General features: G+C 52.7%; 1 protein-coding gene and 1 long non-coding RNA gene across 4 annotated transcripts; both read left to right on the forward strand.

The window, feature by feature from the left end:
* Positions 1–26071: 26071 nt before the first annotated feature.
* Positions 26072–28931, forward strand: LOC131413161 (uncharacterized). Of its 3 annotated transcripts, none has more exons than XR_009221898.1 (5): positions 26072–26249; positions 26677–26832; positions 27286–27368; positions 28586–28654; positions 28744–28931. It is a non-coding gene; the product is annotated as an uncharacterized LOC131413161 (long non-coding RNA). The 3 variants fall into 3 exon arrangements; XR_009221899.1 differs by having other exon boundaries at positions 27286–27364; XR_009221897.1 differs by lacking the exons at positions 26072–26249; positions 26677–26832; positions 27286–27368 and adding an exon at positions 27914–28159.
* Positions 28932–41979: 13048 nt separating this feature from the next.
* ZC3H12A (zinc finger CCCH-type containing 12A) lies at positions 41980–52141 on the forward strand. Its single transcript, XM_058553715.1, has 6 exons — positions 41980–42065; positions 42909–43383; positions 47744–47883; positions 49123–49357; positions 50227–50333; positions 50522–52141. Exons 2-6 carry the CDS (start codon positions 42989–42991, stop codon positions 51394–51396), a joined length of 1752 nt encoding a protein of 583 aa, XP_058409698.1. The 5' UTR covers positions 41980–42065; positions 42909–42988; the 3' UTR covers positions 51397–52141.
* The last annotated feature ends 6950 nt before the right edge of the window (positions 52142–59091 follow it).

A 59091-nucleotide genomic window follows, 5' to 3' on the forward strand; every position in this document is an offset into this window, starting at 1 on the left:
CCACACATGGTCCTTAATCCACACTCCAATATACGGCAAGAATTAGTCCAGTTCACAGGAGCAGGAGCCGAGGTCCACTGCATCCCAGGTACCACTTGTACATCATCTCACTTTAATCTTCAGAGCATCTCTCTTCACGGACGCTCAGAGCACACATTATAAGCGAGCAGCCACACAGGACTATCGCCCTTCCCCACACCCCTGCACTTTCACCTCTCTGCGCCTCTGCCTAAACGTCACCCCCTCCCAACCTCATTGTCTGGCAAATCTTATTCATCCTTCAAGACTCAACTCAAGTGTCACCACTTCTAGGAAGCCACCCATGACTCTTGCAGGCAACACTAGTTGCGTAATACAAAAGTGGATGAAAAGCTCATTTTCTCCCCCTCCCTGCCTTCAATCTCATTTCCCCCAGGTCACAACAGATGGTACATATCCTTTCATATAATTTTCTAGGCCCAAACACACACAAAAAAAATGTGGCCTTTTTTTTCTTTTTCTTTCTTTCTACTTACTTATTTAATTAAAAAAATAGGATTCACATTACTCCAAACTTCTTTGTTCACATCATGTATCACGAAAAACCCCCTAGGTCAGTGCCTGTGGATGACACTCCCTCCCTCCTGCCTGTGTCACCATCCGCAGCAGAGCTGAGCCAGGAGTTACTTCACCATTTCCCTCTCGATGGATGTTCAATTGTTTCATTTTCATCACTGCACACAGCGCTGTAATGAATGTCTTTGTACATTTATCCTTAGGTTCTGATGCTTTTATTCCCACAGGATGGATTCCCAAAAGAGGGATTTGTGAATCAGAGGGTGTTCATATTTTAAATTTTAATTGCTCCTGCTGATTTTGTTCCCCAACATTGAGAGCAATTCTCACTCCCACGGATGTATGCAAGAGCCCTCCTCCCACACCAGGGCCAGAACTGGACATTATCTTTTTTATTCTTGCCAATAGATGGATGACAGTGCCTGCCTCATAGAATGATGAGAGGTTTAAATGTGAAATACAGTATCCAGCACATAATAAGTCCTTAATAAATATGATCCCTTTATATAACTGTGGTGTCATGTTATTATCATATATGTAAGGAAAGCCTAGAACACACGAAGACCTCTAGGTTCAGGAGATGGTATTTTTTTTTTCAAGTAGATTCCAATCTGGATTCCAATCCAGCCTTCCCCAACCAGCTGTGTGGCTCTCAGCTAGTCATTTAACCTCTCGGAGCCTCAGGTGGTTCATGTGTAAATGGGGAGGATGAGCCCCGCGTGTCCTCCATCACAAGGAAATGCCAGAGCTCAAATGAACTCACCTTCACGCAGGTGGGGAGGGTTAGCTCTCAGTTCCACTCATGGCAGGGCATGATCTCTAGATGATTACCACTTCTTAGGAGAGCAGGCACCTTCACAGTCAGAGAAGAGGGAGGGGGTCCCCTGCCCCTCAGTCCTCAACCCTTCAACCAGGCATTCATGCTCCAGGCATCCTTGAGGACAAGACAGGTACATGAATACGAGCACGGGGTCATCTAAAGGGCCCCAAAAGAGTCTCCTCCTATCCACAAATGTCCCCTGGCCCAGAGGATATTGCTAGCTGCCTGAAACTTCACATTAGAGACCCAGGCCTCCCTGCAATGCTCCCTGGGGGACCAGATCCACTCCCAAGACTCCAAGCGTTATTTACCAAACATTTCCTGAGCACAGGCTCTGTTCCCGGCACTGTGCCCAATATATGTGGTACCTCACCATCAAGTCTAGCTTGACACTATCAAAGCCCATCTCTCCATCTCTGACTCCTCTCCACGCTTCAGACCCACATTCCCATCTGTCTACTACGAATCTCACCCTCAATGGCCTGCAGTCACCTGAAACTCAGCACACCCCAAAATGAACTTATCAGCCTCCTCCATAAACCTGCCCCTCCCTCCTCCTGCTTCCCCATTTCCAGGCCCGGCCTCTCCATCCTCTAGGCCATGACACCAGAAGCCTCAGCATTCACCTGTGCAAGGAGGTCCTGCTCCCTCACCACCTGAAACCCACCAGTTACCAAGCTGTATTCAGCTGCCTTCTCCATCTCCCCACCCAGGGCCGGGACTAGGGTGAGGTGAGTGAGGCAAAACTTAAGGCGGCACCCTCAGGTCCCTGCCAGTGCTGACCCTGAGAGTGAGTGCCTCCTTAAATCTGGCACCCAGGAGCCTCACCCACTCACCCTAGTCCACATCAGCCCCGCCCTCTAGACTAAGCCAGCTCCGCTCATCCTCTCTCACTGGGCTAAGGCAGCAGCCAATTACCTGGCTTCCCTGCCTCCCCTCTCCGCCTCCAATCATCCTCTTCCCTGTAGCCAGATTAATCTTCCCAAGTCCCAGCTTTGATCAAATCACATCCTCAAAAACCTTCGGAGACTCACCATCACCTACTGAATTAAGTACCAAGCCTTGCATCCACACAGGACAGGTCGGCCACTGTGCAATCAACTTCTGTTCGAATGCCCCCCTGCCAAAGGCCTCCAGCTCAGAGCTGACATCTGATTGGACAACAAATGAGCACCTGACACAAGAGCAGCCCATTCATAGGCTACCTAAAGCCTATCACATGGCCCGACACAAAAAGCTCTACAAAGAGACACGATTTCTTCTCTCAGGAGTTTGAAGTGGAAGGAAAAAGAGAAGAATTGGATAACTGATAGCAGGACAGAAAAAGAAGAAAAAACAAGGAATTGAATCTGAGTCATGTTAATAGAGTTAATGAACTTCCTCCAGCTGCGGAGGTCCTGGCACCATCTTAAATCCAGTCTGCCTCAGTTTCTCAGCCGCGTGACAGCTCCTCTTGCTGGATTTCCATAAGAGGGGCCTTATTCTGTCACTAGAGTCTTGTGTGAGCTAGCTCTAGTGAATCTCTGGTCCATGAAACCAACACATTCAAGGCTCTTCGCAATACAGCCCCGCTGAGAATCTTGGCTGAACAGACAGCCCATCAAGCTGACATGGTTGGGGCTTTTATTACAAAGATCCAGGGAATTTCATGGAAGAGGACCGGAGCTGGAATGCAGAGGGCCACCAGGAATCAGTCATTCATTTCTCTCTCTCTCCCTCTGTAGTCACTGGGTAGACTGGGTAGAGCCCACCCACTCCCAGCTTCCCAGTTAGAGATCCTAACCCTGCCTTCTCCCTGTCCCAGTTCTAAATTTCCAGAAAAGAGAATCTGCTTGACCCCATGTGGGTCAAGTATCCAATCAGCCACGAACCAGGAACCCAGCTCACGGGAGAGACGCACGGCCCTGGAGCCTTTGACTTCTTCCCCTAGGTTAATCATTGCCCTCTCCCGGTTCACCCCCACCCATGGCTGTGTCCTCAGTGAGGTTCTGAGATGGGAACCAGAAGGGGTGGCCCTGCCTTCCTGACCATGCTGTTTGGCCCACCAGGTCTGGCACTGGGTGAGGAAGGCTGGGTCCAACCAAGACCCTGGGCAAGAGACAGCTGTCTAGAGACGGTGTAAACCCCAGCTCCTGCCACACAGCCCTGAGCTTGGCTATGACACGCACACACCCACGGGAAAAGGGGCATCTGATGCTTCTGTGCGGTTCCAAAAAGCTGGAGACATCTCACACCCACAAATAATAATCATGATTTTCTATAATTGTTATTTGTGTATTTTGCATAATTGTCATAATTATTATCATCAGCTCATCAGCCTCCCAACCCAGTGTGCTCCCCTCCCGTGCCCCGGCCCTGAAATCTGATCACATGGGCACCCTCTCCTGCCTCTGACTTCCTCCTGAGAGCTGGTTCTTAGGGATCCTGCAGGAGATGGGATGGGATGCTCCTGACAGTTCTGCCTTGTTTATTCTTCCAGAATATTTCTGGGCCTCGGAGCTAATTCTGTGCAGAGGCTGTGCTCGGTGCTGGGAGAGGAGACAGAGGGAAAGGAGAGTGGATCTCGCTCGCTCACTCACTCTAGTAAGAGAAATAAGACCTCCCAGCTCCCCTCCAGCCAGTGGTGTGCTGGAGCCAGCTGGACCCACTCAGGAGTTCAGACTATTGGCATCTCATCCCGGCTCTGGATTCCAATATGTGACATCACATTGGTCGCCTGAAATCAGTCATGGTGTGAATATTTACACCATGGAAATTGGCAGAAGCACTTTTTTTCCAGAAAGCTAGCTGTTAAACGTTTACCAGCACACCTCAAACCCACCCTCCACCCCACAGACCGGATGTTCTTTGAAGGCTAAGATATAAGGGTGTCACTCTCCTTCAATGGCTCTGTGTTACCCATAGGTAATGTCCAAACTCTTCAATGAAAGGCCTCCAAAGGCCTGCCTGAGCCAGCCCTGGCCCACCACTCGGGATTCCATCTTTACCATCCCCCACATCCTTCTAGATGTCTCTGTGCCCCAGAGAAGTCATCTCTGGGCCCCACACTCTCTGGCCTCCAGTCTCTACCACACACCACCCATGCCTGAAACACCTTCTCCCCTTCCTCCCTCGGCCTTGGCTTTGCCATCTTTCTGGGAAGACTTCACTGACCCCAGCCCGGGTTAGAAACCTTTGCTTGATGCTGCCCATACCCCACTCTTGTGGCAGCACACATTTTCATCAGGTGTCTTCCTCTGTGGCCCCACTAAACTACCAGTAGGAGGCAAGTCTAATTCACTCATTCTTTTACCTTCCACGTCTGGCACAGAGTCCAGCAGTGTTGAATTGAGTAGACTCAAACTAAATTGAATCAAATAGAATCAACACTACGACCCAAGGCAAGCTGTGCTCAGTGCTCTCACAAAGCCCAGTAAAGTGCTCTGGTTGGTCAGGGAGAGCAGGATGCTTCTGATGGGTAAGTCAGGACAGGTGTCCTGGACACGTCCCCAAGGAGGAACGCCAGGCCACACGTTAGCAGAGCAGCACAGCCCCTTCTTCTCAGCGGCACTCCTTGCACCAGCTCTCTGCTTCCTGTCTCCTCTGCCCTCTCAATGGGGCGCCTCATTAATGTCTCCCTTGGTCCCTCCCCCACCCCACCCCACTCCCGCTCCCACTGCGCCTACAGCTTCACACTACTTTGGGTATAGGAACCCCCACCTCCACCCCTCTCTCTCTCTCTCTCTCTCTCTCTCTCTCTGTCACACACACACACACAGACACACACACACACCCCTCCAACTTACCCCTAACGTAGCTGAGGCTGAATGTCCCAGATCCCTAAAGGGAAAAATGGGAGCTTGATCTTAGTGAAATTGATTAGAAGGGGGCAAATGTGATATTTCTTGCACACTTCAGTATGCAAACTGAGAATCCTATATCATAGCCAACATTTATTGAGAAACATCAAGGAGCAGAACAAAAACCGGCAGAGCTAAATTAAATAATAAAAAAGAGGGGCCGGCCCGCTGGCGGCGCAAGCGGTTAAGTGCACGCGCTCCACTGCGGCGGCCCGGGGTTCGCGGGTTCAGATCCCACATAAAGCCATGCTGTGGCGGCGTCCCACATAAAGTGGAGGAAGATGGGCACGGATGTTAGCCCAGGGCCAGTCTTCCTCAGCAAAAACAGAGGAGCATTGGTAGATGTTAGCACAGGGCTGATCTCCTCATAAATACATAAATAAATAAAAAGAAACAAAACCAAACCTGAGTGTTTTAACATGCCAGGCAAGGGTCCGTACCTCAGTGAAGATACTCCCCGAGCAGTTTACTGAAGGGGAAAATTCAGGGTTCTCTATACTAGAAAAGGGGGAGGCAGCTGGTGGTGGTTCTGTTACTTAAGGATGAAAACTAGCACTCCACCGAGGACTTGCTCACAGGTCCAGAAAATCTCCAGTTTGGTCCAGTAAGGGTCACAGCAGCCTTCAGTTTTGACACCTCCTAGGCAAGTGCTGCTGAAAGTGGACATTTTCCGTGTGTGACGCTAACACTCACTGCTCACTGCACCTAGGGACGTGGCAGCCCTCTGCAGGAGGGGCAGTGGGTACGAGTGCAGGCTCTGTATCCAATCCCCAGTCTAAGACCCTGAGCAAGTCAATACCCGTTTCCTCTTCCATAAAATGGGAATTCTGATAGTATCTAACTCACAGGGTTGTTATGAGGATTAAATGTGTTATTACGTGTAGAGCCCTCGGAACAGTACTTGATAGACAGAATCTTTTCAGAGTTGACTATTATCATTATTATTATTATTATTATTATTATCTCACTTAATCTTGTCCTCAAGAGGGAGATGCTACTCTCATCTCCATTTTACAGAGGCTGGATAATGACTTGCTCGGGATCCTGCCATCACCGCGGCACCCCAGGGTCTGGGAATTGGTGGTGTAGCGCTGAGGCTCTGGGAGGCCTCTCTCATGGTGGCCATTATTCAACAAGCATTGCTGCAGAGACACCCTGTCCTGGCCTCCACGACTCCTTCAGCTCCCCCACCAGCACACATGGCAAGGCTGGGACCACACAGCCCCCTGGAGATCCTACCTTCTCCAAGGCCCTTCCAGGGAACAGACACTGCCTTGGCAACCCCAGACTTCCTTCACCTCCTGTCTCTTGTCCGTAAAGATTCTCCCTTTAGTCGGGAGGAATTCCTCCTTCTCTTTTCAATTTTCTTTCCCCTCTCCCACCAGGACACTCAGCTTAATCCCCTGGGGTCTCTCTTTAGGGACACAAAACCCCACAGAGAAGTGTCTTTCAGATGTCTCTTCCTTCCCAGTCACAAACCACAAACCGCCCCAGAGGCAAGGAAGCTCAAGCCAGCAGCCAGCCTAAATGGAGGAAAGAGAGAGAAAACGTCGCTGTCTCCAATCGTGATCCCCCCCAGAGTATGGGTGGGCACTGGGCCCCTGCTCAGGATGGACCCCCCAGAAGTTGGAGTCCGGCCCTGAGGTACCAGGCTGGCCCAGGAGCATCCCTGAAACAGCCCTAAAGGAGGCCACAGTTTGGTGGGGACACACACCCCAGCTGACCATTACTATGCAGAGCAGGGAGCTCGCATGGAAATGTGAAGCTATTGCTGAGTGAGGAGCCATCAATTCTGCATGAAAAGGGCAGAGAAGGCTTCCAGGGAGGGCAGCTGTGAGCTTGGCTGGGCTGGGTGAGGAGGGGGCACCAGCCGGAGGGGTAAGAGGCCCAGCAGAGAGAATAGCTGGAGGCTTGATCTTGCACTGGTGTCCAAGGAGATGGTGCCATCGTGAGCGTGGGGGCAGGGCAGGGTGGGGGATAGAGAGGCAGAGAGGCAGCTAAGTCGTCAGGGGCCTGGGGTGCTGGGCTAAGGAGCTTGGCCTTCATCCTACAGGCAGTGAGGAGTCACTGAAGGGTTTGGAGTGAGGAGGGATGTGCCCAGACGTGAGTCTTGGAAAAACATTCTGGCTGCAGCACAGCGAATGATTGCGGTTGGGGCAGGGAGGCCAGATAAGAAGCTCTTGCAGCAGCTCAGGTAGTTCAGATGATGGTGGCTCGAACTGGGGCCTGGGGGTGGGGGCTGGGGAACAGGACTCCCAGTGGGCGGACTTGGACCAGGGCAAAGTTCCTATGCAAACTGCCCCCGACTGTCTCTCCTGCCTAAAGGACTATTTCCTTCAAGCCCATAGACAGGACCCTGTTGGCCCCCGAAGGGCAGTACGGTTGGGGCAGCAGCAGGATGGAACCCCTCCTCCCCCCGCCCAACCTTCAGCTGCATCCTGAGGCTGGGGAGGGGCCCTGGGGAGGCCCCTCCAAGGCTGGGCCGGCTCCAACGCTAGGCTGGAGGCTGAGACCTTGAACCTGCCCCCAGAACCCCATTGACAGACATGCATCCCACACACTACACACCCCCACGCATACAGGCACACCCAGTTGGCCCAATCCCATGGCAGGTGCACACCACAAACACACGCAGAGCCCCTGCCTCACCCCCTCTATCCATCCCCTCCAGCACAACACTCACTACATAACAGCCACCTCCATCCTCCAGCAAGGACAACCACCTCCACCAAACCCATCCTCCCCCACACCCGGACATCATACCTGCAGTCCACCCAGACTCACACCTCACACACCAACCACACACAACACAACATACACTCCATGCACACAGACACCAGATATACCACCAACACACACAAATCCAGTACATACCACCCAACCTCACACATAAGCCCGGCCTGCCCCACTGCACACACACATGCAGGTACCCCCCACATCACCCCACCCAGGGCTGAGTGAGGCCAAGGGGGTGAGTGGGGCTGAAGTCCCACCCACCCTCTGCTCCCAAAGCTGTGCGTCCACGGAGCTGGGGCAGCCTGAACAAGGCTCCTTTCTTTAACTCACAAAGGCAGTGTTTATTTAGGGTACACATGGCCCTGCAGAGCCGGCTGAAATTCTCAAACAAGACAATGCCTGACGGAGTCCTGTCTATGGGAACGAACTCCGGAACCATATCTAGGTAAGTCATCTCCATCCTTAGAGTGAGTGACGATGCACCTCCAATTATAAATGACAGAAAAACTCTGATATCAAAGGCAACTCTAAATGAATTAAAATGCATGTTGTGCTCGGTGCATGCAATAAATCTCATATTTTACCATAAGCTGATCACCGTTTTTACTAACAGAATCACTTTTACCCCCTCCACTAAATAAATGTTGAAGAAATTCATAAGGAATATTGATAGAAAGTGGTGTCGAAGAATTAGCCTGCCTTGGAGGTCCTCGTGTGCCCATCTGGCCCTGCTTAGCTCATTGCCTCCTGCGGCCTTTCCCAGATGGTGGGCGGGGAGGGGCGGTGGGCCTGGCATACTCAGGGGGCACACAGTGCCTGCTGCTGGCCACATCAGCTCAGAGGAGGTTCTCGCCAGCAAGACGGCTGCCCACCTTGAGCCTGACTGGAGACAGTGTGCCTGGAGGGGCTGTGGTGGATTTTTCTAAGCCCACACTTGACTCTGTCCACACAGAACTTGCCTGCGTGTGGTCTTTGGGGAGGCTGCACGGGAGCAGCATATCGATCGGACCGGAAGGAGAGAGAGAAAGAGGAAAAACACCTTCAAATAGCAGAGCTTCAAATCCACCGTTGGTTTCTAAAGACCCAAGAACATGAGCACACACAGGCCAGCCCTGAGACAGCCTCACACGTGAGACATGGGGATGCAGAGACACATGCAGAGATAGTGACAGCTCACAGCGGCAGGCGCAGAGTGACACTCATGTATATGACACATATGTGTAGCACAGACACAAAAGTACACGTGTCCGTGCAGACAGAACAAGCCCAGAAGTACCTGCATGTGCCCGGAGGGACTCATTTCCATGCACATAGCCACCCAGCCCCTTCACGCAAGGATGTGCTGTGCACACACAGAGATGCTTGTACACATTCATGGACACACACGCTACAGCCCGCTCTGAACACCTCATCCGGGGGCAGTGGGAGCAGCCATCTTGGAGTGTGCCCTGCTCCCCACCTTCTCTCAGCCTCGAGATGTCAGGAGGCCAGCGCCCTCGGACCCACCCCCGTGACTGTCGTGGTTGAGAGATGTGAATGATGCAGACCTAACCCCAGGAGGGCAAAGAGGACCCTGACGTTCGTCAGTTCACTCTCAAATCCCTGCACCATGTCATTCAGTGCACGCTAGAACCACCGGGGCGGATTTTTGAATGACTGATGCCCACCCCCTGGGACTCTGATTCAGTTGCTCTGGGGAGGGCCCCAGGCATGGGTATGTCTCCCGCACTCCCCAGGGGACCCAGTGTGCTTCCGGGGTTGGAAACTCCCAGAGCAATCCATCTGGCCTCTGGGGTCCTGCGGGCATCCTCGTTTTCCAGCAGGACTGCCCCATAAACGAGATCCTAAGGGTGTGCAGGTGTCCCTCACCTGCCTTTCAGCTCACCCAAGAGGCCCTTGACACCCTGGGTCTGACCCCCGCCCCCTCAAAGACCCTTGTCTCAGTGTCGGTGGTGCGGAGCAGAGCCGCGGTGGCGGGGCGCACCCATCCACGCACTGCGGCTGCCCCCTGCTGGACGGAGCCTGCGGAGCCCAGCTGCCTCCTGACCCGCTGCTCCCCGGCACCAGGGCTGACTCCAGGCTGCAATGTGAGGGATCCAGGAGCGCATGGTCCTGAAGAGAAGTCCCCAGACCTGCAGCTCTGCGCCCTCCTGGTAAGGCCCAGCCCCCTCTCTGGTCCCGGCCATCTCGGCCCTGGGTGATCACAGAGGCCCTTTCCTTTGCACACCCACTCAATGGTAGCCAGTGATGCCCAGGACCTGGGCTGGCCGTGGCAGCTGGGGCTACAGAGATGAATGAGGAAGGGGACCAACTGAGGAGGCGCCTCCAGTCCTCCCCATACGCATCCATCCTCCAACAGCTGCCTGAGCTCCCTCCCTCAAGCCCACGTGTCCTTGTCTGCTCCACACCTCCCGGGTCTCCCCCCACCCTTCAGATAAAGCCCAGGCTCCGGAACGCGGCTGACCAGGCCCCTCAAGCCCGGCTCCTGCTGCCCAGTCTCCCTGGAAGGCCTTCCACGCTGAGCTGCCTGGCAAACTCTCCCTCACTCTTCCACATTCTGTTCAGACCACCTTCTCTGGGAAGCCTTCCCTGACCTCCTTGCTCCACCACACCCCACACCCGTTAGTTGCTTCCCCCTCTTTTTCCTGAACATACCCACCTCTTATAATAATTCTATTTACATGTCTGCCTCCCACCACCAGACTGGGGGTCCCCAGGGCAGGGGCCAGGGGCCTGGGGTCAATAAAGGTTTGTAGAATGAATGAAGCCTTCTCCAACCTGCCCAGTCCATAGCGAACTCTCCCCGCTCTGGCTGCACCTCCTGCACTCCCCCACCCCCCGCCCCAGCAATGGGCTGAGCCCCTCACTCGGAGGAGCAATCCCTAGGAGAAGGAAGAGACAAATACTAACACTAACAGAACGCTTACTTACTAATGCCAGGTGTATATTAGGTTCCAAGTGCTTTCCATCTATTAATTCATTTAACCCTCACAACAACAGTATTATCCCCATCTTATAGACGGGAAAACTAAGGCACAGAGAGGTTAAGTAACTTGCCCAAACACACAGCTGGGCAGTCCAGAGCTGGGATTCAGCCCAGGAGTCAGCGCCAGAGGCCACACTGTTCACCACACTTCCCTCTTAAGGGAAGAGCCTGTTGGTGGAGAAGCCGCGTGCGCTCTGACCCCGGCCTGCCCCAGGAGCCTCCTATGGGACACTGGGAGGGTCTTCCGGGGAGGCCAGGCCCAGACTCTCCCCAGCAGCAGTTCTAGGTTCGAGGCTCCTTTCACTTCCTTCCCCATTTTTCTGACAGGAACAGATGCCGCCGCAGCTGACAAGCAGCCTGCGGTGTGGACGGAAGGGCGGACCCAGCCTCGTCTGTCTGGTGAGGAAATGGAATCGGACAGGGAGGCAGCTGAGCTATGGGAGACCTGGAGGCTCTGGGGGTGGTGGCAGGAGCGGGAGGGCTCCCAGCAGGCAGGGAATGGGTGCAGGGACAGGAGGGGAGTTCTGAATCGCCCACAGGCCCTGGGGACTAGCCCCGGCCTCCCATCCTCCCTCCCTCCCTTCCTTCCATCCAGGCTTGATGAACGACTGCCACGTGCTGGGCCTCTGCTGGCTACTGGGAACATGAGAACCAAGTAGTCACCATCGTCCTTAAGGAGGACAGCCTGGGGAAGCAGCATCAGGGACAGACCATCAGATCCCGGCGTGGGGGCGCTTTAACGGGGCAGGACTCAGGCCCAGCTGTCTGGGTTCTTATCAGCCTCTGCCACCCCCAAGCTGTGTGAACTGCGCAAGGTCCCTAAGTTGCACGTCTGTGAAATGGGATGCTAACAGCACCCGCTTCGTTGGGTGTCGAAGGATCAAACAAGTTCGCACGTGGAACTCATCTGGGAACAGCGCCTGGCACACAGCAGGCTCCTTCTCCCACATCCACATCCCAGAACAGTAGCTCCTCACCAAACCCCAGGAGCTCCTCTGCTCCTCTGCTGGTCCTCACACCCCCTCACAATCTGGAAGTGTCCGTGAGGTGTAACCATCATCCCTCCTGCTGCAAGGCTCTTCTTATCATCACAGCCGACATGCGCACGCACCACACGTACTGTGCTCCACACCAAGCTCACATCTCTGCCTCAGCCCGCAGCGGGAGGGTCCTGTGACTCGGAGACCCTGGTCTTGGAAGAGGAAGAGTTCTGCTTGGGGTGAAACAGCTCCTTGCCCCAAACCAGGTGTGTCCGCCTCAGCAATCCCTCAGGCCTGGGGTGGTACGTGGCACCCCGACTGCAGAAAGCTGGCTTCCCAGCTGGACAGTTCTTCCTGGCAGCTGGCCTCAGGCTCTCCAGCTGCAGTGCCAATGGTCACGTTCTGGCAGAGCAGAGAGGCTGCTGGGGTGACCTGGGGAGGCCATTCTCCCTGACTCGGCCTCAGCCCTGCAGCTCACAGTCCCAGGGAGCAAAGTAACCAGGCGAGGGGTGGGGCACACCTCTGGCCTGAGCAAGCCCCTCAGAGATGAGCCCGTCTGTGGACCTGGTATGCTAAGTACGGCTGGAGGTGCACTTTGTCAGCGTCTCTATCCGGGTGTGCATGACTGTGTGTGTCTGTACATGCGTGGGGTAGGGGGCAGGGTAACTGGGCCTTTGTGTCTCTGTGCTTTGTGTGATGGTAGCTCAAGCATCTGTGTATGACATGTCTCTAGGTACCTACATAAGTGTGTCTGTGTCCCCGGGACACTGTCCCTGGCTGGGCACTCTGTTATCATCCCCACTACCAGCACGGCTATCAGCCATCAAGTCCTCACTTTGTGCCACGTGCTCTACCTACATGGTTTCATTTAGTCTCCATAAAAAAAGCTTCCTGACTCCAACCCTTCCCCAAGCCCCACACATACAGGGTCTCAGAGGCTAAGTCAAGCCCAGAGTCCAAGGTGTGGCCTTCGAGGCTGCTCACAATCTAGCCCAAAGCGATTTCTCCGGCTGTATCTCCCACCTTCCTTTTCCTCAGCCAGGACCCTTCCCTCCCCTAGCATCCAGGAAACTACTACTCACCTTGCAAGACCCAGAAAACATTGCTTCCTCTAGGAAGTCCTCCATGATGGTCCTGCCACCTCCTCCAGGAAGCCTTCGCTGACTTTCCAAGAGTTGGCACCTTTGGCCTGAACGCCGTGCCTCTGATGCCCCCCTAGATGGTCATTACTTCTTACACATCCAGCTCCCCGTCTGACCGGGAGCAACTGGAGAACAAGGCAGAGCCTGATTCCCCAGAGTCTCCAGCCTGGCGCACAGTGAGTGCTCAGAAAATGTTGGCTGACCATGTGATGCTTGGCTGGCTAGGAGCTGGCCCAATTTCTGTTCCCTAGGCTTCCCCCAGCTCCGTTGTAGGAGGCAGCTTTGCTCTGTCTCCTGGCTCATCTGTAAGGAAGGTGTAGGCGCTTGGTCCAGAGCAGACTGTGTGAGGCTGCCGAGACCTCCAGGAGCTCCATAGGAGCCCCCGCCACCCCAAGCAGGCACAGACCTCTGCTTGTAGCTGAACTCTCCCTGCTCGTGTTTTCCCAGGACAGCTGCATCCCCCAGACCTGAGACTAACCCCTGAGACCAGCCACACCACTGCCCCCCATCCCTGCAGTCACTGCCCTCACCATCAGACCATCACCATCAGAGGGGCTGGTGCAGAGGGAGGAGGAAAGAAGCTAAGTGAGGGAGGTGGAGGTAAAAGGCCAAGGAGCTAGAGGGCAGGGCGGGGGAGGGGAGGGGAGGAGAGAAAGGGGCTGGTCATTTGTTTCTCCGTCTTGGCAGGCAGATGCTTCCCCCAGTTAACAATTGCCGTCCACGCACGCACGCATGGCCCCCAGCCCCTCCTAATTACCATGATTAGCACTAAGCAAGCTGCGCATTTTATGACTCTCCAAATCAAAAAAATAATTAAAGCAATTACCGTCATTAACTCTCTGCCCTCTCCTCTTCACCACCTTCTCCGAGAGTGAGCAGCGAACAGGCCACGGGGAGTCTTGATTGGACCCTGATGCCTTCCTCTCCTCATTTTGCACCCCTCCGCCCCCATCACCATCTGCCACCCCCAGGAGCACCAGCCGGGACAGCTCAAGGCGCTAGCAAGGCTGGGAGGCCACAAGGAATGGCCTCGGTGGGACCCCAGGCAGACCCCCTGCTCACCTGGGAAAGCTGGAGCCAGGCCTCTGGGAAACTGCACAGAGAGGGTGCCACCCCCGGGCAGGAGCCCACCAGGCCCAGTCACCCTGAGGTTTGGCCTTGTTCCTCTGGGACTCCTCAGTGCCCGGCCCCCCAACCCCGCAAGCCCAACCCAACGCTCTGCCACTCCCCAGCTGAGTGACCTGGTCACCTACACCTCAGAGTTTCAGTTTCCTTGTCTGTAAAATGGGCTATCTTAGCTCCGCTGCTATAACAAAATACCACAGACCAGGTGGCTTCAACACCAGACATTAATTTCTCACAGTTCTGGGGCCAGCCCGGTGGTGCAAGCTGTTAAGTGCGCGTGCTCCGCTTCAGCGGCCCGGGGTTGGCGGGTTCGGATCCCAGGCGCGCACCGATGCAGCACTTGTCAGGCCATGCTGTGGCGGCATCCCATATAAAGTGGAGGAAGATGGGCACGGATGTTAGCCCAGGGCCAATCTTCCTCAGCAAAAAGAGGAGGATTGGCGACAGATGTTAGCTCAGGGCTAGTCTTCCTCATAATAAAACAAAAATGAAAAAATTTCTCACAGTTCTGGAGGCTGAGAAGTCCAAGACCAAAGTGCCAACAGATTCAGTTCCTAATGAGAGCCCTCTTCTGGCTTGCAGACGGCCGCCTTCTCGCAGTGTGGCTCACATGTCTTTCCTTGGTTCATGCCTGCGGGGTGGGGGAGAAGGAGAGAGAGAGGAAGAGAAAGGAAGCAAGCTCTCTGGTGTCTCTTCTTACAAGGGCACTAATCCCATCATGGGGGCTCCACCATGGTGTCCTCATCTAAACCTAATTACCTCCCAAAGGCCCCGTCTCCAAGTACCACCATATTGGAGGAGGACACAATTCAGTCGGTAGCATGGGCTTTGAAATGTCGGTGGAACAATCCCTTCCTCTTGAGTGCCTTTGAAGATTAAATGAAATAATCAACAGGAAGCACCTAAAGCAACACCTTGCACATAGTAGGCCCTCAACCACCAGTGGTTCTCTTCAACACTCCCCTGAAGCAGAGGACGACTGGGGTGCAGCAGAAGGATTTGCTGAGGCGGCTGAGGAGGGGACCAGGCTCATGGCTGTGGTGATTTTATAAACCATGATGCCAGGATTATTGCAACAGCCTCCTAACTGGTCTCCCTGCTTCTGTCCCTGCCTCCTACCCTTGAATTTATTCTCAATACATAAGCCAAAGTGAAGCTTTTAAAACATAAATCACAGAACACAGAGGATTTCTAAGGCAGTGAAAATACTCTCTATGATATGATAATGATGGATACATGTCATTATGCATTTGTCCAAAACCATAGAATGTACCACACCAAGAGTGAACCCTAATGTACACTTTGGACTTTGGCTGATGATGATGTGTCAATGTAGGTTCATCAATTGTAACAAATGTCCCACTCTAGTGGGGGATGTTGATAATGGGGGTCTGTGCATGTGTGGGGACAAGAGGTATATGGAGAATCTCTGTACCTTCCTGTCAATTTTGCTGTGAACCTAAAACTGCTCTAAAAAATTTAAAATATCCCTAGAAAAGTAATAAAGAAATACTTAAATTAAAAAAAAAAAAAATGTCAGATCATGTCACTTCCCTGCTCAGAATCCTGCAGTGGATCCTCGTCTCACTCAGAGTAAAAGTCAAAGTCCTTATGGTGGTCTCCAAGGCCACATTCCTCTCCTGCTACTCGTCCCTCCCACTCACTCTGACCTCAAACATACCCAACAGACTCCTGCCTTAGCGCTGGCCCATCTCAACTCATCTCTTTCCAGACTTTATTCAGTGTTTTCCCAATGATGCCAAGGTGTATTGTTTCCTCTGGAAGATCTAGTGGCGCCCTTGGGCCTGAACCAACAGAGACATCAGCACAGCAATGAACAATGTCCATCAGACTGTGCAGGACTAGTCTTCAACAGCGACACCACGTGGCAGGAAGAAGCAACAGCAGCTGTACGCTTTCTTGTTTCTTCTGGGTGTGGTCCTGGCAGCAGGACTGACCTCATCTCACTGCATTAGCCACAGAGATTCCTGGCTCGAGCAATTCCTCTTGAGACACGGCGAGAGATTCTCAATTGGACTTTCTTCTAATAATCAGTGGCACTCAGCAATTATTTAAAAAACTAAGTTTTCACTTCACATCCGTTAGGATGGCTATTACTTAAAAACAACAAAATATCAAGTGTTGGCAAGGATGTGGAAAAAATGGAACCCTTGTTCACTGCTGGTGAGAATGTAAAATGGTGTGGCTGCCATGAAAAACAGTATGATGGTTCCTAAAAAAAATCAAACGGGGGCCCAGCCCAGTGGCATAGCAGTTAAGTTTGCGCACTCCACTTCAGCGGCCCGGGGTTCGCAGGTTCGGATCCCGGGCGTAGACCAACGCACTGCTTGTCAAGCCATGTTGTGGCGGTGTCCCATATAAAAAGCAGAGGAAGATGGGCACGGATGTTAGCCCAGGGGCAATCTTCCTCAGCAAAAAGAGGAGAATTGGCATCGGATGTTAGCTCAGGGCTAATCTTCCTCACACACACAAAAAAAATCAAACAGAATTATCATATGATCCAACAATTCCACTTCCAGGTCTATATCCACAGGAACTGAAAGCAGGGATTTAAACAGATATTGGTGCATCAGCATTCATAGCAGCATTCTTCACAATAGCCAAAAGGTAGAAGTAACCCCAGTGCCCATTGATGAATGACAGAATAAGCAAAATATGGTATATAGATATAACAGAATATTGTTCAGCCTTAAAAAGGAATGAAATCCTGATATGTGCTACATCGTGGATGAACCTTGAAGACATTCGACTAAGTGAAATGAGCCAGTCACAAAAGGACAAATACTATATGGTGTCACTTACATAAGGTTCTTAGAGTAGTCAAATTCAGAGAGACAAAAAGCAGAAGAGTGGTTGCCAGAAAGTGGGAGGAGGGGGGATGGGGAGTTAGTGTTTAATGGATACAGAGTTTCAGTTTGGGATGATAAAAAAGTTCTGGAGGGGGCCGGCCCGGTGGCGCAAGCGGTTAAGTGCGCGCGCTCCGCTGCGGCGGCCCGGGGTTCGCTGGTTCGGATCCCGGGCGCGCACCGACGCACTGCTTGGCAAGCCATGCTGTGGCGGCGTCCCATATAAAGTGGAGGAAGATGGGCACAGATGTTAGCCCAGGGCCGTCTTCCTCAGCAAAAAAAGAGGAGGATTGGCGGATGTTAGCACAGGGCTGATCTCCTCACAAAAAAAAAAAAAAAAAAGTTCTGGAGATGGAGAGTGGTGGTGGTTGTACAACAATGTGAATGTACTTAATGCCACTGAACTGTACACTTTAAAATTACTGAAATGGTGGGGCCACCCCGGTGGCGCAGCAGTTAAGTGCGTGGGTGTGCTCCACTTCGGCAGCCCAGGGTTCGCAGGACCGGATCCCGGGTGCGCAGCGACGCACCGCTTGTCAGGCCATGCTGTGGCAGCGTCCCATATAAAGTAGAGGAAGATGGGCACGGATGTTAACCCAGGGCCAGTCTTCCTCAGCAAAAAAGAGGAGGATTGGCATTGGATGTTAGCTCAGGGCTGATCTTCCTCACAAAAAAAAAAAAAAATTACCGAAATGATGATTTTTATGTGAGGTATATGTATAATTTAGCACAATAAAAAATTTTAATTAAAAAAAAAAAGCAGAAAAAAATTCCAGAAAATAAAAAGGTTGGTGTGACTCTGAGTCCAAGGAGAGGTGCTTCAAAGCATGGCACGGGGTGGGGGGGGTACAGGCCATCTGCCAGCCCCCACATGGAGCCCACCAAGCCACTGGCACCAACCAACGCTGCTTTTTGTATGTGTGTGTGAGGAAGATTAGCCCCGAGCTAACATCCGATGCCAAGCCTCCTCTTTTTTTGCTGAGGAAGACTGGCCCTGGGCTAACATCCGTGCCCATCTTCCTCCACTTTATATTGGATGCCGCCACAGCATGGCTTGCCAAGCGGTGCATCGGTTCGCACCCGGGATCCGAACCTTCGAACCCCGGGCCGCCGAAGCAGAGCGTGCCAACTTAATTGCTATGCCCCCAGGCCAGCCCTGACCAACTCTACTTTTATATGCACTTCAGCATCTTGGGATCCAAGATCGGCTCATACTTGTTTTGGGGGTCCATCAAATGATTCTGAACCCCCGAAACTCAAACTGCACAGAGCACCTGTATGAGGCTCCTTTCCCCTAGTCCTATTCAAAACTTGGAAATAGGCAACAAGATGGCTGAGTCCTCTCCCCATCCCGTCCCATGTTCCGTGCATTGGCCAACAAGCCCATCTAGAGTCCGCTGACACTCTAGGGCATGCGGTTTTGTTTGGCATTCTAATTACTATAGATTAGGGCCCACACTCTGTAAAGTTAGATGTTCCCTTGTAGAAAACTGATCAGGTGCAAATGATTTCCAACCAGTAGAGAAAATAACCCCAAAGGTTGTGGTTTTATGGCCCTATAGGATATTAACCAATTTTGTATCTAATGTAGAAATCTTATTCCATCATTGTGTTTCATGTGAGTTTCTCATACCCTCCTTTGAACCAGCTTTGTTCAAAGATTCTCTCTCATTGAGTTAAATATTTTGGTTGTGCTCACTATGTGTTGCATGAGAATTATGGTTTTAACATTTGGGGAAGTATACACTGGCATCTGGGGAACCGGGATAGGTGCTCATGTGTTCCACACATAGTCATGGGAGGCTGCTTGTCACCGCACTGTCTCGCTGTTCCGTCTCCTGGCTCCTCTCTCTCTCTCTCTCTTTCTCTCTCTCCCCACACCTAAAAAATCTCTGTTCTCTTCTGCTCCTACCTCAGGCAATAAAACCAGGTCACATCCATAGCAAACTCTGCTTGAAACACAGTCATTACGAAACAGAATATTTACCATCTCAGTTTGCCTTCCTGCATTTAAATTTCTTCTCCCAGGCCTCTTCCTAGAAAAACAGGTGGTATTTGCCTTCTTTGTATAAAGGACCTATCCTGGTGATTTCCTTTAAAAGGGTGGGGGAGGGGTCTAACTCAACGTCACGTGTATCTCCACCTCTAGAAACCAACATCGTTTCCAGAAACCATCTATCCCCAAGTGAGCTTCTTCATTAAGTATAAAAAAACAGTAAAAACTCTCTTCTCTGGATAACATGCTACAATATCTTAAAACTGATTATTGTTGTTATAGAAAAAAGCTTTTTTTCTTCTTTTTATTTTGTATCTGACATCTTACTAAACTCTTTTATTTGCCATAATTAATTGTTTTGAGTTAATTTTATTGGGTTTTCTAGTGATAAAATTGTGTCTTTGGCAAATGATGATAATTTTCCCATAGCTAAATTTTGTAATCATGTTTTCTGTCTTATCACATCGGCTGTAATATGTGTTCTTTGCTATGATTAAATGTGTTGAGCTTTTGAGCAGCTATAGAGAAAAATTTATTGGCGAGCAAAGAGGATAGTGACTGAGTAAGCAGCTAAAAATAAAGCAATCACAGTAATTTGAGTGTGGAGTGATGGGGTGATGGGACGAGGCCTGGACCAGTATCATGCCTGTGAAGGGAGAGCTACAAGGAAGAGAGAGTTTAGATAATGAATCAACAATGAGGGCAGAGGTCGAACACGACTCCACGTCTGCACACCTGAAGCCCAGCCATCCATCTCAGTGACCAGGTATGGTGGACACCCATTCCACCTTCTCCTGTACCACAGTGATTATTTCAGGGATGGGCAATGGATGCAATCTACGCAAACAGGCCCTGGAATTCCGCATCCACGTGACCCAAGTTGGTGCGATTGATACTGAACCTCTTAATCTCAAATCCATATGCCCAAGGCGCAGTCAACCAATCACTGAGCCATTGGTGCTTGGAGATGGAGAAAGGTTTTATTCGACTGGCCAAAATGAGAAGGCGGGAGGATGGGTTCTCTCAAATCTGCCTTCACAAGAGAAGAAGGCAGGGGGTTTTATAGAGCTAAGGGGCTTGGCAGGAGGATTTTCAGAGAAACAAAGGGTGTTTCTTTCACTCCAGAGAAGCCCTTGGGCAATCTGACTTCTGGGCATCAATGACAGCTGGAGGCTGGTCATCTGGTGACCACAACCTCCCCCAGGGCATTCTCTTCTGCAAAACAAGCTCACAAATCCTCTCGACCCCTGAGTCACCCCTCAGGTTAAACAAGAAAACAGGAAATGGACAAGATTCATCCCTGTCTGTGTTGGGAACAAGGTTGAAAGGCAGTCATGTCTTTCTTGAACATCTACGGTAAACCTCAGGTACCAGCTTCACGATCAGAAGTGAAGCTCGGGAATTTTGTGGGATGGTTGGCCAAAGGGAAGCCCCTCTCTCTCCCAAGATTTGGAAGAAGAAGCCTAGGAGCTATTGGCACCCAACATGGAGAAGCTGGCCTGAGCATGAGGGGTAACGCTCTCTGGATCAAACCTATCTTGAGGTTCATTGCTACCTTTGGACTTTCAAATCACATAACCTACACATTCCTTTTCCTGGTTAAGCCAATTTGCGGTGGGTGTTCTGTTACTTATTATATAAAGAGTTTCAACTGATACATTAAGAAATTGACAATATTTTTAGTAGACACTATAACTCTCTTACAATGAATTCATCTGAAAAGAGGTGTGAGGGAAAAAAGTAATTAGAATTCTCAGTTTATAAACATTTCCTAAAATGTGAATTCAAGAATGAAATTCGCAGATATTTTAATTGTCTACTCCATCTCCACATTCTCACACTTAATCTACCTACTCTCTAAATATATTAATTAACATTTTTGTAAACACTTTTCCAGTTTACAATACAACTTCACACGTCTCGGCTCATTTGGTTCCCACGACAAACCAGAGAGATGGGTGGTGACTGCAATGCCTCATTTGTATAGCACTTGACAGTTTGCAAGGCTTTCTCTTACATTATTTTGTGTGATACTCGTATGCCTCACTCTTGCAAATTCTGGACTCCAGGAAAACTGACATATGTGTGGTTCCCTTGGCCCACAGAGAACTGTTTCACATTTCTGTGTCTTCACTGGTATCACTCAGTCCATACTGTCTTTCCTATCTTCTTCACCAGGTGAATTCCTATTCATACTTAAACACCCACTTCAGACAGGGCACATTCTGTCTCTCTCCCCAGGAAGGTGAGCAGGTGGTGTGGTCCTCAAGAAGTGTGTTGTCTTTGCCAGATTTGTCAGGGTCAGCCAACTGGTTGTTGGGATGGAGTGGGGGCTCTGGCTAACTGTTTTGTGGTTTAGGGTAGACATCATCCACCACCAAAGAGAAGACACCAGCCACTTCTAGCCCCCTGGACATAAGAACCTACTTCAGGCTTGGCCAAACTTACTCTCTTTGTTGTATGGCAGGAGAAGGGTCAGTGTCAGCCTTGGCCTCAGGCCATTTTTGGTTTTATGCTACTGGCCCTCAGGCCAGCCCAGACAGTCTTTAGGCCTTCAAACAGGCCTCAAAGAGACTTACAAATAAACCTCAGACAGGTTCTCAAATTGGTCTCAAAGAGTACCTCACCTGGATCCTCGGGGGTCCCTGGGAGGGACCCTGCCACGGGCGTGAATCAGAGCACAGACCGGCACCAGGAAGCCCGTCCTCCCACCTCAGATGTTCCCTCAAAGACACCCTCCCGAAGAGAGCAGGGACCCGGCCCCACTGTCTGCGCCCCTGCTGGAGGTCTGTCTGGGGCCTGCAGGAATCTGTCTGGGGGTGTATTTGTGGGTCCGAAGGCCTGCTGGAGGAGGACTAAGGATGCTGGTGGTGGCTTCTAGCTCGATTTCCTGACTCAGAGCAGGCAGGGCACTTGGCCTCCCCAATTTTTCTTTTTTTTTTTTTTTTGAGGAAGATCAGCCCTGAGCTAACATCCATGCCAATCCTCCTCTTTTTTGCTGAGGAAGACTGGCCCTGAGCTAACATCCGTGCCCATCTTCCTCCACTTTATATGGGACGCCATCACAGCATGGCCTGACAAGCGGTGCATCAGTGCGCGCCCGGGATCTGAAGCCAGGCCGCCAGCAGCGGAGCGCGCGCACTTAACCACTACGCCACGGGGCTGGCCCCTGCCTCCCCAATCTTATTGCCACTCTGGGGATTCTAGTAACCAGAGTGGCCCTCTCCAGAGACCCAGAGTTCAAAGGACAGAAAGCATCGGGAGAAAGCTGCCCCAGTGGGAGAAAGAAAGAATCAGTGGGGAGAGCAGGGAGGTAAAGGGATCAGAAGCGGCCCAGCCCTTTCTCTGAAGCTGTGAGCCTGTTTTCCTCAGGCTGCCTGGGGGCTGTGGCCCCACAGCCCAGTTTACAGGATCTGGTTGTAATCAGTGAAGACAGCGTAAAATCTGCTTCCCGTGTCTGCAGCACAACCAGGTCCACACCCGGGGGTGGGCTGGTGTTACCACACTGAATTCCTCCACTTTCCCAGCCTGCTCCTCCTCCAGGGCTCCCCAGCTCCGAGGAGGGCCCCCCATCGCCCAGCCTTCTCTCCCCTCCCCCAGTACCCCTAGGCCACCCTGACGGCCCAGCGTGAGGTCCTCAACTCAGCCCCAACTCATGCTCCACACCCAGCTGGACTCTTCCTTTCCCTCCCACCAGCCTTCAGAATCAGTCTCCCAGAAACCACCTCTGATGGTATCAATCTGCTTTGGAACATTCAATGGCTCCCCACTGCCCACGAGATAAAGTCAATGAAGCTCCTTGTCCCACGCTTCACAGCCAGGCTCCCGTAGACCTCTCCAGATTCAGCTTCTCGCACACACGCTTCTTTGCAGCCAGATTCAGCCACGTCCACTTCTCGCCTCCACCACTTTCTCCTGCCAGCCCCCCAGCCTGGCCTGCCTTCTCCTCTGGTGTCCTTCGCTCTGCCCTTACCAGTTTCACAAAGCTGCTCTCCCAGGGTGATCCCACCAGACCGCCCCTCCCTCCTCGGATTTCAAGTGCTATTTTCACCATTTCTACCAAAAAAAAAATTACTGCACTGGGCGATAAACACTCTGAGTGATTGACCACTGAGTTCCATTAATTCACCGCAGAGTTCCATTAATATTGTTTGCTCAAATGAAGTCATTCGTTCAGTCACCGAGTATTTGGAGAGCACCTACCACACTCCTGCCACTGTCTGGGCCTCGGGGCACAGCTGTGATCAACACGAGGCCCCCGCCTTCATGGACGGGACTCATACTGTCCCAAAAGATAACTTCCGAGTGAATTCTGGCCCTTGCAGGGGTGTTGGCTACTTGCATGGATGCCTCTCAGACTCCAGTGTCCAAGACGCCAGGGATCCGAGGCAGCCATCCCCGTTTGTCATCCCCCACAATCGCCTGCCATCTGAATGCGCAGAGCAGGTGTGCACACAGGCACCTGGGCACGGGGTCCTGGGGGTGGGGACGGGGTGGCGAGGCCTGCATGTACACCCCAGCGCTGGGGCCCTCTGGGCACCTGTCTGCACACCTCCCCCAGCCCCTGCACTACCGGCTCCCAGCACACCGAGCTCCTGTTGTTTAATTTTGCTGAACACCAAGTCCCAACCCCATGTTAATTGGTTTTACTCCAGCCTTTTGTGCCTCCCATTAAATGAGGAAATGCCACCCATAAAATTTTAATTTTAAAAGCCAACTTGTTTGTTTTATATTGAAATTCCCCGGGCAGCTCCAGCAGAGGGAAACAGACACATTTTCGTTTCATTACAGCAACTTGAGTGAAGATAAAAAAAGAAGCTGAAAAATTAGATTTAAAAACAGAGTGAGAAGCATTTAAAGAAAATGAATCAAAATGAGCCACCACAGAGGACGGCAAGGATCCAGCCCCACCTCTGCCGGCCCGCGCCTCCTGCAGGCAGACAGCCACGCAGAAGGGGGAGTCGGTGCACACTCTTGGCTGGCGCCCCCAGAAGGCTAGACCAAGGACTCTCTCCTCCCTGAAAACTGGCCCACTGGGTGCCCTAGAGGAAGCAGGCTAGCGGGACTCCACCCCCGGGCCCGGGCCAGCAGCATCCTCTTCCTCAAGGACAAACTGGCCAATGGTTAAGACAACTGGGTGGTCCTGGCTCTACCACTTACCAGCTATGTAATGGAGGGCAAGTGGCCTCAGTTTTCTCATCTGTAAAATGGGGATAATAATGTTACATTGTTGTGAGGATTAAGTAGGTTAATACCTTGAAAAGACTTAAAACAGAGTCTGGTACACAGTGAGTGCTTAATAAATGTTAGCTTTTATTATTCTCATTCTGTTGTTACCCTTCCACTCCATGCTTCTAACACATTCCCGTCTGCTGAGTGCACCTGCCTCCCTCCCTCGTCTACACAGCTCCTCACCACTCAAAGTTCCTTTTAATGATGTCCCTGAGCAAAAGAGAGCTAGGAGTCATTGGGGGAAGGTCTGAGGAGAGGCTTGGGGAGCCCCCATTCCATGGCACAATTCTGGTTGCTCAAATCCATACATTAAAATTTTATTATGTATAATCCTTCCAGGGAAAGCCAGCCTCCCTGGGTTCAAATCCCAGCTCCACCACTTACCAGCTGTGAGTTCTTAGGCAAGAGTCTTCCGGGCCTCAGTCTCTCCATCAATAAAATGGGAACGATAACTGGATCAGCCACACGTCGCCATGAAGATCCATAAAACAAGCTCTGCGGAGTGCCCAGCAAGCTAAATGTGCAGTGAATGGCCACTCAGTGAATGTGGAGGAGGAGAGGGGACGAAGCAGGTGGTTCCACAATAGGGTGACCTCGCCTCCCGTTCTCGGCTGTCGCTGTGGGGTACTTATTAAGGGCGCTCCCTTTCATTCTCAAAAATGTCCTAATCTGGATGAGTAATTGTATGGTCATCCTATTTCAAATCCCCCACACCAGCGAGGGGGCCTCAGAGCTCACCCCTGGGGTGTCAGGAAAGGGTCCTGACCCTTGCCCTGTTTTCTGCTTGACTACTGAGTCCTAACCTCAAGCCCTAAACTGGAGCTGGCCTCAGACTGAAGCAGCTCCTTACCTCAATTAGCATGATAAAGAGACGGGGTGGGGAGAGGCCCAGGGGAAAGCCCAGGGTGCCGGGAAGGCGCTGGGATGGGAGTCTGTTGAGATTCCCGGCCTCCTCTTGGCGCTGAGGGCAATTTACGCAACCTCTGATCCCAACTTCCTCTTCTCTCCGGGGGCGGGATTAGTAACAGGACTATTTTACCAAAGGTCGCTACTACCAAATCAAACCAGCGAATGGATGTGAAAGTGTCTTGTAAACCGTCAAGTGTTGCTCATGGTCTGATGAGCACCATTAGGAGGTCGGTAACATCTGTTCCAGCCCCCAAAGCAGAATTCCCAGTTTCTCTTCCTGGAGGTGACCAGAGATGCAGACACGGAGAGTCACAAAGGGGCATGGATGGGGAAGAGGTGGTCTGCCCCGTGCCTCGGCACATGCAAGTCCGATAACTCACCGCCTGTGTCCTGCAGACCCTGACCCGCCTCCCATAGGCCCCCCAACACCTGCCCAGGACCCTCTGGCCCCCCTCAGAGACCCCTCCTCCAAGCAAGAGCCACTGGTGCCTCCAAGCTCCATCCCCCGTCCTCAAGAGCTACCTCAGGGTGGATGATGAGCCAGCTGCCTTGTGGGCTGCTTCTCAGACAAGCTCAGCCAAGACACATTAGTGGCTGCAAAGCAGCACCCTTTTTTCCTAGGCAGAATTCTTTTCCAGTGGTTCCCAAACTGTATACCAAGGAACCCCTTGGACTTAATGACAGTTCTGAGAGAGTGGACCCTGGAGGGGGGCTCCAGGCACACTCTTTCTCTCCCTCTCTCTCTCTTCTCTCTTCCTCTCTCCCTCTCCTCTCTCTCCTCCTCTCTCTCTTTCTTTCTCTCTCCCTCCTCTCTCTCTCTCTCTCCTCTTGCTATCTCTTCAACCAGAGCAGCTCTATTTTATATATTTGGTCCAAGATTTTGCCTGCACAAAAATTTCCACTGTTAAAATATTTTTTCAGAAACACTGTTCTGCTCCTCTTCTCTTCCTTCGTTCCTTCCAGAACCATTCAGTCCTAAAGGCCTCAGGTGCAGCAGAGCAAGGGAGACCTCTGCGTGGAGGTGGAGGAACCACGGAGGGCCAGAGCGGGTGTCAGAGCAGGGTGAGGAGGGGTCCATGGGGGAGGCACCCCTGCACAGTGGTCAGAGCTCCGGCAGGGCGAGTAGAGCGTCTCTCACAAAGGGGCAGCCTGGCCGGGGTGTCTGAGTACAAATGGGACAAGGGGGCATCCACACATGGGTTGGCCCCCTGTGGGGGTCAGAGCCCAATCAGGGCAGGGCAGCCATGCGGGGGGATGGGCCCAGCGTGGGAAATCAGAGGCTGAGCTGGATAAGGAGGGGTCCATAGGTGGGCCAGCCTGGGAGAGGGGAGTCAGAGCCTAACACAGAGCGAGGAGGGAGGGTGTCTAAATGGAGGGAGGGGTAACCCTGACGGGGAGGGGTACAGAGAGAGGAGGCACTGCTCAGACCACCTGTCAGTCAAGCCTCAGGGCTCTGCCTCTTCTCTGCCTACCCAAATCCTTTCTGAAGCCAAGACCTGGAGCGCCTTCCCAAGTCAACTGAAGTTACCGAATATGCACTGAGCACCAGTGATATACCAGGCAGCCTGGCTGGTGCTGGGGAGAGAGCAGGGATGGAGCACACAGCCCAGCGGGGAGGAGGACGCGGAGCCCAGCACTGTAGACTGTGAGCAATGGGAGCACGTGGAGGGGGGTAGCGCGGCCTTTCATGGGGGATCTGGACCGTCCAGAAAGGAGATGAGCGAGAGGTGAAGGAAGATGAGTTCACCAAGTGCGGCAGGACGGGGGTGGCAATGACTCTGGACCTCAGTTTCTCAACCTGCCCATCCTCACCTGCCCAGGTTCATCCCATCCCCAAAGGCCAGAGCCACCAAGAGCCTCACAAGAGGTCTCTCCCTCCGGGGACCCAAGGACTGCACCCAGTCACAGCCCCTAAGGATGGTCAGGGAGCTTCAGGGGGCCGTCTCACTTCTTTGGGCAGACCCCACTTCACCAAGGGGCTCTCCTCCACGCGAAGCTCCCCCCTTTGCTTTCCCCTCTTTGGTCCAACATCCCTCATACTTGAGAAGTGCTGCCCGGAGTTCAACTCGGACCCCTCCTGCTGTCTCTGTTCTTAAAGGAGACTGAGGCCCTTCACCAACACCACTGAAACGCTGATAAAATCTGTCCCCGAGGAGGTGGAGGAAGAAGCCATCCAGGTCGGTGAGTTGGGGGCTGCACCAAAACCCTCCCTCAGGCAGAGTCTGCCCCCGACCCCCGTCCTTATTTTTTCCTCACAAGCCCTGACCTACAGTCTTTCCTTTGGGGGTGCCTCTGCCATTCGCACGCCCCGGTGGGAGCCCCACTCTTGCACCCCACCTGCACAACAGCCCTAGTCTTACTCGGCATAGGTCCCCCTCCAGTGGTCCCTTCCACTGGGGCCTCAGGACGGCCCCGCCCAGCCTAGAAAAAGCACTGCTTGGACTCCATATGACCGGATTTTCATGCCTCAGACGGTCCCAGGAGAGGTCGAGGCTCGACCCCAGAAAGGACTTCCTTTTGTTCAGAGTTGTGGCAGCAGCGCCCCCGTACCCCGCTCCCTGCGGTCACCAGGAGGGGGCGCCGCAGGCCAGCCGTCGGGCGGTTATCTGAGGACCGGGCGGTGGCCGAGGAGGAGCGAGGGTCGGGGGCCCTGGGAGCGCTGGGTGCGGGGCAGTCGGCAGAGCCGCTGGAGGGGCGGGGACCACCTGCTCGGAGGCGACACGCCCCGCGCCAGCCCGGACACGGGAAAGGGAGTGGCATCGCGTTCTGCCTAGTCATCGCCTGCGAAGGCTCGCGTCACCTCTGATGTCAGGGCTGCAAGGGGCTTCGTTCCAGCTGCGGGCTCCAGGAAAGGGCGTCGCGGGGCCCAGAGGTTACACAACTGCCCCGAGGTCACCGGCAGGGCGGGGATTCGAACCCAGGTCGGTGGGCGCCTGCCGCGCGGGCCCCGTGCCCACGAGCACGGGCTGCAGGTGAGGCGCTCCACGCGCCCCCCTTCCAAACCCACAGCCGGAGCCCGACCGACCTTGGCCGAGCTTCCTTCTTTCTCGTTTCTTCTTTCCTGGTAAGATCTCCTTGGCAGCTTTATAATAAAAAAGAGCCTCCTGAACCCACAGATGTTTTCAAATGAATTCAGGTCCCAAATTCCCAGAGTGGGGTGGGGAGGCGGCAGATGATGGTGAGTCTTTCAGGAGGCAAGTTACATGTGAAGGGCGCGGGAGCCCTCCACAGACCTCCAAGCTGGCGCTGGCGAGGACACGAGGGCCCTCCCACCTCTCCGAAGTGTCTCCTTTTGAAAACTCACCAGTCCTTGTGCTCCGAGTGTTTTGAGTTTGGTCCATTATGAGAAATCTCCTTTTGAGGATGGACATATTCAAATCCAGATGTTTTCCCTGCAGAACAAAAAGCTCCCTCCAAATTCTCTTTGTGAAGTAGGTGCTCATCCTTTGAAGGAACAACATCTCTTGGTAAGTGGAATATTTTTCCTTCCAGCCAAGAACCTGCTGCTCTGAATTTGTTAAAACCGGTTTAATAGCCTGTCTCTGTTCCATTTCAGATGCCAGGACAGCGGCGGCAAAGTGGAATGTCACGGCCTGATGGATGCAATAGATTGAGTATGGCTTCACTTAGAAGGGAATGTTGGATTTTTAAAGTATGTTCTTTATTTTGATACATTTCTTTTAATTCAAGACATTCATTCCAATGGGACAAGTGTAAGATGAAATACAGATTGTCAAAAACCTCCCCAATCGTATACTTTGCTGATTCAAAAATGCCTGAATAACAACTTTTCAGGAAAGAAGGATGCATTAAATGTATACATTGATTGTAAGTCAGTCCGAATTTCGGTAATATTCACTTTTCTTTTTTTTCCTGAGGAAGACTAGCCCTGAGCTAACATCTGTTGCCAATCTTCCTTTTTGCTGAGGAAGACCGGCCCTGGGCTAACATCGATGCCCATCTTCCTCTAATTTATATGGGACAGTGCCACAGCATGGCTTGACAAGCGGTGCATTGGTGTGCACCCGCGATCCAAACCTGCGAACCCCAGGTGGCCACAGCAGAGCGCGCACTTAACCACTATGCCTCCAGGCCGGCCCCAGTAATATTCAAATTTTAAAGTAGACTTTAAAATAGGGGAAATATGGATTACATATTTGTTGACTATAATATGTGTATATATAGCCAACAAGGATTTTTATCAGTAGAGTCTAGTACTTTTGTTGCAACTACCTAAGAGCTCGAAGCAGGAATCTTTTCCTCACTCTCCTTGCATATCACTGGTGATGGGGGGTTTGCTACCTTCAAACGCAATCCTTTTCTTATGGGACGGTTCTGACGGTCACAGAGTTGGTTCTCAGCCCCTTGTTATTTCCACAAGTCCCAGTTCTGCCCCTGGGCCAGGCAGGGTTATAGTACTGCTCCTGCCTGTGAGCCTGAGTCTTCTCCAAAGTCAGTATCCCCAGTTCCTCACTGTCCTTTGCCCTCCACAAATTGGACTCTGGTCTCTCCCTGTCCTCTCAAAAGTATGGCAACCAGAATTGAATACAACTCTCCAGCTATCACCTCCCTCATTCTCAACCCTATACCTCTATAGATGCAGCCTGAGATCACATCAGTTTGCACAGCCATCTTAACATGGGATTTTATTGAACATTCAGCCAAAACCTTTTTCATGCAAAATCTTTTCATTTTATATCCTTCCCTATTCCATTTTACTTCTATCACTTCGTCTGCTTTAGGTGCTTTTGAGCCCTGGTTTGGTCACTAAACATACCAGCTGCTGCATCTAGTTTTAGGTCATGTGCAAATTGAATAAGCTTTCTGTGCCTTTACCCCATGTTGCATGGTGATCCCGACCCAGCCAGCCAGTGTCTCTGGGACCTCAGTTTCCCCATCCAATAACGAACAAAAGGGAAGTGATGGGTCTATTAACAGAGCTCATGCACTGTGTCAGACATTCTGCTAAGCCCTTGGCAAACACCATGACATTTAATTCCTCACACCAATTCTACGAGGGAGGTGTTATTATCATCCTCCCCGATCTGCAGATGAGGAAAACAGGCTCTACAGGATTTGAACCCAGTTCTGTCTGACACCCAATCCAATGCTTTTAGCCACCATGGTTCACTGCCCGCCTCAGAGAGCAGGATATTTGGTATGGCCTAGAATAGAGCCATTAGGCCCACCAATAGTGACCTTCTTACAAGCGGCTAACCAGCACTCCTTGGGCACCCCTCAAGGACCCCCAAGTCCCACGCATGGATCAGAAGCAGTGGAGAGCTGAAGGTTGAAGGAGACATTAGAAAGGGATACCAGACCCTCAGCCATGACATGTGCAAACAGATGATCAAGGATGAAGTATGATCACAGAGAAACGGACCCTCCCCTGACCCCACGCCTTGTTCTGCTTCAGAGCAAGGTGGATTCAGAACTTCAGGAATGGCTGCAGTGATGGGGCCCGCCCAGTGGCGTAATGGTTAAGCTCGCGCGCTCCACTTCAGCGGCCTGGCGCTGGCGGGTTGGGATCCCAGGTGCGGACCTACGCACCGCTCATCAAGCCACGGTCCCACATACAAAATAGAGGAAGATGGGCACAGATGTTAGCTCAGGGCCAATCTTCCTCAATAACAACAACAAAAAAAACAAGAATGGCTGCAGTCAAGATGTTTGCCAGCTCAGTGGAACTGGGCGCTTGGCGTCAGAACTCCAGGTAGGTGTTGGTGCGTGAAGAAAGTGGTGTTTCTTACACACCTGAGTTGTAGTCTGGGAGTCAAACCCACCCCGCCCCGGCGCCAGGCGAGTTAGACCATCGCCTCATCTGAGAGGCCCTCCCCAGATCCTGCAGGGGACACGCTTCACTTGACACTTGTAATTTTTAAGAGGGCCCCTCAAATTGCATCAGCTTCAGGCCCTACAAACCTCCTCCTATTATTATCCCCATTTTATAGATGAAGAAAAATGTAGCACAGAGAGGTCAAGGAAGTTACTCAAGGAGGCAGGGCTGGGAGGTGGTGAAGGCAGGATTCAGACGCAACGCACTCAGATGAACCCCGAGGGACGAGGAGTTTTCCCAGGGGATTCATGTCTCAAATGCAACACTAGCACCTGTTTCTATTTCTACATTTTAATCAATGAATAAATACTTATATATTAATTTTTTAAAGGAGACTGAGTGGTGGGAGACTGAGTGCTTATCAAATGGGGTTCATAGTTACTCAGTCTTTTTATCACTCGGCTGAACACTGCCAGCCCGGGGTTAGCTTTGCCATGAAACACTTTTAAATTATTTTTATTAGGATAACAAATTTAGAGCCTATACCCATAATGGATCACTGGTCAAAAACAAGAATTCTAAAAAAAAAATTGATGCTGAAATACAAATTAATAGGGAAAAATGTTAATGAAAATATTTCTGCAAATTCCTCATATCTAAACACTGCTTACATCTGATCACAGTTCTCAAATGTTATTTGATAAGTGCTGTTGGGACCAAGAGTCCCCCAAAGTAACTAAATTAGGTCCCTACCTTACACCTATGCCAAAATTAATCCCAATAGATTAAAAAGCTATACACAAAAAAATGAAACCATAAACGTGTTAGAAAAAAATGAGAGAATTTGTGCCATAACCTCAGAGCAGAGAAGGCTTTCTTAAATCCCACAGAAAACCTCCAAACCATAAAAGAAAATGATTTGTTTGTCTACATCAAATTGAAAATTTTTTGCTGGGTAAAGAAAAAAGAAACTTATATACCAAATTGTTATTTGACTTATATACCAAGTCAAATAACAATTGACTAACAGGAAAAGAAAATATTTGAAACACATCACAAAGAGCTAATTTCCCTTATCTTTAAAGAGCTCCTACAAATCAATAAGGATAAAAGACCAATAATTCAATAGAAAAATAGGCAAAGGATGTAAACAATTGGTCACAAAAATAATGCAAATTGATCTTAAATATATGAAAAAGGAAGACTCAGCCTCACGTCTAAGTGAGATACAAGTTGGACTACAGTGAGACAGCATTTTCATCTATTAGACCAGCAAAGACCAAAATGTCGGGGACCCCCTGTGCTGGTGAGGATGTGGTGACACAGGCCATCTTCATCACTGCTCCTGAGAAGGTCGTGGTACAATTTCTATGAAAAGCAATTTAGCAATATTTTTCTAAAGGTAAATGCTCATCTACTCTTTGTTATGGGTTGAGCTGTGTCCCCCTAAAATTCACATCTTGAAGTCCTAACCCCTAGCACCTCAGAATGTGACCTTGTTTGGAAAGAGGGTCATTGCAGATGGAATTAGCTAAGATGAAGTCATACTGGAGTAGGGGGGGCCCCTAATCCAATATGACTGTTATCCTTATAAAAAGGGGAAATTTGGACACAGACACACATAGGGAGAATGCCATGTGAACATCAAGGCAGAGATGGGGTGATGCATCTACAAGTCAAGGAACCCCAAACAGTGCCAGCAACACACCAGAGGCCACGGGAGAGGCCTGGGACGGATCCTGCCTCACAGCATGCAGAAGGAGCCAAGCCTGCCCACACCTTGATCTCAGACTCCTGGCCTCCAGAATGGAATCCATTTCTTGAAATAATTGAAATTGAAATAATTCCATGTGAAATAATAAATTTCTGTTGCTTAACCACCCAGTGTGTGGTGCTTGCTTATGACAGCCCTTGCAAACCAATACACCCTTTGACCCAGCAAGACGAATTTATCCTACTACGTATTTGCACAGTTGCCAAGTGGGGAAGAGACCGGGGTCTACACTGCAGGATTGTTTGTCATAGCCAAAGATCGGAACAACCTAAATATCTGTCAGTCAAAACTGCCTAAATAAATTATGGTACATCCTGACAGTGGAATATTTTCAGCAATGAGGCAGTGTAACATGTACAGATTGGAATTATCTCAAAGGTTTATTATCAAGTGAGACAACCAAGATGCAGTTGGTTGTAGAGAGGGCTTCATTTGTATAAAAATACAGAGAAACACAGCAGAATATATATGTGCAAACATTTGCTTGTAGCTGCTTAGATTCTTTCTGGAAAGGTACAGAAGAAACTGCTAAATTCAGTTCTTCCTGGACTGCAGAATCACTCTGAGGTCCATGGAAAGGAGGGTTTTGGTTCTGCTATAAACACACCTGTACCTTTTGAACCTTTTACATTGTTTATGTATTACCTGTTCAAAAAAACGTCTTATGGAGAACATCAAGATGTTTCTAGTACTTCAAAAACCAACACTAAAAAGAGAAAATATAGCCATTTTGGCTTTTCATCTTTTGGAAATAACAGCTATTCATACCTGAAATGGGTTATTTGAGGGGATGATATCTTCTCTCTTATCTCTTCGTTTAGAAACAAAGCACAAAATTTGTTTTTAAAATAACTAAATAAATCATAAAAATGAAGCATAAGATGTAAGAATTCTAAAGCTCTGATGGATTGAAAGCAAGTATATCTATTTTTTAATTCATAGCATGTAAATTTCAATCTATAATGATCATTTCAGCATACGTTCAGTCCCTGAACCAAGCCTGACAAAGTATTTTTAATTCATGTGTCTATAAATCTTACTTTTCCTCATAAAATTAATTTAAATTCTTTTAAACAGTAGGTATGACTTACTAAATAGAAAAGCGCCAAAAGTCACCTTTAAAAATAAGGAATCTCATTAAATATAAACTTTTTAATACAATCTTTGGGGTCAGACTGATCTAAAATAAAACTAATTTATCGAAATATCTTCTTTATCTTGCAAAAAGGATAAATGATTTTTTATGCAAAAAAGGGTTTGCAAGGTGATCAATTGCTGTGAATACAATCTGCATGTCCAAACATGTTGAGAAATGCAACCTAGGCTCACTGTGTATGGTTGTGCAAGTTGTGAACTGCACAACCCCAGGGGGTGCCATTCAGATCACAATCCAAATTGTGCAGTGCACCACCTGTGTAGCTGTGCATATCAACCCTGTGGCTACTGAAAATGATGGGGCGCCGAGAAAGGTAGGGGAGGGTAGGTGTCAGGGCTGGGGTCACATGGATTGTAAGGCCAGAATCTCATGCATACAGCCTCCCATCTCTCTAGGTTGGCCTTGCTTTTGGAGGCTCTGGCAACAGAAATAACCTAAGTTTTCTCTGAGCCCCATAACCTTGGTTTTCCTAAGGTTGGGGAGGAAGGACCAGCTGCCAGGGCCCACAGTCACTTCCTTGGCCTGACCAACTCAAAGTCCTCTTCAATCACTCAGCAGCTGAGAAGGAAGGCTAGAAGAAGGGACTCCATCACGCCCCTAGTCTCTACTCCTCCCCTAATGGAGGCAGAGGTGGCTAGCACGAGAAGCCACGTGGAGGGGGCTGGACCTTAAGTGACACTCAGGACATTTTCCCTCCAGGACCAGCTCTTCCCCGCCTTTCTGTGGAAGCTTTGGCAAATCTTTAAGCCTCTCTGGGCTTCTGCCTCCCTGTTTGCAAAATGAGGGGGATTGTTGCCATTCTTTCTCCGCCTCTTAGAAACACAGACAAGAGAAGAGAGAAAAACACGTAGCGATGATTTCACAGGGAACACACAGACATTCAAGCATTCCAATTATAACAGCAAGAATTAGTGCACTGAGAGCCAGGACGCCCTCCCAAACAGCTGGAAACCTCGAGCAAACCTCATGGGTCTCTGGGCCTTAGTTTTACCATGTGCCAAATGGCAAAGCTTGAGCTAGATCAGCAGTTTGCTGACTTTTTCACCACTAAAAGTCTGTTTTATTATTTCCAAACCATCCCTACAGAACTCATATTTTGTAAGATTTTATTCCCTACACTGTATTTAGGTAATTATATATATATATATACACTTAATTATTAATTATTGTTACCATTATAAAAGACATTTTTGGTTGTGAGTGACAGAACTTATGGGTTTACATAGCCAAAAAGTCTAGAACTAGGAATAGCTTCAGGCAAGGCTTGATCCAGCAGCTGTTACCAAGGACCTATATTCTTTCAGTCTCTTGGCTCTGCCTCCTCTGATGTCTCACAAGGTGGCTTCCAAAGCTCCTGGCACTACTGGCTTTTCTCATTTGTGATTCTGTACAAGGATCAGAGAGCAAGAAGCAGAGAGCTTGCTTCCCAGTTAGCTCAAAGACAAGACTGAGAATTGAGACTCATTAACTCTGGTTGGCCTGATTTGGGTCACGTGCCTTTTCTTGACCAATTACTGTAGCTTGGAGGATGAGATATCCTTATTTGCTTAAGCCAGTTAGGCCCCACCCCTGGAAAGGGGTCATTTCTGACCAGATCACATGGCTGGGAAATTCCCAAGTACTATTAGGAAGGGAGAGTGGGGCAAAGGGTACTGAAAGGGCAACCAGTAAGTTCCTGTGGCATGCTAATAAACGATATCTCGAACAGTCCATCAGAACTTCTGACCAGCATGTGAGCAGCACACCAGTGACCTCCAGGGTCTGTGAGCCGGTCACGATGACAACCCCATCTCTGGGTGGCCACACCGGGCTGATGTCAGCCCGGCTGGCAGCAGGCTCCTGACTCTGTGGTTAGATCTGACCCAGATGCAAGTTCATCCGTGTCCAGCTTCTGGTTCATCTGAATCTTCCAGATGGCTCAGCTGAAGATGGCAGGTAAATCTCCAAGAGAAATCCCAGGCCTATGACTGCCCTTTTCAGATACAAGGGGACATCTGTGAGCTGGACTTGCCAAAGAGGATGCAACGGAAATGTCCGCAGGAAAGCACAGCCAGAACCGCGCCGGCTCACTCGCGCACTGGCTCACAAGCGTTTACCAACATCTGTGCCAGACCCCGTCCTGGGGCCCCATCTTCACGCAGCCACGGTCAGGTGGAGAGATGGTGATGCCCCAGACCATTACAGTTCAGTGCGGAAACACAGTCAGGGGGGCTGCAGTGGGGGCCCCAGGACGGGGGCAGGCCCCTCCCCTTTCCCAGGCCAGAGGGCATGAATGTCTACCCCAGCATACTCTGCTGGGCCACCTCAGCCTAGCCCCGTGCCCTCCCGGCCCTAAGAAAGCCAGGGGCCTCTCTAGCAGCTTCAAGAATATCACCAAAGTTGTGTCCCCCAGTACAGATGAGGGAGTGTTCAACCCCAAGACTGGGGCCCCAACACCTCTGCACACTGTCAGGGCTTTGCACAATTCTCCCTGGCCCCTTCACTGCAGGGGCTTTTGGGGGAGAGAAGCGGGAGCAGGCAGACTCGCCCTCTGCCTACCTTCAAACCCCACCTCTTTCAGGATCTTAAAAACAGGTGGGATTCACTGGGGAGGGGAGTGCACAGTGAGACCACGGGGAACACGCTCTCCAACAGACACCTGAGATTCTCCCATTCCCTCGAGTTAGACATGGCCCTTATCAGGTCCCTAAGTAAGTCACCAGTACTTCTGAGCACCTGGGTGGGTCTGATCCCCATGTCTGCAGCAAATGGGGCCACGGAAGCCTGGGATGGAGAAAGCCCGGTAGTCCCACTCTCAGCTTTGCCTAAACTAACTGGCTGTGTTGCCAGGAGCAAATCCCTTTCTGTCTTTCAGTCTGCCGTCTGTAAAACAAAGGTTAGTCAATCTCGTGGGGCTTTCCAGCTCGAACAGGGCAGAATATAAGCATTCAAGGTTCAGAAAAGGAAGCAGAGATGGCTGGATGGGGGGGGGTACGGAGGAGGGAGGCAGGAGGACCCCCTGGCCAGCGCCCCACAGACACAAAGCCCACAAGTTCAGACTTCAGACACCATCCCCCAATGGGGCTACACTCAGTCACAGGAACATCTATACCAACAGAACCAAACGAAGATACCTGGCCTGTTACCCACATACAGCGCCTAAAAGGCACATGAAATTATATTATTTCTTTCTTTATTTTTTTTCTTCCTCTTTTTCTTTTTTCTCCCCAAAGCCCCAGTACATAGTTGTGTATCATAGTTGTAGAGGTGTGGCTCTTCTATGTGGGACGCCGCCTCAGTACGGCTTGGATCCGAACCGGCGAACCCCAGGCCGCCGAAGCGGAACGCGCGAACTTAACCGGGCCACCGGGCCATCCCTGTATTTATTTTTAAATAAACTTTTTAATTCTGGGATTAATTTTGGATTTACAGAGAGTTGCAGAGAGCACAGAGAGTTCCCGTATACCCTCCCCCAGTTTCAGTTTCTCCTGATGGTATCATCTCACAAAACCGAGGGTCATCTGTCAAAACTAACACCACCAACATTGGTCCATCTTGGTTAATGGAAGTCCAGACTTTATTTGGACTGAACCAGCTCCTCCATGGACACTCTCTCTGCTCCAGGATCCACCCCAGGGTACCACATTGCACCCAGTCGGCATGTCTCCTAGTGTCCTCTGGTCTGTGACTGTCTGTCTTTCTGTGCTTTTCGTGACTGTCAGTTTCGAGGCATCCCGGTCAAGTATTTTGTAGAATGTCCTTCAACTGCGGTTTGTCTGACATTCTTCTCTGGGGTTATGGGTTTGGGGGAAGATAACACAGAAGTGAAGTGCCCTCCTCATCACACAGTATCGGGGGTACATGACATCCACTTGACCTACTACTGGTGACATTAACCTCGGTCACTTGGTCAAGGTTGTGTCTGCCAGGTTTCTCCATTGTGAAGTCACTATTTTTCCCATTCCCCACTCTATTGTTTAGAAGCAAGTCACTAAGATCAGCGTACATTCAAGGCATGGGGAAGGGATATTTAAGCTGGAGGGGGGAGAATCTCCATATATTATTTGGAATTCTTTGGCAAGGAAGATTTGTTTCTTCTCCTCTAGTTTGTTATTTATTCAATAATTTATTTCTACCAGTATGGACTCACAGATGTGTGAGTCCATACTCACACATCACAAACACACAGATGTGTGTTTTATACTTTGGGTTATAATCAAATACTCTGTTATTTATTTCATTGCCTAATTGTTGCTGCTTTAGTCACTGGAGCACTTTGGGCTGCTGGGTCCCTCTGACACACTGCCATCCTTTGTGTTTGGAGCACTTCCTAACTCTGGCACCTCCAGACCTCCAGGCTCACCTTTTCCCTGCCCCAGCCCTAGAATCAGCCATTTCTCCAAGGAAATCATTTTTTTTTAATTTATTTTTTCCCCCAAAGCCCCAGTAGATAGTTGTACGTCATAGCTGCACATCCTTCTAGTTGCTGTATGTGGGACGCGGCCTCAGCATGGCCCGAGAAGCGGTGCGTCGGTGTGCGCCCGGGATCCGAACCCGGGCTGCCAGCAGCGGAGCGCGGGCACTTAACCGCTAAGCCATGGGGCCGGCCCAGAAAATCATACATTTTCAAAACAAATCCTCCAATTACCTTGTCAATAGTCCAAATATATTGCACTGCATTTGAATATATGATGAAAAGAGTTAATTTGTTCAACTACAGTTTAAAACATACTCCAATTTTTTGTAGCTCTACTCTTTTTTAAATATACCCGGAGCCTCAAAATACGGGAGGGACCTGGCTCCTTCTCCACTACCAGAGGACCGTGTTAAATTTAACCTTGGCCGCCATTCTACTGAGGCTTGGGGGCAGCCTGCCCACCCTTCCTACAGAGGTGACTAGCTCCTGTGTCCTCCCCAGTCTGAGCTGCCCAATGGAGCAACTGAAAGCCAAGGTATGTCCTGGGTCCTTTCCCTCTTCAGCCTCCCTCCCACCCATGCCCCGCCCCCACCCTCTGCCCAGCGGGTGACCAGTCCTGGAGCTCTGCAGACGTCACCCAGGCTGCTGAGGTACAGGAAAGCAGGTGACAGGAGAGTAGGCAGGCTCCAGGAATGAGGTTGGCAAGCCCAGCCACTGAAACAGGCGTGCAAGAGGCAGAGTGGGGTGCGTGGGCTGGGCACCAACAGATCCAGAGGGCTCCCGGGAAGTGGGGCCAAGGTTTGCAAAATCCAGCTGTAAGTGGAGCAGGGGTTCCCCGGAGTAGCCCTGGCTTCTACAGAAAAAGAGTCAGCTTCCCAGGAAAGAGCGGCTTCCCAGAGCCGGATGAGAGGGAGACTGCCGCTCACTGGGGAGGGCACGGAGCTGCATGACTCATCGCCCAGTCCCGCCGGCTCCCACTGGCACGGTGCTAGGCAGCCCGGGGCCTGGGAGCATGGGCAGAGTCCCAGCCCAGTCTTGGCCCCAGAGGAGGTCCCAGGCAGGCAGTCACGATTGGGCACGTAGGGACACAGGCAGGGCACTGCGGGAACACTGAGGAGGAAGCAACTCAGCATCTAAGGAGTCCTGGCAGGCTTCACTGAGGAGGTGACATCATCAAAAAGATGAATGGAATTGGCCATGCAGCAGTGGGGAGGGAAGGAGAGGAAGCACTCTCGGGCTGAGGAAGCAGCAGATACAAGGGCACGGAAGTGTCTGCCGGCGCTGGCACAGTACCTGCCACCAAGTGAGCGATCCATAAATGTGAGGCATTATCGCCGTGGTACACTTCTCATCGTTACAATAATAACCTGGACTCATTTCTTAATATTGTTACTATCTTAAAGGTAGTTACTACAATGAAGAAACACCTAACGTCACCAAACTCTTCTCAACTATAAAAGGGACTATTGCGCAGAGGAGGGGTGCAGCACACACAGCGCTCAACGGGAGTGGCTGTGAGCATGTGAGCTGGCACAGAGGAGGGGGCTTGTTTTCCCTCCCTCCTCAGTGGCCAGCCCCTGGGGTTGCTGTGCCTACGGGGCACAGATGAGGGGACACTTTGGGGTCTTTAAAGATGACCAGGCAACAAAGCAGGGACTTGGCTAGGTGGGGTCAGGCAAGCCCAGAGGAACAGCTTCAGGACCCAACTAGAAATACAGGCTCCCTCCTCCCTGGGGTCCTCGGTGGCCTCCTGGAACAAGCAGGCATCAACGTGGAGAGGTACGCCTCGGAGAGAGCCTGTGCATTCCAGGTCCACCAGCTCTGGGACCCTGGGCAAGTGACCTCAACTTTCTGAATGTCAGCGTCTGCTTCCTCAACTCTACAGTTGCATTAAGATATTTATAAGAATATTTAATGTACATTCTTTGTAATAGCAAAAAAAAAAAAAAATCCTAGAAACAACATCCAACAACAGGAGAACAGATACATAGCTAGTGGTATATTCCTAAAATGGAATATTATTCAATAGTAAAGTAGATAAGTTATAGGCACACAGGCAACAGAAACGGATTTAAAAAAACATAGTGCTGTGTGAAAAAAAGGAAGTCACATAGTTACAGAATGATTCCATTTGCACAAAGTGAAAAAAAAAGCAAAACTAAGTAATATATTACTCAGGGATTCATACATAGGTGTAAAACTAAAAGAAAATCGAGGAGCTGATGAGCACAATTAAAACAAAATTCAGGAAAGTGGTTCTTGGGGATGGGGCAGGAGGTTGCATGCAGGCATGTGGAGCGCCTCGAAGGTACTGGCACGGGTCTATTTTCTAAGCTGGGTGGTGGAAATGTGGGTGTTTTATTATTATTACTAGTATCCTTCAGCTGTACATGGATAGCGTATATGGTGTCTTTTACAATAAACAATTTGAGGCTGTAACACTAATTCCTACGAGGCAGAGAAAAGGTCAGTGAAGTATTGCAACACAACAAACACCCAGTTTTGAGTGCTCTGGCTCTCTGGGCCTCAGTTTCCCCATCTGCAAAGTGAGCCAGTGACACTGCCGAGACTTCGTCCTCTAGCTTGTGGTTCTGTGTTGCTTGTGTTCACACACAGACATGCACACTTGAGGGCAGGTGCCAGGCCTGATCCTTCCACCAGAAGAGTCTCCCCTCGGCCCTAGGTCACTGGTGGTTTCACAAGTGCAGTGGTGGCACCTAGTGCCCTGGGATGGAGCTCCTGGTCCTGATTCCAAGTCCTTCCAGCTGGGACAGTTAAGCTTTTTCTGAGCTTGTCAAGGGTGAAATGACATAATAACCTCTATCTTCCTCACCTAAGTCCATGGGTAGACACTGTAAGGTGCAGGCTCAAGTGAGGGATCATGCCTGTTGACCTGGGAACCTAAAGCATCCCTATGGAGCGGTGGGTGGCACCCTGAGCTGTGGAGGAGAGCATCTGTGAACACTCACATGGGAGTTGGCCTCAACATACCTCCTTTGCCTGGTTTTCCCCCTCCGTCGTCGTGTATCAGCTGGTCGGACCGGCCTTTCTATCCTGGTAAGGTCCTTATTTCAGAAAAAGCGTACCTGGCCTTGGGGGTGGCCCCACCTCTGTGTCGCTGCCCAGTCACGGTGTACCTGCTGAGTGTTCCTGTCTCCATCTGAAAAGCGCCTGTCTGGGTGTAGCTGTCTTTATAACCATGGACCTACCTCCAGCAGTGTGTAGACCAAGCTCTGTGCACCTGATTCACCCACTGCATCCCTGACTGCACCTTCGTCAGTCGGGGCATAACTTGTCCAGCGTTCTTAGGTCTGAACGTACCTGGCTGTACCTGTTCTTGTGTCGCTGTACGCACCTGGGGCAGTCGGTGCCTGACTCGGTGCGCGTACCTAGTTGAGCCTGTGTTTACCTTCCGCATGCGGGCCGTGCACTCCCGCCCTCCAGATCCTCTGGCCACCTGGGCCTCGAGACACGCGTTCGGGGCTGCGGCCCCAAGCCCCCGGAGCGGATGCCAGGCCGGGCCGGCGCGCCCGGGCTGCGGGGGCGGGGCCCCAGGCGCGGGCGGGGCGGGGCGCCGCGGGGGCGGAGCAGGAAGGGGCGGTGGCCGCTCCGCCCCCTGCCGCCCGGGCCGGTTGTCTCCGCCCCTGCCCAGCTTCCGCGTCATGGTCCCTACCACCACCTGCCCGCCCACCCGGCCCGTATAAAGACGCCGTCGGCCTTGCCCCCGGGACTCGGCCCCATGGAGACACCGCCGGCCGTGGCTGGCACACGGCGAGGTGAGTTGGCCGCGGCGGGCCGGGGGCTCGGGCCTCGGGGTCGGGCGGAGGAGGGGGTGGGGAGGACTCCGGCCGGGACCGACCAGAGGGGGAGGGACGTCAGGCGGGTCCCCTCCGGCCTCGCGGGTCCTCGGGACTCCTCCCCAACTTAGCTCAAGTCGGGGGAGCCTGGGGGAAGGGGGACCGAGGTCTAGAGGGGGAGCGCGGGGCTCGGGGCCGGGACAGCCTCCGCGTCAGCGAGCGCGAGGGCCAACCAGAGTTTCCCAGCAACTTTTCTCGCCGATGGGTCGCCCCGGAAACTTCCCCTCCCCCGGTCCGGGAGTCTGGCCACGGGCTTTGCGACTCCGGGGCCTGGGCTCCGAGCGCGCGGCAGGCGGGCGGGCGGAGGCGATGGGCTCAGCGGGGAAGCCCCCGCCCCCCGCCAGCGCGCTTCCAACCCGGGTTTCCACCTGAGAGCCCCGCCCCCAGCTGTGGGGGCACGGCCAGGTCCTCTGAGGCCTCCCAGGACTTCTGGGTCCCCTGGGTTGGCGTGGGGCTGGGGGCGGGTTGGGAAGTGGAGTCAGATTGCCTAAATTCAAATCCTTGCGCCACCAGCCAACAGCTGGATGACCTTGAGTAAGTTCTTAATGTCTGTGGCTCAGTTTCATCCTTTATATAATGGGATGTGATGATTTCTAGCTGGGAGAGCTTTTGAGAGGACTGACAGAGGTAACACATGACGGTGGCTTTGCATAGTGCCACTAGTCAGTGTTGCCACATTCTCTTGGGTGGGGAGGAGGCGGGAGAGGGGTGGGAGAGAGAGCCATTCCCTATCCCTCACCCTTGTAACTGGTTGTCCTACAGGAGCTGTGACAGGTGCATTCCGTGAGTCTGAGCTGTGAGTGGCCAGTTGAGAGAGGCCCATCCCAGAAGCCAGCCCAGCCATGAGTCTGTGGGAACTTGAAGACAGCCACAGCTGCCATGGTACCCCCAGGCCAGCCCAGGAGCCCACCGCTGAGGAGGCCTCAGCTGCGGAGCTGCAGATGAAGGTGGACTTCTTCCGGAAGCTAGGCTACTCATCCACTCAGATCCACAGTGTCCTGCAGAAGCTGGGGGTCCAGGCGGACACCAACACAGTGCTGGGCGAGCTGGTGAAACATGGGTCAGCAGCCGAGCGCGAGCGCCAGGCCTCATCGGACCCCTGCCCTCAGCTCCCTCTGGTCCCCCGGGGTGGGGGCACCCCCAAGGCTCCCACCCTGGAGCCCTCATCCCCAGAGGAGGACAAGGAGGGCAGTGACCTGCGGCCCGTGGTCATCGACGGGAGCAATGTGGCCATGAGGTACGTGTCACTTGTGTGGCCAAGACCGTGGCCAGCGGCGGGGAGTGGTGGCCTTGTGTCCCTGCATGTCTGGCAGAGGGACCTTGGGAGGAAGTCTGATCTCCTCTCACAGGTTGTCTAGAGGAAGGGCAAGCCCTTTACTGAGGCCCTACTGTGTGTCAGGAGGCTCCCTAAATCCTCATGGCTTCTTGGAAGTGAGTTGCAAATGTTCTAGGGATAAGAACGGGGGCTCAAAGACTTGCTCAGGGTCACACTACTGGCAAGTAGTGGAGCAAGGATTCGAACTCCGGTCCTTGTGTCTGCAGGGCTCACCTTGTGCTCTTTGCTTCTCCCTGAGGGCCAGCACGCTCAGTCTCAGTTCCTCTCCTGTGACATGAGGCAGTAGAGTGCAAGGATTAGACTGTGGCCTCCCGCTCACTCATGGAGGAGCTAGTCGCTTAACCCCTCCGGGCCTCTCTCCTTGTCTGTAAGACCAGCCCCCCGCCTCCTCAGGTAGTGGTTGTGCGGAGTGAGTGCTTGGTAAACAGTAGTAGAAGTTGTTATTATTACTATTATTCAGGGTCTGGGGCTTCTGAGGCCTTGTTGTCCCAGACCTGGCCTCCCATGGAAGCAGGCCCAGCTACCGTGGCCTTTGTAGCTGTGACCAGGAGTGACCTGGGTGGTCTGGGCAGGTGGCCTGATGCTTTGGCTTCATGTGAGCTGTAACTTAGGTCCCTCTGAATCAGCTCGGGCCACCTGGGCTGGACTGGGCTGTAGAGGCTCTCCTGGGGCCAGAGCCAGTACTCAGCCCCAGTATCCCACCCCTACCATGCAGGCTCTCACAGGGAATGAGGTGGGGTGGGGCCAGGGCTGCCACTGACCCCAGGGAGCCCAGACCTCCCTTCAATCCGGGCTCCGCCCTCTAGTCCTGCTTTTTCCCAGTCCCTCCGTGGCAGGCTGGTGAGTCACGGCTGGGTGGATCATTCACAAGGAAAAGTTCCTGTGGGTGTGGACGGGGAGACCCCAGACATGGGGTGGGGAGTGGGGAGAGCTCCTTTCTTGGCTGCCCTGAGGGATCTCCAAGGTGTGCTGCCTGAGGCCTGGATGCCCTTGGCCCCTCCCACTCCTGGCCCAGCTGGGCAGAATCAGCTGTCTGGCTAGTCCTAGACCTGCTCAGCAGGAGTGCAGGTGGCCCTCTGCTGGCCACCTTCGGGTCAGTCTTCCCATCTGTGAAATGGGCTGAGCCTGGGTGAGAGGTTGAGGAAAGCTGGCTCCCACATGCCACTGGCAGCTGCTCGAAACATGTGCTTTGAGTGTTAGGGTCCCCTTTCAGGCTCCAGCAGTGTGTGGCTGGGCAAGGAGTTGGGTCCAGTCTGTGACTCCTTCCTGGTGGCTGGGGCGTGGGCTGGAGTGCTGAGCCCCTGGGGGAACCATGTGCTGTGTGTGTTTGTATCCCAGCAGAAGGGGGAGGGGCCTGGGAAGGAGGAGGGGCAGATGGTGGCTGGAGGAGCAGAGCCGCTGGGGCTTTCTGAGCCGGGGCAGTAGCAGGAGGGGAATTCCAGCCTTGAACTTCCTGTCTCAGCTGCTACTGGGTTCTTGCCCTGCCACCCCCTCCCCCACTAGGGCAGGCGGGCCGGCCCCCACCATATGCAAATCGTGGGGAAATTCACCTCTGTTTCCTTCTAAGGGAATTTTTCTCCACTAGCTGGGCCCAACCCCGGGCAGATCTTTTCACCTGGGTACCCTGGCCCTGCCCTGCCCTCTGTCCTAGGGTGGGAGCAGCTGAGCTGGAGTCTCCTACATACTCACACATCTCACCAGTGTCTAGTTAGCCAGGCTGAGGGGCAGCAGGACTGTGGTGGGAGTGGGAGGGTGTCTGGTTTTCCTGTGCCAACAGAGCTTCCTCCACTGCAAAGAGAGGGACTAAAGTTAGCTGTAGGGAGACTCCCAGCCTGGGAGGCGGTATTTGGGCTCGACTTGAGGGACTAGAATATATGTGTGTTCTCCTTCTGCCAGGGATAAGGCTCTGACCACCTGTCTAGGGAACATTCTGGGGTCTAGGGCAGCTGAGAGCAGACTTGTCCCCAGCCAGGATTTTTGATGCCCAGAGGGCGTTCCATGAAGTCCCAGGGCCTGCAGATGCCGGCCTAGGATGGGGCATATGCATGTACACATGTGCGTACAGAAGGAGGCAGGTGGATGCATGTGCAGACTGCACCCCTGAGACAGGGAGCCAAGCGGAGATGATCACCCACCCCCACAGTCTTGGAGAGACAGAGCAGAAGGCCCAGGGAAGGGAGTAATGTGATGGTGGAAGCACTGGGCATTGTAAAGACAGACCAGGGACCTGACCCCTCCTGGAAGGTCAGGGAAGGCTTTTCAGAGGCCGTGACACCTCACATGGGTCCTGAAGGAGGAGCAGGCGTTTTCTAGGTGCATCATTTTTCCTGCTCCCAGCCTGCTGCTCTCTCTTAACACTGTTCAAACTCAAGTTTGACAGCTTTTTTTCTCCTAAATAAACTTCTGGTCTTGCTGTTAGGGACAGCAAGGCAATCCAGTGCCCCCAGATGTGGGTTCAAGTTCTGTCTTACCACTAGCCAGGGGAGCTTAGATGAGTCTCGGAGCCTTGGTTTCCTTCACTGTGGCTAGCTTCCTAAGGATGGAGCAAGGAGGTGTGCCATGCGCCTGGCCTCCACTAGGAGCTCTGTCCCCGCCATCAGGGTTGGCACCTGTCTTTGTACTGATCTGAGCATCAACACCTGTGGTGGTTATGAGCACAGGCTCTGGGTTTGCATCTCTTTTCCACCATTGCTGCTGTGTGACGCGGGCTACTAGCTGCCCCCTGTGGACCACAGTTTTCCCATCTGAATAAAGGGGAAAGGGGCCTTTAGTGACAGTACCCTCTCAGAGGCTTGCTGATGAGTCAGTTAAGCACTTAGATCAGGGCCTGGCTCACAGCTCTCAGTAAATGTTAACTTGGATTATAAGCGGCTGGCGGACGCCCGGGAGGCCCCACCTGGCAGGGATGAGCACTGCCTTCAGGCTGGACTTTGCCTCCCCTACAGTTTACAGAGGCCTTCAGACCCGGGAGCCCCAGCCTCACCCCCAGACAGCCTCCATGCCCCCCCAGCTGCCCTGCCTCCCTCTCTACCTTCTCTTGGGGCTCCAGCTGTCACCCCTCCAAAGCCACTCACAGGATGTGGTCGACCATGGACTTGCCTCTTTTGCGTAACGTTGATTCTGTTTTATTTGCCAAATATGAGAGTCTGCGTTGTTCACTGAGGGGTTGTGAGGGGCGGGGCTGTTGGGGAGGGACCCCCCAGTATTGCCTAGGAGCCCTGTCCCCCTCCCATCCTTCCACGAAGCCAGCTGGAACCTACACTTGGTGGGACTGTCTTTGGCCTCAAGCAAACAGGAAAGTTGTTCCATTGACATGGGGCCTTCTTAAGGAGACTGCAGACCGGCCCCATTTTTCAGATAGAGAGACTGAGCCAGAGCAACCCAGCAGCACCTCAGGGCATGCTTCTGCATCCGGCTGCATTTGGGTGGGGTGAGGTCTGGTCCTCAGACCACACAGTGGGATGTCCCATCTCCCCACTCTCTGGCTAACAGGGTGCCCGGTGTCCTCCAGGCCATCTTTCTGCCTTGGGTCACACCCTCCCCAGAGGGGTGAGGAGAGGATGGGTGGTCCAAGCGTTTGGGGGAATTGGCCGTCTTGGGAGGAAAAGCAGTGTCCTTTCACTTTTCAACGGCAAGGCCCCTAAGCGGCCGCTTCCACTGGTCACTGCCTGCCCTGTGTCGGAGGCTGGAATCTCAGCTCCTTCCCCTTCACCCTCAGGTCACAGCCCCTGGGGTTCGTGCAGGACTGAATTGTAATCCAGCTCTAATCTGGAGCAATCTGGTTTCTCTTCAGTTAGCCGTAGCCGGGGCTGGTGCGTCCCCCGCCCTCATGCCTAGCGGGAGAGGGAGGGTCGTGACTCAGTATGCATGTGTAGTCTGTCCCTGTGGTCCCAGCGCCCCCGGGTGGAGCAGGAACCAGAAGTCTCCAGCTGCCTTTCCCCCACCCCCAGGTGTGTTGCAAGCAGCCTGACCCTCCCCCACATGGGGAGCGGGTGCTGCCAGATTCCTGGGCGTTTCCTCACTGTCGGGAGGTGGGACCTCAGGGAAAGTCCCAGGTCTGGCCATCCTGGGCACTGTGGGAACCGGCAGGGAACATAGGCCTTGGGCCCCCAGCCAGAGGGCAGTGGGCTGAGCCAGCCATTCCACCACCCAGGCTGGTGGGGCAGGGGCTGGAGTGCCACCCACCTCCCTCCTGCTCAGGCCTAGTGGGTAGCAGGCTGGCCACCCTCGGGGCTGACCCTGTCCCTCCTCTCCCTCCCAGCCATGGGAACAAGGAGGTCTTCTCCTGCCGGGGCATCCTGCTGGCGGTGAACTGGTTTCTGGAGCGGGGCCACACAGATATCACTGTATTTGTACCGTCCTGGAGAAAGGAGCAGCCTCGACCCGATGTGCCCATCACAGGTGAGTGGCATCTCGGCAGGGGGCTGGGGGGGTCCCACTGCCCCAGGAGGCCTGGTTCTCCCAAGAGAGACCCTCTGGGTATGACGGACAACTTCTAGGCCTCCAGCAGGGACCAGCATTTCTTTTCCCAGCTTTTGCTGTCCTCAGCATCTCTGCTCTGAACGGGGGTCATTGGAGGTCACCTTTTGCAGCCTCTGCCTCCGAGTCCCGGCCACCTCCCTCACCTAATGATGAGATGCTCTTTCCACTCCCCTAGTGGCACAGGGGCAGCATAGCGTACTGGCTGAGCCCGTGGGCTCTGGGATCCTGGCTCTGTCCCTTCTGGTTCTCTTGTTCTGAGCCACTTGCTTCTTGTCTGAGACATGGGGTGGGGGTTTGATAATCTCCCGGGGTCATTGTGAGGACCTCATGAGTTAATACATGGTTAAGTGTTCAGTAAATGCTGGGTGTTACCATCGTTCTAACAAGAGCCCCCAACCTTTGGGAGTAAAACCGAGTGTATTTGTTTATTTTTTTGAGGAAGAGTGGCCTTGAGCTAACAGCTGTTGCCAATCTTCCTCTTTTTCTTTTTGCTCTCCAAAGCCCCAGTACGTAGTTGTATATCATAGTTGAAGAGTTGTAGCTCTTCTATGTGGGACGCCGCCTCAGCATGGCTTGATGAGCACCGAGTAGATCTGCGCCCAGGATCCGAACCGGCGGACCCTGGGCCGCTGAAGCGGAACGTGCAAACTTAACTGCTGTGCCACCAGGCCGGCCCCAAAACCGAGTTTATTTCCCTAGAAGTCTTGAGATCTGGGAGCAGGCTGGCTGGGGCCACCTGCTCCAGGAAAAGTGGCCCCTTCTGGATGGGCTCTGGGAGCTCTGTCCTGGCTACTGAGGGGACAGGGCAAGACACTGGTCCCTGGGGCTCGTTCACAGACCCCTACGGGACAAGCCAGGTGAACCCAACCAAGGCCACCTCTGCCTTGAGCAGGCCTGACGTCCGGAAGGGGAGAAGAAGGCCCAGCTCTGCTCGGGAGCCTTTGCTGAGTGGGACCTGCAGGCCCCCCAGGTGTTCTTGTTTTCCAGGCAGCAGACTATGTGACAGGCCCAGGCGAGGGCGGTGGTCTCAGCAGAGCCGCTCCCTGCCCTCATGAACTGGAGATAAGAGCCCCTGTGCCTGGCCAGGAGGTTAGGGAGTCCTGCGGGCCTGGCTCTGCGTCCAGACTGGGCCCTGACTGTGCCCCTGCCGCCTCCCAGACCAGCACATCCTGCGGGAGCTGGAGAAGAAGAAGATCCTGGTGTTCACACCGTCGCGGCGCGTGGGCGGCAAGCGGGTAGTGTGCTACGACGACCGCTTCATCGTGAAGCTGGCCTTCGAGTCCGACGGGGTCGTGGTCTCCAATGACACGTACCGGGACCTGCAGGGCGAGCGGCAGGAATGGAAGCGCTTCATCGAGGAGCGGCTGCTCATGTACTCTTTCGTCAACGACAAGTATGTTCCCGCTGAGCACGGACCAGATGGGCTTGGGGTCCGAGGAAACCAGGGGTGCCCTTGGGAGGGCTGGGGGGAGCTCTGCAGGGGGTCCGCAACCTTGGACCCAGGCAGCTTTGGGAGTGAGATGGACATGGCACTGCATAAGAAGGGTCAGGCCGGGACCTGGCCGGGGCTGGGTTTTTTGTTTGTTTGTTTTTGTGAGGAAGATCAGCCCTGAGCTAACATCCATGCCAATCCTCCTCTTTTTGCTGAGGAAGACCGGCTCTGAGCTAACATCTATTGCCAATCCTCCTCCTTTTTTTCCCCAAAGCCCCAGTGGATAGTTGTATGTTATAGTTGCACATCCTTCTAGTTGCTGTATGTGGGACGCCGCCTCAGCATGGCCAGACAAGCGGTGCGTCAGTGCGCGCCCGGGATCCGAACCCAGGCCGCCAGTAGCGGAGCATGTGCACTTAACCGCTAAGCGACGGGGCCGGCCCCTGGGGGTTTTTAATTTAGGGGACGGAGCAGTAGCATTTAGTAGGATGTAGCAGGATGTGGTTGGTGGTTCCAAGAGAGCCTCTCCAGTTCCCAGCACTGAGTCTCTGACCGGAGGCCAGTGGACGCAGACTTAGACTCACATTTTCAGGTTGCTGGCCTCCCTAAGGCCTCAGAGAGCTCCCAGCACGAGAGGTGCCCTAAAGGTGCCCACGGCTGTGGCCCTTTGGACTGAGACCTCCCTCCCTCCCTTGCGGCCACCCCACCCAGGGATCCCACCTGCTGGACGGGCATCAGTTTTAGGAACCACCTTCTGTTCCTCCTAGTGAGGCTTGGCCCCCTCCTCAGCACTTGGAAGTCCTCCTTCACGTCTCCCTCCTACTCTGCAGGTTCATGCCCCCTGATGACCCCTTGGGCCGTCACGGGCCAAGCCTGGACAACTTCCTGCGGAAGAAGCCACTCACAGCCGAGCACAGGAAGCAGCCATGTCCCTATGGTAAGAGACCCAGCTCCACCCTCCACGGCCCTCCTCACTCCTTCCCCTTCCTCTCTCGCCTAAGTTGGCCTGCGCCCTGAGTTCCTCCTCTTGGGTCCACCCAACCCCGAGTTTCCTGAGCCGCCCCCTTCCCCACCCACCTCTGGTTAGAGCTCCCCTGCTTAGGCTCCCTCTGACTTCTCTTCCAGGGAGGAAGTGCACCTATGGGATCAAGTGCCGATTCTTTCACCCCGAGCGGCCGAGCCGCCCGCAGCGCTCCGTGGCTGACGAGCTCCGTGCCAATGCCCTGCAGTCACCCCCTAGGGCCCCGGGCAAGGACAGAAGTAGCCAGCGGCCTTCACCTTCATCTCATCCTGGCTCTCTGCCAACAGAGCAGGAGCAGTGCAGCCTGGATGGGAAGAAGCTGGGAGCCCAGGCATCCCCAGGGCCCCCCCGAGAGGGTCTGACACAGACCTTTGCCCCGACGGGCAGGAGCCTCCCACTCAGTGGGGGCAGTGGCGGCAGCTTCGGGCCCACAGACTGGTTCCCGCAGACCCTGGATTCTCTGCCGTACACCTCCCAGGATTGCCTGGACTCGGGCATCGGCTCCCTGGAGAGCCAGATGTCAGAACTGTGGGGGGTTCGAGGAGGAGGCCCTACTGAGCCAGGCCCACCTCGGGGCCCTTATGCTGGCTACAACCCATACGGGGCTGAGCTCCCAGCCACTCCAGCCTTCTCTGCCTTTGGCCGGGCTATGGGTGCCGGCCACTTCAGTGTCCCTGCCGACTATGGCCCCCCGCCAGCTGCCTTCCCACCTCGAGAGTACTGGTCTGAGCCCTACCAGCTGCCCCCTCCCACCCCAGTCCTGCAGGAGTCCCAGGTGTCCAGCCCAGGGGCTGACAGGAGCCCATGGGGCGGGGCAGGTGGCCTGGGCAAGGAGCGAGCCAGTGTGTACACCAAGCTGTGTGGCGTCTTCCCCCCACACCTGGTGGAGGCCGTGATGGGGCGCTTCCCGCAGCTCCTGGACCCCCAGCAGCTGGCGGCCGAGATCCTCTCTTACAAGTCTCTGCACCTCAGTGAGTAAGTGCCCCTGGTGGCCCTCCTGGGTAGTACCTCCAGCCTCCGGGGGCCGTCAGGCTGGGCAGCCCGTTCCCAGCCCTGAGGCCCACCCTGGAGGCTGCACAGAGGGAGGATTAAAGTAGGGAAGGGAACCCACAAACCAAAGATACTGTAGGATTGGTCCTGGCCCGCGTGGTGCCTCTCGCTGTGCGCCCGCGCAGGTCAGGAACGATCGCCCTGTTGATACACATTGTATCTCTGTAGTTTAAGGAGACGCTGCCAGTACCGGCCGTCGGTCCATGGCTGAAGCCCAAACCCTCCTTTCTCTCGGAGGGCGGGGAGGGAGGCAGGGGGAACAGAGGCCTGGGCTGGGGGCCCTGTGCATGGCCCCCCACCTCCGCCCCGTCCCTGGGATGCCGGCTTTGGCTGGCTAGTTGGGCACCGTGTGCCTGCCCTCCAAGGGCCCCTCCTCTAAGCCAATGAGGCCTCGGCCGTGCTCCCTCGAGGGCACGAGGCTTCATGTCAGTAAGCAAGATGCTTCTTAATAACCCACCTTCTGTCCCACTCTGTTTGCCTAGCCCATTGCCCCTGCAGGGGGTCAAGGGCCCTGTGCCCCCACCCTTTCTTCCTCCCCCTTCTTCTGTATTCGGAGTCCCCCAAGGGTGCGGGGACGTGTGTATGCGTGCGTACAGGTGTAATGTTAAATATTTTAAGTGGAAAGTCCTTGCCTCCCTTAACCCATCAATAAAGTACAATATGAGCCCTTTTAAGAGGTGATGGTCTTTGTCTTGCTGGGGCTGAGCTGGCCTGTGGGGGCTGGAAGGTCAGCAGGTGTGCACCAGGGACCTGCCCATTTCCACCGAGAGTGCGCAGTCCCTTTGGGGCAGAGGCATCCATACTGAGGCTTTGGGCCACCAGGCCTTGAGAGGCTGTGGACATGTGGACGGGGCTGGGGGAAGGTTGGGAAGCAGAATTATAAGAGGGCTTAGAGTCCTGAGGCTGCAGCGTGGGGAGGGGGTGGCACTGGGGGTGGGGTTTGGGCTGTTCCCCTTTTCTGCCCTGTGACCAGAGCTGAGCATAGGAAACCACCTGGCTGAGAAGATGGCTTCTAGGAGAGCTTGGGGGAGTGGGTGTGGGGGAAGCCCTTGGGTGCTCAGCTTTGGCCCCACCCTCCCAGCTGTTGTTGTGTCCTAGACCCAGAGTCGCAAGGTGGAGTGGGGGTGCAGGGGCAGGAGCAGCCTGGAGAGGCAACGCCAGGGTGACCTCCAAGCAGGGGGTTAGGGGTCCTGGTCCCAAACTGAAGAACTGGCTCTGCCACCTACTGTCACCTGGGGCAAGTGACTACCCCCCTACGGGTCTCAGTTTCCTCATCTAGGAAGTGAGGATAATAACGGCACCTACCTGGCAGGGTTGTCATAAGGAGTCCATGAGATCACACATGTTGGACATATGACCCAGTGCCTGGCACATAGTAAGTCCTCATTAAGGGGCCTCTGGTGTGGCTCTGTGGGCTGTGTTCACCTCCATCCACCATCTCAACCTTCTCATCTGCTCCTAGAAGGGAAGAGGCCAGGCAGGAATATACATTCTTTTTTTTTTTTCTTGCAGACGGAAAAATGAGGTAAAACTAAAATAGTTTAAGTGAAAGCTTGAGGGCCGGCCCGGTGGCGTAGCGGTGAAGTCCGCGTGCTCTGCTGCGGCAGCTCGGGCTTCGCGGGTTTGAATCCTGGGCGTGCACCGAGCCACCGCTTCTCAAGCCGTGCTTTAGTGGCATCCCATATAAAGTAGAGGAAGATGGGCACGGATGTTAGCCCAGGGCCAATCTTCCTCAGTAAAAAGAGGAGGATTGGCAACGGATGTTCGCTCAGGGCTAATCTTCCTCACCAAAAAAAAAAAAAAAAAAAAAAAGGCTTGACTGTCATATGATCCCCAAACAAACAGCATCAGCTGGAGAAAATGGAAAAAGTACCATTTTAATAATTCTGTCTTTGAATATCTCACTTAATTTGTATTTATTGTGTATGAAGCTTTTATAGTATCTGTATTTTTTTTAGAAACTGCTTTACCACAGAACAGCTGTGCAGCATGTTAAAGAAAAATGCCACATTGGCGATCTCCCTGCACGTTAGACCCCCATCCCGTTCACCCTAACATTCTTTAGGGTGAACAATATGGAAACGATTTCAGCAAATGTTACCCCGGAACCCCCACAACGTGCTCTTCAGGGTGCCCCATGCCTGTTGCTTCTAGCCTCCTCGGGAGGTTTTTTTCTGCACAAAGACGTTTCATTGCCTTATTTATAAAATATTTTTTCCAATCAAGAACTGTATTCTGGATTAAAAGGCTATTTATAGTCCTTTGTTTTTATGGGGCAGGAAGCTAAAATACTGGACTGTCCCGTTCATTATCAGCCACTGGCAATGCCCAGTGACTTGCCCAAGGTCCCACGGAAGAGGACAGATTGGGGCGGGGCCTCAAGTGTGGGTCCCCTGGCCCCATCAACCTGAGGAAGGGAGGACCCAGACACTAGTTTGCAGTGACCCTCAGGCCCCTGAGAGGGCTGGAGGCATTGCGGGTGGAGGAGGCGGAGTGCCCTCAGCCACGCCCCTCACAACCCTCTTAGCTTTACCACATCCACGTAGGAACCCCTCCAGCATGACAGGTGACATGACCCCCACAACAACCTGCTCAGCAGTAGGTGCCGCAGCAGCCCCACCCACCGAGCCCCCTCTGTCTGCGCCCCATGGTGGAGCGTGAAGGCCAGGGGCCTCGGCGGTGGCCTGGAAGGAGAAGTTGGGTGCTCTCACCCATCCCACCAGCCAGCTATCCATAGACTTGAGGGCTCACACTTGGTCCTTGGCCAGAGCTGAACTCTTGGTCATTCGCTGCTTCTGCTTTGGGAAGTTGGAGGGGGGGAGCGGATCCTACAGGCAGGGGGGCAGTGGGCAGGAGGTCCAGGCTGGCTGTGGCTAACGTCTGAGGCGTGCCTGGCCCTGCTGGCTCGTTGACAGGCACCGACAAGGGCAGCAGAGCCCACGTGGCAGGTGCCAGCTGGGGCCGGGCTCTGGGGCAGACTGAGTCAGCTCAGTGCCCTGTCGGCCCGAGCTTGCAGCCTATGCTTTCCCGGAAGCCCGGCCATCCAGGGTTTGGAGGAACCTCCCCTCCAGGTGTCTTTCTCAATCTGGCTTCCAGGCAGAGCCACTCAGAGGTTGCCAGGCCCAAAACCCAGGATGTTCCTTTCTCACGACTTGGGTTTTACCTACGAAGTTCTCCCTGCCACCTTTTGCCCCACCCACTGAAGCACCTTTACTCACGGGCCTTGGTGTCCCCACCTGTAAAAGGGACACAGTGGTCCCTGCATCTCTCTGGACTCGACAAGAGAACACCTCAGTTCATGTGGGGGCAGCAGGAGAGAGAGAGGGCCTGGGTTCAAGTTCCCCTCACTGGCTGTGTGGCCCTGGGCAACACTTCCCCTTCCGGAGCCTGAGCTTCCCGGCCTGCCTCGCAGGAGAGCCGTGCGGTTCCCAGGCTCTCGTGAAGGAGAGGGTGGGAGGCTGGAACGAGATCCTGAGACGAGCTCAAGCCACTGAGGCGCTGGAGGGGATCAAACTTGGTAGCTGGGGCCTGCCCCGTGGCCTAGTGGTTAAGTTTGGTGTGCTCCACTTCAGCGGCCAGGGTTTGCGGGTTCAGATCCTGGGCACAGACCTACGCCACTCATCAGCCATGCTGAGGCAGCATCCCACATATAAAATGGAGGAAGACTGGTACAGATGTTAGCTCAGGGCTAATCTTCGTCAGCAAAAAAAAAACACTCGGTAGCTGCCCTGAGCTTCTTTCCTCCTTCTGTTTTCCTGGTTCCAGGAGCCGAGAAGCAGCTGGGGAAACCAGCAAGTATGCAAATCCCTGCATTGTTGGGAAATGATCCTGGAGCTCCCCACGGTGGCCTCCTGCCAGCCCTTCCCTGAACCCCCACAGGTCCCCCCCCCCCCCGCCTCCCGCCCTGAGGCTCTCACCAGCAGGGGCCTGACCCTGAATCTTCTTGCAAGTTCTGTCTCGCACATACTGGTTAACCCCGCTCGCTTGGGGTGCAAGGTGACTAAGGAAACCTGGGCCTCCCGGTGGAGACTGAACCAGCCACAAGGGGATGAAATTCCCCGCCCTGGATGTCCCCACCCACTCTGTCCCCATCGCACTTTGCCAGCCTGAGGAAAACCCAGCAGTCCCTAAAGATCTGGGGACCTAAACTAGGAGCAGGAGAGCTTTGGGGCTCTAGGGGAGCAGCTCTCCTAGGGGCCCCCAGTGCTTAACACCCCAAACACCACTCGTTGCCTGCAGGGTGGTGTTGGGAGGTGGCTGGACAAGGCCACCACTCACCACCGCAGCTGCCACTTCCTCCTCCTCTCACCAGCAAAGTTCTGTGCCCTCCCTTCTCTCCCTTGTCTCCTGGAAAAGCCATACTTGTCTCCCCTGCACAGAAGGGCAAGACCCCTGCCCTGGAGGAGGTGCTGGGCAGTCTCTATCAGAGACAGAGTGAGCAACAGAGAAAGTGGGGTTCAACAGGGCACAAAGCTAGGAGTTAGGGGGAGGAGGTGGTGTCGTAAGCCCCAGCATTGGGCACAGCTGGTCCCCAGGGGCTCCTGCCCCCAACGCAGGCAGTCTGAGGACCCTAGCACTTTTGCTCCAGGGCTTCTGAAACCTCTGGCTCATTTTTTTTTTTTTTCAGAGTGGGTGGAGTAGAGGGTAGTGAGTAAGAGCCTGTTCTGGGGACCTCCTAGTTCATGGGAAGGGTGTGGGAGATTTGGCTGAAAGAGACAGGAAGTAGGGCCCTACAATTAAGGAAACCCAAGCCATCCCAGGCCATGGTATGTAAATCCTTCCAGCTAGTTCCTGGAGGGGGAGGGGGCCCCAGGCTGTCATCCTGGGGTGTGGCCTCTTGAAGCCCATCTCAAGGCAGCTGCTGGCTTCTTACACTGCTCACCCATTTGAGAAATGGCTGCAAAACTCGGTGGGAGAAAAGGATCAGGTAACCCCACACACACACACTGAGTTGGGCATGTTGCTGAGAGGCAGGTCACTGGGAAGAGTCCAAAGGCTCCAATTCTGGCTGCTCTCCAGAGAAGAGCCTCGCCAAAGGTCAGGGGTGCTAGCAGTGCTCCGCCTGCCACCTGCTGGCGCCTCCTGGTACGACTGCCTGTGGAGCAGGGGGCCGGCTTAAAACCCACAGCCACCAGCCCTGGCCTGAAGGAAGGGCCTAGAGACAAGGATCTCCAGCAGGATCTGTAAACAAGAATCTAAATAGAATGACATGGAAAGTAAGTGCCAAGGCAAAAACAGGGGATTCTTAAAGGCATTTGCAACTCCAGCCTGGAAAGCAACACCAGAGGTCATAGTCGTGCCTTCTAAAAAGTTTACAGCTCCAGAAAATTCCAACTGTTCTGGGTAACAAATTACCCAGGAAAAATTCTCAGGAACTGGAAGAATAAGAAGGAAAGGAAAAGGAGAAAAAATACAAGTATTCCTATTTAAAAAGTGATCTGGGGGCCAGCCCAGTGGTGTAGTGGTTAAGTTTGCACGCTCCGCTTCAGTGGCTGGGGGTTCGCAGGTACGGATCCCGGGCACAGACCTATGCACTGCTCATCAAGCCATGTGTGGCGGCGTCCCACACAAAAAATAGAGGAAGATGGGCACAGATGTTAGCTCAGGGCTAATCTTCCTCAGCAAAAAGAGGATTGGCAATGATGTTAGCTCAGAGCCAATCTTCCTCACAAAAAATAAATAAATAAAAAGTGATCTGAAAGATAAAGTCACAATGAGATCCACGTGTTGTAACCCTTTGGCTCACCAATCCCACTAAGAATCATATTTGCAAAATGATCGTAGTGCAAGGCACTACAGCACTGAAACAGCAAAAGATGGGAAACGTGAACGCCAGTAGAGGGCTGGTTAAATAAATTCTGGTCTACACGTGGAATATTAAGCAGCCAATAGAAACGAGGCAGGGCATTTATAGAACGTTTTCCAAGCTGTATTGCTAGGTGAAAAAAGGAATCCACTTCCACTTTTGTAATAGACGCATGTATGTGTGTGTATTGCTCATGTACGTACACAGTTCCTCTGGAAGGAGACATAAGAAACTGGCTCTGGGAAGCACAACCGGTATTTGAGGGGCAGGTGGACTTACTTTTCATTGACCATTCAGTACCACTTGAATGGATGCCATGTGCATGTATTACTTATTCAACTTAAATATTTTAAAGCCCCTTGGACATGTAGACCTAAGTTATGGGAGTGGCGGTGGGGATCTGAGGAGGGTTGTATTGGCCAAGGGTCTCCAAAATTTATTCTTGTATGTGAACAGTAAAAACCTGGAGCATACATCCCCCATCATGTATATATTGTTAAGCCATGGTAACGGCCATTTTTGAAAATTAAAACGGTTGAATATAGGCGATTACTTGTGGTTCAACATAACATTTATTCATAAATTGTCTGCACGTACTAGTGAACTAATATTTATGTTTATTATATAACACATTCAAAGCGAGGAACTAAACAAGGCTGAGCCTGAAAGTAAATATAAATCAAAGGCCTGATTCGTTCTTCCCACTGCCATGAGCCATCCTCCACACTCTCCCACTTGGGGATCACTGCCCTACGAAGCGGGGGTCAGAACCAGCTCCATCCCAGCCCACCTCAGCGATGGAAACTTTTACTCTACAGAGGCATTTTTTTTTTTTTCTCTTTGTTTTTTTTTTGCTGAGGAAGATTCACCCTGAGCTAACATCTGTTGCCAATCTTCCTCATTTTTTTGCTTGAAGAAGATTAGCCCTGAGCTAACATCTGTGCCAATCTTCCTCTACTTTGTATGTCGGTCGCTGCCACAGCATGGCTGACAAGTGGTGGAGGTCCACACCCGGGATCCGAATCTGTGAACCTGGGCCACCGAAGAGGAGCATGCAAACTTAACCACTACTCCATGGGGTCGGCCCCAGAAGCAGTTTTTCAGAGTGAAGATTGTTTCCAATCATGAAGTCTACCACTTACAAATTTCAGACATGATAACGTTAATTTAGATTAACACAGGAATGAGAATCCCAATCCCTTCTTCCCACGACCCCTGCATCTTCCATGCACATTACCCTCCCAGGCACTGAATACACCAGCCTGGGAGAAGTAAATGTGTTGGAAGAAGCACCATCCCGCTCTCCCTCCACACTGCACCCAAACCAGTGCCCCTGGAGTCGGGCTTCCGACGTGAATTTTTTTGCTGAGGAAGATTCGCCCTGAGCTAAGATCCACTGCCAATCTTCCTCTTTTTGTATGTGAGCCGCCACCACAGCATGGCCACTGATAAGTGGTGTAGGTCTGTGTCCAGGAACCAAACCCGGGACACACTGAACTTAACCAGTAGGCCACTGGGGCTGGCCCCCAACATCAATTTTTAGGCACAATAATGCCTCAGTAATTTGGAGTAAGGTTGAGGGGCAGAGAAGTCAGAATAAAAGCAAAGAATAAGTCACAGAGCGTTTCAAAACAGCATACCTGTTACTGCCTTCAAGCTTAGACCATTTAACACTTGTTTTGATTCCTTCCTTTACTGCATAGATCAAGATGTCAAGAATACTCTATACAACACTTACAGAGTACTTACATCACCCCAACATCCAAAGGCTCAAGCTTGGAGTTGGAAATAATTCCGATGGACTTTCTTCTAAGCAAA

The sequence above is a fragment of the Diceros bicornis genome, chromosome 13 (genome assembly GCF_020826845.1).
Source record: "Diceros bicornis minor isolate mBicDic1 chromosome 13, mDicBic1.mat.cur, whole genome shotgun sequence".
NCBI lineage: Eukaryota > Metazoa > Chordata > Mammalia > Perissodactyla > Rhinocerotidae > Diceros > Diceros bicornis.

Bases quoted from the DNA above. Each gene is read 5' to 3' on its own strand.
- ZC3H12A (XM_058553715.1), top strand. From the start codon at position 42,989: ATGAGTCTGTGGGAACTTGAAGACAGCCACAGCTGCCATGGTACCCCC. The intron at 43,384-47,743 runs GTACGTGTCACT...TCTCCCTCCCAG, and splicing joins GGGAGCAATGTGGCCATGAG to CCATGGGAACAAGGAGGTCT. The intron at 49,358-50,226 runs GTATGTTCCCGC...CCTACTCTGCAG, and splicing joins TACTCTTTCGTCAACGACAA to GTTCATGCCCCCTGATGACC.